General features: G+C 32.0%; 2 protein-coding genes and 2 pseudogenes across 9 annotated transcripts; 3 read left to right on the top strand and 1 right to left on the bottom strand.

Moving 5' to 3' along the window:
• Positions 1–6,710: 6,710 nt before the first annotated feature.
• LOC100819187 (pentatricopeptide repeat-containing protein At5g27110) lies at positions 6,711–27,227 on the bottom strand. 7 transcript variants are annotated; one of them, XM_014767888.3, is made up of 12 exons: positions 26,947–27,227; positions 26,636–26,680; positions 21,778–21,889; positions 19,578–19,647; positions 10,133–12,682; positions 9,903–10,034; positions 9,477–9,564; positions 9,220–9,328; positions 9,001–9,119; positions 8,622–8,750; positions 7,915–8,469; positions 6,711–7,817 (listed from the first exon to the last, which is right to left on the bottom strand). In XM_014767888.3, the coding sequence occupies exon 5, from the start codon at positions 12,659–12,661 to the stop codon at positions 10,544–10,546; it is 2,118 nt and encodes a 705-aa protein (XP_014623374.1). In that variant the 5' UTR covers positions 12,662–12,682; positions 19,578–19,647; positions 21,778–21,889; positions 26,636–26,680; positions 26,947–27,227; the 3' UTR covers positions 6,711–7,817; positions 7,915–8,469; positions 8,622–8,750; positions 9,001–9,119; positions 9,220–9,328; positions 9,477–9,564; positions 9,903–10,034; positions 10,133–10,543. The 7 variants fall into 7 exon arrangements, with proteins under 7 accessions (XP_014623374.1, XP_014623373.1, XP_014623375.1 ...); XM_014767887.3 differs by having other exon boundaries at positions 21,813–21,889; XM_014767889.3 differs by having other exon boundaries at positions 21,813–21,889; positions 26,654–26,680.
• LOC100818653 (hsp70-Hsp90 organizing protein 1-like) lies at positions 16,514–17,503 on the top strand (annotated as a pseudogene). Its single transcript, NR_164007.1, has 4 exons — positions 16,514–16,818; positions 16,918–16,971; positions 17,245–17,304; positions 17,396–17,503. The product of NR_164007.1 is annotated as a hsp70-Hsp90 organizing protein 1-like (transcript).
• Positions 21,897–26,427, top strand: LOC100817586 (filament-like plant protein 3; annotated as a pseudogene).
• Positions 27,228–30,679: 3,452 nt separating the features above from the next.
• Positions 30,680–34,921, top strand: LOC100817056 (protein LNK3). The gene is made up of 7 exons (XM_003545768.5): positions 30,680–30,947; positions 31,457–31,831; positions 32,251–32,336; positions 32,427–32,503; positions 33,043–33,159; positions 33,424–33,566; positions 34,013–34,921. The coding sequence occupies exons 1-7, from the start codon at positions 30,778–30,780 to the stop codon at positions 34,203–34,205; spliced, it is 1,161 nt and encodes a 386-aa protein (XP_003545816.2). The 5' UTR covers positions 30,680–30,777; the 3' UTR covers positions 34,206–34,921.
• Positions 34,922–67,058: the final 32,137 nt, after the last annotated feature.

Here is a 67,058-nt window from a genome sequence, read left to right as displayed (position 1 = left end):
AATTCATAAAAATATATTACGTTAAATATTTATAGTTATATTATAATTTTATTGTATATAATAAAGAAGGTAATTTGTTTCAAATTGCACGGGCTCAAATTAAGGATAAAGTGAAGGTAATTTAATTATTATACGCAAATAAGACAATTATGTGAAATTAATTAGTTTAGTCAAACAAACTTACATCCTAAGTAGTGATTTGAAATATAATTAATTAATTATCTATTAGAGGAACATAGACAATATGGAGAGTCACATCAATTGAAATATAATTAATTAATTAACGTAAATTTCAATATTGGGTTTCATAGTATTCGTTGACTTCTTTATTCATTATTCCATTTAATCTTTTTAATAATTTGGAAGAACCAAATAATTAATTAATTATCTATATAATTATTAAATCATTATAATTAATACATAATTTAATAGTTTATATTAAATATTTATAAAAAATTATTCTATTATTTAAATAAACATAATAGTTCCTAAATAACTTATTTTAATTTGTGAAAATCAATCAAAAATACATAAATAAATAAATCAAACAATTTTTGTTTATACTATTTATATATTTTTGTTTGATTTACATATAATTTTATTTCTTTAACTTTCTATTTTATTTTAGTTTTGTCATTTAAATTCTGATCAATTTTCTGAATTTATGTTTTTTTTAATTTTTTTTCTATTTCTTCTTGCATTTAATCGTTTTTCTTGTGTTTTAAGAGATTACTAGTAAGTTAGCCGTATGCAGCAAAATGACAAAAAAAATTACCCAATATCAAACATGTCAATTTTTTAGTTGGCTTAATTTTGTAAATTGTTCTTTTAGATATATACAAAGAATATATACATAGATAGATGTTAACTCGATCTGAGGGATCCCTAGGGTTAGCTAATAATATTCTATTGTTACTCTAGAAAAAGGGGTTAACGATCTGAAATATGGGTTCCTAAGGCTAACTCGACACCATCAATGTCCTAGGCTACTAGTAAAGTACATGAGGAAAAAGGAATTAATTACGAGGTGCAATTCACTTTAGGATTCATGGAAAATGGAGGATTAATTTCTCAAAAATCCATGTTGCGGTGCACATGACAACATTAATCTTTTAATTGATGGTGTGATACATGCAACAATTAGTTTTTAGAAAAAAATTGATTTTATCGTACATCAATTAACATCAATTTTTAGGAAAATTGATGTTGTCATTGTATCACAACATCAATTTTTCTAAAAATCGAGGTTGATTTATGTACCATAACATTAATTTTTTTTCTTCTAAAAATCAATGTTAGTTTAAGCATCACAACATCAATTTTTTTAAAAATTGATATTTTTTAATTTTTTAAATATTTAATATTATCCAAACCTATAGATTAAAAAATAGACCAATTTAGGCCTTTTTTCAATACAAATTTTTATATTAATATTAAATAGTTACTATCAATTAAAATAAATAGTTAAAGGAAACAATAATATCAATAGATAAAATCAACTATAAGCTAAGATAATTTAGCATAACTTCACAATTATAAAATTATTAAACTGTTGGTGTTTCATTTTTAAGTTTGAGATAACATCTTGTCCAATGAATATGAATTGTCTTTATTTTTTTAGTTCCAATAAAATAGTGCATGATATAATAAAACATAATTTAATCAGTATAAATAATAACCACTATAACAAATTAAATTAGTTTTGAAGTAAACAATTATCATTTTCCAGTCATCCTTTTTGCTTATTACACTAAATTAAATAAGATATTAGAGTTTGGCAATGACCATTTCCTAATTATCCTTGAAACCTCCTAGAGTTTCTTAAGTTATTCGTTGATTAATGTGTTAGCTTATTGGAGTTTGATAATAATACTATACTACAGAGTTAACCTGAGTTGTACATGATGGAAGAAAATTTTACATTATTCTTCTATTTGTTCTTGAAGGTAAAATATGTTACTTCATGTTATTCGGACGTTAAAGATTGTTACTAGACGCCTATCTTGATTAGTAAATTAATTATGATTAGTATTAAACCTGTGGGGTCACACAAAATAATATTTCAATCTTTGTAAGAAAAAATGATTTATTTAATGATTGAATTAAAGAATTTAATTTAATCAAAATAAATATTTTAGTGAAATATTATTATATTCTTTGCTAGTACCAATAATATGATTAGTATATAAAAAAGAAGTATTATTTTATAAATGTGGAGGTTGTCCGATCCATAAAATAAAAATAATATTTTACTGTTGTATAATTTATCTCGACATTATCTTTATTTTATGTGAGACTTCAACATGACCCATTTTCCTGATGGCTACCCGTCATGTGAGACTTTCAACATAACTTACAAGGTAAAAACAATTTCTTCACTTATAAAGTTTATCTCAATACTATCTTTATTCGATGTGCGACTTCAACATATCCCATTTTTCTCACGAAAAATAGGACTTTCACGAAAAATAGAACTTTTAACATACTATACTTTTCTATCTAGGTGTGAGCACAAATTTTAAACACGGAGCTATCAAAAATATTATTTTAAAGGTAAACGTATGTTGTGGGAGTCTCATTTTAAATCAATTAAGTTCAAGAGTAATTCACTTCTTGGTGGAAAAATGTTGCATCACTTCACTACGTGTTAATTCAATCCTCTGGACATTAACATGCACGAAAAAATCTTTCCTTGCCCAAAAATTTTCGTTTTATTCCTTTTTCTCTGATTTAATTCTCAATAGTGGGAGAATGTTAAAATAGATGATTCACTGCCCTCAAACTTTTTTCTCTCACTTAACATATCCGAAAGGGCTAATTCTCAATAGTGCAAGACATAAACGAAAGTTATTATTCTTTCTCTCATTTAATTATAATCCTAAACGGGATCAAATATATGTTACAATTAATTAAAAATCAGGGTATCAAATCAAGAATTTAAAAAATTAAAAAGACTAAAATTAAAATGTAGTCTAATTAAAATTAATAGAATTAGGATTGCCAATACATTAGATCTTAAGCATTTCTTATCATTTTGAACTCAGGTACAGGTGAATGTTTAACAACTTACGGAAAATATTTTTTCGATCGGTTAAAAATAATTTTTTTAGATTGATTGTACTACTATTTTATATCCGGATGATATAGAAAGTCATAATTTTTTTAATCCGACAAAAATCAATCTAAAAAATTAACTTTTATAATCAATTTTTTTAGTTACTGAATCAATCTAAAAATAAATTTTTGGATCCTTTATTGGTACGGTTGATCTAAAAAGTTAATTTATTAGGTCAGTTATAAACATGTCTAAAATGTTTTTTTTTATATGCAATACAATTTAATTTTTTCAATATACAATGTGGTGTACATTGTTCAAGAAATTTTTAGATTGGTTATAAATATAACCGATCTAATTTTTTTGGTAATACACAACATGCCTTAAATTATTTAAAAGGATAGTTTAAATTTTAATTAAAGAGAAAATAAATCATTTGGAACGTATATTAGTTAAAATTATCTTTGATGAAACCACAATGACTATATTGATCACTTAAAATTAATAATAACAACTATTTTCTTAATAACCACTCACTGGTGTTGAATAATAAAAAATAGAATAAATTATTGATCCCCTAAGATTTAGACTTATTACACCTGGTAATCCTCCATTTTTAAATATTACTTTTAGCCCCTCTCTAAACAGCCTCTTAACAAATTATTGAACTGGAGACGGATAAATCAAATTCCATAAGTGGAGAAGACAAGGGAATGTAAATTACTCAACTTATTAAAGCTACTGAGGCATATAGTCGCTCCTCGCAACTTAAATCATGCAGGGCTAAACTAAACAAGGCCAAAACACAAAGGAAGAAAATAAATCATAACGTACATACCAAAAACTAATTATGGTATTAAATGTATGTTTTCATTTCATATATGTTTTGACTATATAAGTTGGCCCAATTCACTATATTTTGCCAAATCGGGAAATTCACAAGAATTATAAAACCATTATATATATATATATATCAAAAATTGACAATCTCAACAAATTAATAAGAAATGAGGGACCAGGAAAAAGAAAGAGAATCTTTTGAAGGAACACATGCTAGCTACTTTGAAACTCAGTATATCTAGGGTTTACACTGTGAATTTATTTATGCTTTCTCTTCAACAATAACCATCCGCTAGTACGCGTAACCAAATACATAAACCAATTATTTTTTTTGGTTTAGGCTAGGAGGGGCATTAATTAATTTTGCCTCATACACATAAGAATATAGAAAAGGAAAGCTTAATCCCGCAAGCATCGGGAAGGCTTTCAAGTTTGGTTTGTTGAAAGTTCAAAACTGGTCCAGCAACCATGAGACAATCACAAAGATCTCTTATACCTTGACCGGTGGAGTCGAACATGGCTTTGTCAAACGCAGAAGTTGCTGATTTACAACAATCAGAAGTTGGTTTGGGTAGGATATTCCCCAAATAAGACCCACAAAAGGTGAGTAATGCTTCATCTCCATTGCAAGTTGGAGGGATTTGAGAGGCACTCAATGTTGTTGCTGCCAAACCATACGCCATCACAAACATGACAAGTGTCTAAACTTTCTTCTCTCCCATGTTATGATCTTCAATATGTATGCAACTTTATTTTTAATATTATGAAGTTTAATTTGATGAAGCATTCATACCGTAACATTACTTATATATAGGCTTAGTATTAAGTTTTTGGGTAATTCAGAATCTTTTTTTTTGGACAAAATCTAAATCTCTTCCTCCATTAAAGTTAATTTAAACTTTTTAGAGAATGTAATAAGTGTTAAAGTTAAATTCTCTTTCTTTATATAATACTTTTTCCTTTCAATTATAATTATCGTCTTAAATTATTTTACATAAATCAAGAAAAATTAATAAATAAATAAAAGAAAATAATAATTTTATAAAATTAACCATATAATTATTAATTCATTTTATTATTTGTAGCCTATATTATTAATATTTCAAAAAATATAAATAAAAAATAATTAATGTTATATTTAAAAGTTAAAATAATAATTATTTTGGAATAATTGTTTTCTTATACAAGGATTATTAATAGATACTATGAATACTAAAAGTTTAGTTCAAGTTTTTTGGAGAAAATAATAAATAAAAAAATGAAATTCTCTTATAGTATGATTTTTATAAGAAAATAATATTTTCTTCATCCCATAATATTAATAGTTGTGTAAGAATTAACAAGTCATTGGTTAGAGGGGTACTGAATTCAATCTTTTTAAATAAGATCTCATATTTAAATTTTATGGATGAAAATAATTGAGTAGGATGATATTCCAATGAAAATTAATCTTTGATGAAGTCACTGGATATTTATACTAATAATATAGTATCCAAAAAAAAATTGTGAAAAGAAAAAATAAATCTCAAAATAATTATCATTTTAATTTTTTAAATGAAACATTAGTTACATTTTTATACTTATAATTAGTGTATAAAAAATCTAAAAAAGAAATTAAATAATGATGATAAGATTAATTTTATAAAAATATTTTTTAAAATTTATTTATTATTTTTTTGTTCGTGTAAAATAAATTAAAATAATAATTATAATAGGATGGAGGAAGAAAATATCAAGATCAAATTATGTATCATTAAGCTTTCCTTCGTCACATTTATGGATCAATTTTATGAGGAAAGTCACGATATAGATTTGTAATTACAAGTTTTTTCTTCTTATGTACTAAAACTCATATTACAATTGGACTATTGGAGGATGTCTTCGTGGGTGGTTAAGTTTTTTTATCAATCAATATTAATTTTATAAAAAATGAAGGCACAAATGATACCGGAAAACATACAGAGAGATACAGTAGTGGTGCCGGCAAACAATATTACTGATGAGAGATTAGAATCTGCAATCCCTCTCTTCTTCTCTCTTTCTCCTTTTAATTCTTAAATTCCATTTTATAACTTCTTATTTACATAATCACTAGGCAAATTACTTAATGCCCCTTATTCCCTTGTTGCAAGTGTCGCTTTCCATGTAACAAACGGGTGCTTGGTGGTAAATTTTCGGGGAGATTCGTGGCTATTCCAGCTAACCCCAACACATTATGTTGGAAAGTGAAATTTAAATGCAATTATTTTAAAAATTATAATATTTTAAAAAATATTATGAACATATTTATTACAAAAATTAATAAAAAATGTTAATGAAAAATTATTTGCTTACAAATAAATTTAATTGATCCAAAAGTAAAATATAAAAGTTTTTCATTACAATACAGAGTTAGTGAAAAAATTATTATAACTATTGGCTACTTTATAATTAATATTTTCATGTTATTAAAAAAATAATTACAAATAGTGAAAAATATTTCCATGTTATTTTAACTTATCTATCTTCTTTACCAACTTCAATAAAGATTACAACAGTCACTTCAAAAATAGCTACTACCTTAAAAACTCACCCAAACCACAAATACACAACAGTCACTTCACACAACAACATGAACACTACTACTGCCCAACACCCTTTAGTCTAAATAGAACAGGATCTGGGGCTATCTGTGGAATGAATAAGAGGAAGAAGGGAGGGGTGGGAAATTGTTCTTTAAGCAAAACCCAGAAATAAAAATGAAGAATTTGAGAGCCAGGTGTTTAATCTTAAGAAGTAACTTGCAAAGAAAAACAGACAAGTAGTTACAGAGAGCTTTGCTTACAATTCACTTTCCACCACCATCTACCTCGATTTTAACATTTACACATAGAAAAAAGATCACTAGTAAAAGATAGAAAATATGGGAAACAGAAAAAGAAAAAAGTACTATTTTTTAAAGCATATCCTATGGCTATCTATTATGCTATTCCTTTACACACACAACTCAAGAGTCTGAGGGTTAGGCACCTACCATGACTCCCCAATTTCACTACACGACAAGGGTCTATCGTCTATGTCTATCTACTGTGTCAATGCAATTCAATTCAATTCAAGTGCTGAATCCAAAGAGTGAAGAAGACAGGAATTAACAGAATGAAAGAAAAGATATATATATATATATATATATATATATATATATATATAGAGAGAGAGAGAGAGAGAGAGAGAGAGAGAGAGGAATGTCAGAGAAAGTTTAGGGATATCAAGGTAGATATTATTCAATGAGTTAGTTGTTTGTGATGTGGGAAGAGAAAGAGATATTGGAAAAAAGTAACAGAGAAGTTGAAGAGGGGTCATGTTGTGACAGACAGAAAAACAGGATAAGAGCGTTTCTGTGAAGTGTGAACGGGGTCTCAAAAGGTCCACTGCTAGTGCTATAGTTTTATTTAAACTTAAAAAACACTACAGCCGTTAAAAATTGTAATTCTTTTTCCTTTGCTTTTGTCTTGTTCTTCGTGTTATTATTTCTGCTCACTTTTGTTGCTGCGCTGCTTGATCCTGCCTCTGTCCTTTATTGCAATGCAAATTGCGGGTAGTACTTTGCTTGTAGCTACCGTGCCCAGTACAAAATCCTTCAGGAATCAGGAGTCTTATCTGTATGCATTGTTGGGGTTGAGCAAGCTTTGAATAGTTTAGTTACTTGGATTTTCGATGGCCTCAGGTTCAGATGCCTTAACTTCAGAAGGATTGATCTGGTGTGCATCTTGATTTATAAGCTGTGTTTGGAATTCTTTTGGATTTGTAGCATTTATAGTAGTCAGTGTGTTAGCACAATCTGAGGTCTGTGGTATGCCAGAAAGCCATGACGGGACAGAATGCAAGCTAAGGCATCCACAGCAGACAGTAGAATATGAGGAAGAACATCGGTTGAATGTGTCACCTGAAAACAAACAAATATATCAAGCAGATTGAAAGAAAAGGAATAACATGGTTACAAGATCTAATCTGAAAGTAAAAACAAAGAAATATTGGCATACTTTTCTATAAAATTGCTGCTGATATGATAATCGCTCTCTCAAGTAGTTCATCTCAGAAGCATCAAGTGCTGTTGACTCAAAATAAAGCCACTGATCTATATGATTACTCTAACTACATTATCAGAAGACATAGTCTTGTGTCCCTCTGTACAATCCTTTGCTAGAGCAACAGCGATCTCTTTGGAAAGCAAGAATAATGGAAGTAGTCCAACAACAGTACAGTTCCTTATCCACATGCTGCAGTCGTTGATAGTAATCTCATTCTCATCATATACAACTAAAGAGCAATCAAAAGTTTTCTGTGGTGACAACTTCGAATTTACAGAATGACTATTCAAGCAAGCCTTTTGTTTTGTTCTGTTGGTAGGGTCACTATATGCTCCAATCATCTCTCCCCAAAGTACTTCATCACCAGATAGATAACGCATTAATAAACCTCCTAACACCTGATTTGACTCTTTAGAAAATGTGAAACAAGGAAGATTCTCCAACTTGGTAGTGGTGTGAATTTTCTTTTCAATTTTGTGAACAGATACTTTCTGTTTAATACCACTCCTACACAAAAAAAAGGTTCATTATCAAGAAAACAATATGTAAAACTCAATAAAAACACATTAGTAAAACTGTAAATTAATTCTTACACAATGAAAAGGAAAATTGCATATGCAATTTTATATTAGCTAATATACTTGGCAGTTAGAAATTACCCCGAATTTTCGATTCTAAACCCCATTTTCTGGGATAATTGATGCACTGCAACACATTCTTCAGTTAGCTTCAAAATTGTACACCGCAAACAAAATTAATATTCTGTGAATGTGTATAGCAAATACAATCTGCATATGCCAAACAAACTGATATCAGCTATATAATCATCCTTTGAAGATTTCCAATGTCTATTAGCCCTTATGAAATATTCAAATTTAACAAAAAGCCAAAATGTATGCCCAATTCACCAGGACGGTTCAGGAAAAGACCAACAAATCATACTATTTTTTAAAAAAGAAAATGTAGCCCATATCACATTTCCATGTGAAACAGATAAACAACATAAAATACTCCATGGGTATTCTTAGTCAGTGAAACCTTCATCCTTTGATGCTAAAAAAATTTCTTATGTCTGGGAAATCTCTATCCTTGTTGATTCATCAACAATGGGTTTTGATGCTGGGGATGCTCCATCTCCTTTTTATTCTGCATTTTCACTGGCATGCCAACACAAATAAAATGAAGTGAACATAGTGTGAAACAGGTCTATACAAGAATACTCAAAGACCTTAAGCCAAAACAGAAATCTCCCAATACCTGATTTGACTCTTCAGGAAATGTGACATGAGGAAGACTACCCAACATCCTAGTGGTGTCAACCTCCTTTTTGGTTTTGTGAACAAATGATTTCTTTCTAATCCCACGCCTATACAAAATGCAGGTTCAGAACAAGAAAACATTATGTACAACAGAAAGAAAACAAATACAATAGCAACAGTTCCCATCCAGGCATGGGACTATAATTCTTACAGATTTAAAATGGAAATTTAATGTGTGCTGCAGTTAGAACTCACCCGGAAAATGTACAACTAAGCCCCATTTTTTGGGATAACTTCTCCACTAGAGCACGATCTCTAGTAGACAATTCATCAAAATTGTACACTGCAGTAAAAATTCAGATCATGAATGGACACATTTACAAGCCACAAATTTATATAAGCACCAAATCATCCATCAAAGATTTTCAGTGTAGATTAGCTTTCACAGACTAGCCAAAAGAATTCAAAATTTCTCAACTAGCCAAAATGGTTACATAACCAATTCATACAAAATGCCAAATTAACGGGAAATATTAACAAAAGGACCAACGACCAATGAACCAGAAAAACTGTTTTTCTTCGAAAAAACAAAAGAGGCCCACATCATATAGCTGCATAAAATAAACAATACCCCCAATAATTGTAAACAAACAAATCATGGGCAATGTAAATGAGTCAAACCTTCATCTTCTGATGCTAAATTTTTTTTCAATATCCGGGAAATTTGAACCCTTTTGGGTTCATTAACAATGAAATTCTGATGTTGAGGTGGCTCTGGCTCTTCTTTCTTTGAGATTGCTTCGGCACATCAACCTAAATCAAAGCAGAGGGGAAGTATAGTCTCTCACACAATGAATCAAGTACAAGAGAGAATAATAAAACTGGAAGCCAAAAGAGCTGTGTCCCAATACCTGATCTGATGCTGCAGAACATGAGACAAGAGGAAGATTCTCTATCAAGGTAGTGTTGTCAACCTTGAGATTATATTAGTTTTCAAATTTGCAAAGGAGGATAAGCTTGTGAGCTGGACATGGTGAGGATCCGAAGACTAAGATCCTTGGTGTGAGTAACTGGTCTTTATTTATTTATTTTTTACTAAAATCCAAAACGGACCAAAAAATAGAACATATCAACACAAAAAGAACTCTGACTTTCCTTTGCTTGATTGCACACTTCATCTAGGATTACTAACTCAATGGACCTACCATGTATAATACATGGAAGAAAATGTACACTATTCATTCAAGTTTGTTCACACTGTACAGTCACAAAGACAGAGAGATATGAAAGGCATTTCATATCATCCTTTGCAAATTTGAAAACTAATATAATCTCAATGTTTCAACATCAAGATGATATGTAAATGATTTAGACTCATCTTCCATGTGATCAGAGAGATATGAAAGGCATTTAAAAACAAGTTCTAGATGCAAGTGTGAATTGTCTTCTACAAAGAACGGGAGGATCTTCTGATTAATCTCAATCCAACTACACCCTGGATTCTTCTTTAATCCAAGCTCTTTCATCTTTGATCTCACCACACGTACTTCATCCCACTTATGTGCAGAAGCATACATATTTGACAAGAGAATATAGGTTGATGAATCATCAGGATCCTTATCAATAAGCGTTCTTGCAATTTCAGCTCCCAAATCAATATTTCTGTGCAGACGACATGCAGAAAATAATGTGCTTAACAACTCAACATCATCCCTGATTTCAGGGTTTTGTTGCAGAATCTCATATGCTTCATGCAATCTTCCAGCACGTCCAAGAAGATCAATCAAGCATGAATAATGTTCAACTCTAGGTATAATGCCATAAACATTGATCATTTGATTGAAGTAATAGCATCCTTCGTCAACCAACCCAGCATGGCCACAAGCAGATAGTATAGCAAGAAAAGCAACCCTATCAGGTTTCACGTTGGACTGCAGCATTTCAGCAAAAAGCTCCAAAGCTCCATAGGCATGACCATGAGACCCATAAGCAGTAATCATGGAAGTCCAGGACACCAGATCCCTTTTGGGCAAACATTTAAAAACACTGAATGCTTCATCTACAGCACCACACTTTGCATACATATCAAGTAGAGCTCCCATAACCACTTCATTGTTGTCCAATTTTTTCTCAATAATCAGATTGTGAATCTCTTTACCTTTTTCTAGTGCTGCTAGTTGAGAACAAGCTGTCAAAACACTGGTAAAAGTAATAGCATCAGATTCAACATACGATTTTCTCATTTCACTAAAGAGGCCAAGGGCTTCAAAAAGTTTCCCTTCAGCCACATATCCAGAAATCATAACATTCCAAGAAACTACCTTGGACTTTGGTATTAATTTAAAGATCTTTTCGGCTAACTCTACCTTTCCACATTTAAAGTATAGATCCATGAGTGAACTATTAACGAAAACATCAGGCTGTATTCTGTTTCGTATTGTATATCCATGCACAAACTTCCCCTCTAGTAGTCGGGCTGATCGTGAACAAACCATTATTAAACTACTTAAGGTAGTCAATGTTGGCTTGACTCCTTCATTGTACATCCTCTTAAAAAGTTGAATGCATGATATGATGTCACCTTTCAAACCATATCCACTAATCATGGAATTCCAAGCAACAACAGTCTTTTTAGGCATCTGCTCAAAAATCTCTATGGCCATTTCTAGATGACCACATTTTCCATACATGTCAACAAGAGCAGAGCTAATGAAACTGTCCAGCAGAAAACCACTATTGATCAATTCCTCATGGATTTCCATTCCCCTGTTCAAATCCAAAAGTCTAGCACAAGATGAAATAGCAGTTGTGATTGTAACCGAATTAGGCTCAAATCCAAATCTTCTCATTAGGCCAAAATATTCTAGGGCATCTTTGAAGTTTCCACTTTGATAATAACAAGAAATCACTGTATTCCAGCATGCCACATCCTTCTCAGGCATTTCATTGAACAGCCATATGGCTTTCTCAAATGCATTGCATTTTCCATACATACCGACAAGAGAGCTTCCAACAACAATGTCCATCATTAAACCAGTTTTTATCAAACATGTATGAATCATTTTTCCCAAAACATATCTATGCAGCCCCCCACAAGCCTTAAAAACACTAGGGTAAGTATAACTATCAGGTTTTAGGTAAGGGTAGTGTAACAACTTCTCAAAAAGCTCTAGGGCTTCCACATACATGTAATTCTTAGTGTAACCTGCCATCAAGCCATTCCACAAGGATATCTCACATGGGTTTTCCATGTTATCAAAAACACACTTTGCATGATCATACAAATGGCAAGAAAGATACTGGTTAATCAAGGTCTTGCACAAGAAAATATCATTTTGCAAGCCCAAAGTTACAACTTTCTGATGAATGAGCTTGCCTTGCTTCAGTGACTTGGAATTCATACAAGCTCTCAAAAGGGGTAGTAGTTTTCTAGTGTCCATTCAGCAATGACCAGAGAGACACTACACAGAAACCATAATCATCAATCTAAATTCTAAAGCATGGGAATAAAACAAATAACAAACAAAAACACAAATACAATCACTCAAATTGCTAACTTCCTAAAATCAGTGGAAAATCCAACGACCTTAAATTAATAGGAACTACAAACACCCTAATGCCCACCCCATCTAAGATAACCATCATACTTATAAAATTTCCCACAGTTAAATGACAGCATATTCAGTAAACAAAGATCATGAGCATATCAGAGTTCTTGCAAAAGTAAAAGAAGATGACATAAAAGTATTCGGTAAAATAAAAAGTGTAAACATAAATGACATGCATAAGTTTCCCTCTAGTATCAATACTCCATCTCATTGAGGACATCCCTATTGGCAAAGGAGAAGAAGCAACTAAGGTAGTAATTCTTTAATTAGAATGATAAGCCAACCCATAATTAGAACTTCTCTATCACTATTATCAGCATAAGTAGAGACCAGAAAGAGCATCAACTAACCAAACTTGACTACATTTTTATTCAACTAAAGAATAAACCATATTCTGACTCAAGTTCAAAATGTGAACTTTGATTATAGATTGTAAATGCCGCATCAATATGATTCTAAAATTGCCACCATAAATTTCGGTGGTATTAGCTGCTGAATATGAGAGAGAGAATGCTCACCTGAGAGAGAGATTTGCAGAAAACTGAACAATCAAAAAGTATCTGAGTTTTGTTTTAAGAAATTGTGTTTGACACGAGACTTTGTAAGGTTGTAGTGCTCCCGTGTTCTGGTTTTTCGGTTGAAAGGTTTGTAGTGTGCACTGTGTACTGTGTAGAGCGACGGTGAGAGAGAAGGGGACATTGTGTAAAGGACAAAGGGAGAAACAAGTTGAAAAAGAAAATGAAAAAAAAAATGGAGAAATAGTCAAATTGGTTCCCAACGTCCCTATTGGTGAGAAATTAATTCTAAGATAAAAATAAATAAATTTAATTTACGTGAAAAATATAATATTTAAAAAATTTATTTGATCATAAATTATATTTTTTAAAATTAATTTAAAATTAAATTATAAAATTTAAGAATCAATATATAACATTTTACATATTTATAAATTAAATTTGATGATAAAATATATTTTAAAAATTAATTTAATATTAAATTATAAAATTCAGGAATCTATCATTAATTTCAACACTAATTTGTACTGCTTCTTGCAAAAATCATGGAATAAATTTAATTTTTTATTGGACAAATTTATATACGCGTCACAATTTAATGGATGAATTTAGCTATTTAGTGAAGAAAAAAAAAAGAAAGAAAATACAGAAATCGTAACCATTAATTAAAACTAAATGAAACATCAACGGTTGGAATTGAGTTTCTCACGGTGAACTGTATTTTTCTTTCCCACGGTTGAAAACAAAAACCCTACTCTGTTGTCGTGTCTTCTTCGTTTGGATTAAGGTTGTTGGTAATGCTATGGCGAACACCGATGAACCCAATCTCATAAACTTCTCCTCCGTTGGTGAACCCTCGAAGGTTCTCATGGACAAGTATTTGAAGATAGTCAAAGAATTTGTGGACTCCAACGATCAAGGTTTTCACTGTCTTCTTTTCTTTTCATTTCTACTTTACTCCCTCACTCACTTACTTGACTTCAAATTATGTTATGCGCCCCATTCGATTTTAATAATTTTTTCATAACAAAATGTTAGTATTTTGCTTACTCAATTTTGTTTGTGCACGCACATACGTATATATTGCTTTATCATTACATTTTTTTAACCACTGTAATTAGGAACTTTGGCTCCATGAGACCCCAGGTATGCCACAAGCTCCGGTCTTTTGGGCCGACTACAAGACTAATGGAGTAATGGGTTTAGTCACGCTTAAAAGTTAAAACTTCTCACTCCTCACCAAAGAAGAGTGTATTCTGGGGATTGAAACCAGTTGTCAAACTTCTGCATATACTCTGCTTATTAATGTTTTGTAGAATATGAAATCAAGCAATCCAAATGTTGCATTGGAAGATTTTATAAAGTAGGATAACATATCAATGGCTATCCAAATAATGTGAAATTTTATATACAGATTAGAAAGATAATATCATGATTCAACGGTTGGATTGATTAATTCTGTCTTCTACATAAAGTTATTAAGCAGTGTAACGGCTAAAGATGCCTGATGTCAATATATATATATATATATATATATATATATATATATATATATATATATATATATATATATATATATATATATATGTCATTTTCTCAAGTTTAATTTAGGAGGAATAACTTGTCAATCCTTGGAACATGCACACCCTTAGGTGTCTAAATTGTGTGTTTGATTTGGATTGGGTATGAATTTTGACTAGTTGGTATTGTTAATTTTCAAATTCTGTTGGCTTGTTCACAAGGAATTATGGACACTGAAAAGCATAGAATAATGTTATATACATATATTACTTTGTGTTGCTTTGCGCTTTGTATATTATTATTATTATTATTATCCATCCATTCATGATCTGGATTTTCTTTTTACGATTTTGAAACTAGATTGTCTCATGAATAATGTCCATTAACGAATAACTTTTGTGAAAAAAGTGGTTTAATATATACTCTTTCTTGGTGAGTGCTAAGTTGAGCACATATAGAAATCCTTTCTATATCTCTAAGAATTATATTATTGTGTCTGGAATGGAATTGTTGCTAAAGCAATGCCTTTTATTTGGTCTCACATTTTGTTTTCTTGATATTGAACCTACATTTTTTGTAGGGTTGGGATTAAACGGAGAGTATCTATTGACAAAACCAAAAAGGAGGTTGACAACACTACCTTGATAGAGAATCTTCCTCTTGTCTCATGTTCTGCAGCATCAGATCAGGTATTGGGACACAGCTCTTTTGGCTTCCAGTCTTTTATTATTCTCTCTTGTACTTGATTCATTGTGTGAGAGACTATACTTCCCCTCTGCTTTGATTTAGGTTGATGTGCCGAAGCAATCTCAAAAGAAAGAAGAGCCGGAGCCACCTCAACATCAGAATTTCATTGTTAATGAACCCAAAAGGGTTCAAATTTCCCGGATTGTTTTGGACTGTTTTAATCTCTACGCTGGTAACGGGTATGTTTGGATTGGAGAATTGATTAGGTGGTGAACTAAGGGAAGGATTATTGGATTAATATATGTAGGTTAGACTTTAGTCTATGTATCTATCTCTTTGCACGTGCCATGATTACTTTGCTGCTGTATTATCGTTGAAGCTTATTTGTTGGATAAGGAATTTGATCAAGTCTGGTCGTGGCATGACTGTGCATTTAAACAAGGTTTTATTTCATTTTCTATGTATTTTGGTGTATTACATGAGGAATTGTATAAAAAAAAACCCTAGGGAAATGTGTTTGAATTTTATTTTCAAAAAGTGTTTTTCGTTTTCAACATGCAAGCAACTAAACATGGTTGTTCGGACAGTTGGTGGAGGGTGGTGAGAGGCATGAAGTAGAGTGTGGGGTAGAAGGAGAGGCTGAACAAATGAAAAAAGAAGATAAGAAAGCTTCCCTCAGCCGGTTATGTTTTTTGCTTTTTAAAACACTTGTTGTGGAAACAATTTTCAAAAAGGAAATAAGGATGAAAATTTGATATCTGAGTAGCAAGTTGTGTGGAATTGTTTTAGAAAACAGTTTAAAGCAGAAAAGTGACAGATGAATCAAACAGGCCCTTAGTGAATCATTCTTCTTTTTTTGGGTGGGGGAGGAGGAGGGTGTCATGCATTTTGCTTTCATGTTCAATCTTTTGTTTTTTGTTAATATTTCATGCACAATCTGATTGATGAGGTTTTTCTTGTTATTTTGTACCAGTTTGACGACTGCATAAAGGATTGTGAAAGGGCTGTTGAAAGGGGAAAAATACTAAGATCGGATTACAAGATGATAGCAAGAGCTTTGACAAGGAAAGGGACTGCATTGGCCAAAATGGCTAAATGCATTACCCAAATTTTAACCTGCCATTGAGAATTTCCAAAAAGCACTTACAGAGAACCGCAACACAGACACCTTGAAGAAACTGAACGAAGCTGAAAAGGCTAAGAAAGAACTAGAGCAACAACAAGCATTATACAAAAGCTATAAAAAGGAACCCAAAAGATGCTAAGGTAATAATACCCATTGAATAGCAGTGATAATCCTTGTGTTCAATAGTTAATGCAAATCCTGATCATGAAAGAATATGACAAAGCTTTGGAAACATACAGGGAGGGTTTGAAACATGATCCTAACAATGAGGACTTGCTTGATGGCATAAGAAGGTATGGTATCGTGCTACATTCCTGCTATTTTTGGGAGTTAATATTGCCACTTTCCATATGCACCATGACAATGCAAGTGCGTAATCACCATAGTATCATACATTTAAGATGTTTAGAACAAATTAATAAGGCTATCCATGGAGATTTTACACCTGAGGAGTTAAAGGAGAGACAGGTGTGACTTGTGTTCTGATAACCTAATGAACTCTATTGACTAAATCACCTGAAATGGGCAATTCATATGTGCAAATATTTAATTTTATGTTTTTGCAGGCCAAGGCAATGCAAGACCCAGAGATACAAAGCATTCTGCAAGACCCTGTTATGAGACAAGTATGCTCCCTTGTTGATTGAAAGTTACTATGTGTTGTGTCAATGTAATAGAGGAACTGGCTGTGCTAACGAGAGTTGGGCATGTATGCAGGTATTGATTGATTTCCAGGAAAATCCCAGAGCTGCAGAGGAACATGCGAAGAATCCAATGGTGATGAACAAGATTCAAAAGCTTATCAGTGCCGAGATTGTGCAGATGAGATGAATTTTATGGAAGGTGGCAATCAAGCAGAGAAACAATTGACAATTGTATTTTTCAGTGTGACTATATAATTTAAATAATTAAGATAACAAATGAAGACTATAATATATAGAAATATCGAATAGTATATACAAATTCATTTAAAGAATTTAATATTACACACACTCACATTGTTGTTTACTAACCTGATACTATTAAGTTGCACGAAAACCTCTTGTCAAACTTCAATCGTATATTTTAGTTCTGAATATTCAGAAAACTTTCTTAGCAGATATTTGGAATGGCTGAAAAGGAGATGGAATATAGGGTCGAATTATTCAACAAGTAGGTTTCCCTGCTGTTGTAAGCAAGTACAATGTAGAATCTGACTGTATTTGTTTTATGAGAATTTTTGTTTGCATAATAATTCATTTGGCTAACCTTTTGTTGTTTTTACCATTCAGGATGACCCAGACCTGTTTCAATAAGTGTGTTGACAATAGGTAGGGAAACTCTTCTGATTGCATAATCTGCTTGAGAAAGTGTCATGTTTGATGCCCTTCAAATGTCATCCAGTCCAGTCAATTTGACAATTTGGAGATTAGTTTCTTAATTCTCAAGAGTTATCAGCTGTTGCATTATTTTGAGGATGGCTCAATGTGAATGTTATGATAATATCTGTTTACCACTTTTTCATCTCAGGTATAAGGAGTCTGAGCTAAATATGGGTGAAAATAGTTGCATTGACCACTGTGCTTCAAAATATTGGCATGTAAGATGTTACTTAAGTTTACTTTTGGATCTATCACTGGCACTGTTTTGAGTTGTATATTAGGTATCCTTTTTTTCTCATCAAACTCTATTATGCTTTAAGATAGTTTCTCAGACAGAAGTTTTAGGATGAAATCTTACTGGGGTTTTAGTACTTGTGGATTACAATGTTTTGACTTCAATATGGTTTTTGCTTTTGAAATAATGGGAAACTGCAAATAGTGATTGTCTTATTGTCTAAGGAGATTTTTTTTTTTGGCTAGGTGACTAATCTAATTGGTCTGCTGCTCGGTTCTGGGAGGCCTCCAATGTAATCCAAGTGTTTTGTATTTTCTTTTGCGGTTAGCAACCAGTGAGCTATGCCACTTTTCTGTTGACTTAAATCGTGGAGAGTGATTATGGATTACTTATTGTCTAGGGTTGTACAATTTTGTTTTTCTTTGAGAATGACTACAATTTTGGTTTCAAGTGTACATTTTACTTAGAATAAAGTATGTTTGGAGTAATGGTGATTGTTTATTTGGCTTCTGAATCTAGTAAGTTTTGGGAAAATTCTCTTAGAACAGAGTCAAATCAAGGGAAAGAACAGGCTCAAAAGCAGTTCCTTACATTAGGAAAACAGCCTAAATCTAGACCTTTTGCTACTGTAAAGGGATTAAGAGCCAACACTACTGTTGTTCCTCATCAATCTGTGAATCCAAGATTGGAAAAGATATTAGAGAAAGTTCTAGTTAAACAAGAGGTTTTAGTGTGTCATGCAAACACCAATGTGAAGGAGATGCTGGAGGTCTGGTTCACCAATATCAACAGAGTTGGCATAACCAATTATCTAGTTGCTGCTTTAGACGATGAGACTGCATAGTTTTGTGAATGAAATCAAGTCCCAGTGTATAAAACAGATTTAGATGACGGAGTTGATACCCGAATAATTTGTTTGAAAGCTTGTATGTTGGAGGTTTGGATAAGGCAATGCACTTGATGCAAGAGAATTTAGTACAACTAGGGTTGAAGAGAGAAGATTGTGCTGATATGACATGGATGACATTAGCATTTGTTAGATATACAAAACCAAGTATGTGAATGCACCTAACAACTAAAATCTGTAGCCAAGTTGGTGCTTGGCATGGTATCATAGCTTCTATGATCAAGTGGCTAACATTGCAATTAAAAGTCATACTATTTCTTGATATTAAACATCTAATCAGTTCCAAAATTTATCATCCATATAATAATTTAGCAGAAGTATCTACAAATCTTGCAAAGTAATTTAATTAATTACATGTTTCAAAGAAAATATAGATGAACAGGAGCTTATGCTTACCAATGACCTGGAGCAGTCTCTGTGTTGGTGTGTTGTCTACATACCCAGTATTTTAATGAACCTTCACAACCTACATTTAAAAGACAGCAATATATTAGGTTCGAAATAATCGTGTCAAAACTACAAACCAGATCAGGACATGGCAAATAGATTTATATATAGATATATTTATTATAAAAATTAAAAATTAAAAATTAAAAATATTTATTATTAAAATTAGAAGAGAAAATAAAAAAATCATTAATAATATAATTTTATATTTCAATAAAAAGATTTCTTTTTTTAATTTCTTAATTAATGACCTAAGAGTATTGGTTATCATTTGTCTTAATATTAAATTTAAAAACTAAAGTAAGATTTATCAGGGATATCGGTGAAAAAGAACCATTACGTTAAAACGTGAAATGATATTTTGGTACAATTTTTTCGTAAATCTAATACTTTATTTGGGACCGTGTGAGTATTTTTTTAATATATTTTTATATATCATATTTTGAAAGTCGTATCACTACAAGTGCAAGCTAAAAAGAATTCCTTCTTTAATAACTTCTTACAGTAGTTAAATCGATTACAAATGTTAATATTACTTTTAACTGATATTTATTTTCTCTAAAATTTAAAATTACAAATCTAATTTATCTGTTCACACAAATAGGATATTGTTCTCTTAGCTTTTGCGGATGATGTTATTCTTTTTGCGAAGGCTACTCTTGACCAGGTCTATTTGGTTAAGAATATTTTAGATTTGTTTTGCAGGAGTTCGGGGCAGACAATAAATCTCCAATTATGTTGGAAGACACTTGAGCAACAAGTTAGTGATGAGAAGGAGATACCATGGACTGAGGACTAGGATAAGTATATTGGAGTCCCAATCTTTCATAAGAGACCCTCCCGAAATACTTTTCAATTTATAATTGATAAAGTAAATCAGTGCTTGGAAAGCTAAATCTCTATTTTTGCAGGAAGAGTGACTCCGAGATGATGTTGCCAAGGTATGTCATGCAAACTACACTCCTACCCAAATCCACTCGTGATGATGTTGATAAAGTCTACAGGAATTTCATTTGGGGTCATAGCTCAATGGACAAAAGATGCATCTAGTGTCATGAGACAAGATCAGCACTCACAAGGAGCAGGGAGGGCTAGGCTTGAGGAAAATGAGATATGATGAGAGCCAATTGGAGATTCTCCTGTTTGGGCTCCTTTTATCAGGAGCAAGTATCGTTGTGGCTCTAGTATTCTGCCAATGCTCAATAAGCAAACACAAATAAAAAACTTTTGGCGGGGTATTTGTTCTATTTGGGACACATTCTGTCAGAATATCATTCGAAGTTACCATCACCTTGATAAAATTTTGGAACGATGCTTGGATTCCAAGCTGTGGCAGATTGGTGGATGTAGCTGCTAGTAACACTCCCCATTATGAGCTTCAAAAATCTGTGGCTGAGTATATTGATGTGAATGGTTGTTGGCAAATTCATACAATTAAGGATTATCTTTCCCCTAATGTTGTGAAGATGGTAACAGATATGGAAGTTAGTTACAATACTGACCGAGCAGATAGTATAGCATGGAGAGGAAGTCTAGTGATGGAGTGTGCTTTATGAAATATGTGTATGAGGTGAATGGTGTAGCAACTCACAAGAATCATGCTCTCTTCATGGAGATGAGGAAGTGGAAGGATCCTGAATATGCAAAGGGCTTTCTTTGAAAGATCAGCCAAGAATGCATTCTCACTAATTTTAGGACAATGCTTTTTGGTTTAAGCCCTTCAAATTTATGTCCTATTTGTGATGATTATGAGGAACCATTCACACAAAAATATATCAAAAGACAAAAAAATTATTTTATTATGAATTTAACTTACCATAAAACAAAAATGTATTAGGAAATAAAAGAAAAATTAAATATTTATTAAAAATAAGATTAAATTATCCATTTAATCCTTATAGTTTCATGATTCATATTTTTTTAGTTCCTATAGTTTTAAAGTGATATTTTTAGTATCTATAGTTTATATTTTAATTTTCTTTTAGTCCTTATAGTTTGAAAGTGATTTTTTAGTCTCTATTATTTATATTTTAAAACGATACGAACAGTGAAACTATAAGAAGTAAATTAGTGATTAAACTTAAAAATAAAAATATATTAAAGTCTTTAAATTTGAAATATTATTCCCATTATTCTGGAGCAACATAACTTCATCCAAGTTTTTTTCCATTGAATTAGTTGTACCCATGGTACTGCGTGCGAATGGGAGCCGATACAACAGGAAGCAAGACAGGGCACAGTAGCTACAAGCAAAGTACTACCTGCAATTTGCATTGCAATAAAGGACAGAGGCAGGATCAAGCAGCGCAGCAACAAAAGTGAGCAGAAATAATAACACGAAGAACAAGACAAAAACAAAGGAAAAAGAATAAAAAAATTTAACGGCTGTAGTGAATCACAGGAGCAATAAGCGGGAAACAAGGCAGTGTTTGTTTGATTAGAACCCCGACAAAGTTACCTTACCTTAACTTCACATATGATCTAGAGATTAGGTGGAGATATTTTAAAGCGATTATATACTTTTTTAAGTTTAAATAAAACTATAGCACTAGCAGTGGACCTTTTCAGACCCCGTTCACACTTCACAGAAACGCTCTTATCCTGTTTTTCTGTCTGTCACAACATGACCCATCTTCAACTTCTCTGTCACTTTTTTCCAATATCTCTTTCTCTTCCCACATCACAAAAAACTAACTCATTGAATAATATCTACCTTGATATCCCTAAACTTTCTCTGACATTCCCCTCTCTCTCTCTCTCTCTATATATATATATATATTCTGTTAATTCCTGTCTTCTTCAGTCTTTAGATTCAGCACTTGAATTGAATTGAATTGCATTGACACAGTAGATAGACATAGACGATAGACCCTTGCCGTGGCGAGAAATTGGGGAGTCATGGTAGGTGCCTAACCCTCAGACTCTTGAGTTGTGTGTGTAAAGGAATAGCATAATAGATAGCCATAGGATATGCTTTTAAAAATAGTACTTTTTTCTTTTTCTGTTTCCCATATTTTCTATCTTTTACCGGTGATCCTTTTTCTATGTGTAAATGTTAAAATCAAGGTAGATGGTGGTGGAAAGTGAATTGTAAGCAAAGCTCTCTGTAACTACTCATCTGTTTTTCTTTGCAAGTTACTTCTTAAGATTAAACACCTGGCTCTCAAATTCTTCATTTTTATTTCTGGGTTTTGCTTAAAGAACAATTTGCCACCCCTCCCTTCTTCCTCTTATTCATTCCACAGTTAGCCCCAGATCCAGTTCTATTTAGACTAAGGGGTGTTGGGCAGTAGTAGTGCTCATGCTGTTGTGTGAAGAAGTAAGGAGGTGTTGCTTTGCCTAAATTGTGGATGGACATGGACAGGAGGAGTTGGCTATGGCGCAGGATGTCGTCTAAGAAAAATCTGGGTGAAATTGAGAGTTCTGGCTCAATGTCGTCTCATTCTGAAAGATTTTCCGATGATCAGGTGCCGTCTTTTTAGTTGCATACATTGTTAACTTCAGTTTTGCATCCTATCATGGTTTAATTATATTTGTTTCCATCATTTTGCATTACTGAACAAGGGGGAGTGGGGGAGAGAATACCCTAGAACTTAGATAGCTCTGTGTATTTGTGGTTTGGGTGAGTTTTTAAGGTAGTAGCTATTTTTGAAGTGACTATTGTAATCTTTATTGAAGTTGGTAAAGAAGATAGATAAGTTAAAATGACATGGCTTTAACACTACAAAATTGAGAAATTCTGAACCAAGAATGCGGCCTTATCCATTCCAAGCTATAACTATAAGTGATAGGGAGGGAAAATAAGAAGAGAAAACCTGTTGAGTCAAGAATACAATAGACTAGAATGCTGCTTGCTTCCTAGTGGGAGAGGACTGTTGTTGTTTTACTAGTCTATTGCTTGAGATGATTTGAAGTTTCTAGGAAGGTTGAAGACATTGTTTATTATTTGGTCTGCTATTTTACTTGAATATAAGTTCCTAAAGCTTGCAGACCATTGATTCGGTCCTCCTTTTAGTTTGAGATCTCTGATTGTTCAAATTAATGTAAATTGGGGGGAATTTGATGAATGATGTTTTTTTACCATGATTTAAAGGTATATCCCACCCAAACTACTCCGTCTCCAGAAGGCACGTGTGAGGCTGCACCAAATGATGAAGTTAATGATGTGAAGACTCTGACAGAAAGATTACTGCTGCTCTTTTAAACTCTAGTGCCAAAGAAGATTTGGCAAAGCAGCATGCTAAAGTTGCGGAAGAAGCTGTCTCGGGTATCTGTTGTTTGGCCATCTTGCATCTCAATAACTTCACCTTGATTTGACAAACAAGTTTATCTAAATGAGAAATCTGTTGAGGCATTGAGCAATTGCAATTGAGTGTTTTTTTGGTCTGATAGTTGTGTTTGTTCAAGTGTTGATCTTGCTATGGTTTATGAAAAACGAATATCTAAAATTATCCAAACATGCTCTAGGGGTTATACTAAAATGTGCTTCATCTGCTTGTCCATGATTCATTTCTCCTGCCTAGGGTAGCCATGACTATATCATAAACTTTTGCTCTAGGCGGATTTTTAGGAAGTTTAATCCAAATTCTTTAAAAGGCATTTGTATTGTTTTGTTTTCTTTTTTCGGGTTAAAAGACTTACATTAACTAATGAACTGAAGATCTTTAATTATGTGGCTTTGATTAGGCTGGGAGAAGGCTGAAAATGAATTATTGATTCTTAAACAACAACTCGACAATGCAAAACAGGAAAACTCAGTTCTTGAAGACCAATTTAGTCATCTTAATGATGCACTCAAGGAGTGTATGAGGGATCTTCAACAAGCTAAAGAAGAACAAGAGTAAAAGATTCATGAGGCTCTAACAAATAACTCTTATGGCTTGGAATCCAAAAGACCCGATCATGAGTGGAAAGTTGTTGATGCTGCTTCATCAGTTCATTTGGATCTTCAGCAGAGGCTTGGGGATAAGGAGAAAGACAATTCAAGTCTTAAAATAAAGCTACAGTCTCAACTCGAGGAATTAAAGTTCAGGACCATAGAAGGGATTTGAGTACTCAGGCTGCTGAAGCAGCAAGCAGGCAACATTTGGAGAGTATAAAGAAGGTGGCTAAGCTAAAAGCTGAGTGCCGTAGACTGAAAGCTATGGCTCGCAAAACATTATCTGCTAATGATCACAGGTCTGTAGCTGCCTCTTCAGTTTATGTAGAGTCTTTTACTGACAGCATGTCAGATATTGGAGAGAGGCAATTGGTAGTTGAAAGTGATATGCAAAAATTAGGAGGTTGGGATGTGAGTGAAGGTGAGCCAAACCACCATGATTCATGGCCATCGGCTTTAATCAAGAAACTTGATCAATTTAACAATGAAAACACCGCTGGAAAAAATAGTATGGTCTTTTCAACCGAGATGAATCTGATGGATGATTTCCTTGAGATGGAAAGGCTTGTTGCACTGCCAGATACTGAAAGTGTAAGCGTTTTCCTGTGGAACGTACTGCACCTGACCAACTCAATGGTGGCTGTGGAACAAAGAATGCTGAAGTGGAAGCTATTGCTCAAAAGAATGCTGCACTGGAGAAGAAACTAGAGAAAATGGAGGCAGAGAAACTTGAGCTAGAGATGGATCTAACCGAGTGCGAAAAGCAGCTTCAAGCATCACTGAGTAGGATAAAGGAAGTGGAGTTGGAGGTAGTAGAGCTCCAAACTAAGTTGGCTCTTGCAAACAAATCAAACGAAGAACCATACGAGAAACTAAAAGCAACTCATGAAAAGAAAGAGATAGATGAGTCAAAACTCAGAGTTGCTCACACTGAAGCAGAAGAATTGGTTTTGAAAATTTGTTCATTAGAGGAAGAGATTGAGAAAGAACGAGCTTTGTCCGCTGAGAATTTGGCCAAGTGTGGAAAGTTGGAGGATGAGCTCTTGAGAATAAAGAATGAAGCTCAACTCCAAAAAGACACTGAGATTTTTCATGGAGAAGGTGTTAATAGTGAGTTAAAGCAGGTCAGTTTGGTAACACACAATGGGAACTCCACAATTTAAGCCTTCTTTAATGTATATTATATATTTGTTTAAACAGACTGGCACCATCAACTCTATCGTTTTCAATGTGAATATTGTCAAGTGCATGATGCTTAAAGGCTTAAAGCTAAGTTTTAGTTCAAATACTAACTCGTGATGCTAGTCTCAAATTACAAAAGATTTGTTGGAATTGCATTTGATTACTAAGTAGGTAAATACAAGTGATGGGTGTTGTCCAACTCTAAATATTTTGCATTAACAATATTACACATAAGTATTTTCATATAAAGAGCTTAGCATCTTTCAATGCAGGAGAAGGAACTAGCATTGGCTACAATTGTAAATTTGCTGAATGCCAAAAAACCATCGAATCTCTTGGACTGCAGTTAAAGTCCCTTGCAACATTGGAAGACTTTCTACTTGATTCAGAGAGCCCTATGGAGTTAGCTTGTGAAGTTACACCAGGTCAGTTAGCCCTATGGAGCCCTATGTAATTATTACATGGTGTACCCACTACCCAAACCCATTACCCTCAACCATGTCAGTACTACTTAACCAACCCTGAATTCAACCAACCCATGAAAAGCAATTCTGATTTCCTCAAAGTTTCCCTTCAGCAAGCCGTACATAGAGCACAAAGGAGTGAAACACACCCATGCCCTTGTCCCTAGTCCCACAGTGTTCATGAGAACTATATCCATGTTCAGCAATTTGCCAAAGGGGTTGTAGTCAACAAAATTATTTCTTTTCTACTACAAAGTTGTGGAATTCCCACTTATCCAAAAGCTTATCCAATGAATGAATGGCCTTTCGTGGTTGTGCCCGCATATATAGTAATATATTAATATTCTTCATCAGATAACTCATAACGAAACAGTATTACATTTTATTTTGAACACTATAATAAGCTAACTATAACTATATTTTAGTATAAAAAAACATAGGAACACGCATGAACCATAGAAAATGAAGAAATCGGCACTGACCCGTTTGCAACCCAGTACCTGTTGTTCAGAAAAGGAAGAAATTCCCTGCAACCAACATTACGAAACATCAGCCGTAAAAGAAGTTCCCTCACACTTGGTTATTTTCAACGCCATTCTTAAAGTTTTACCATTTATTTATAATTTTGACGGCAATTGTTCGAAAGTGTGAACTACGCAATTGTTAAAAGTGTGAACTTCATATTAATGTCAAATGAGCGTATACAATAAGCACGAACGTGACTGGGGTTGTTCGAAGCTCCTAATAAAAGCTTAAAAGAAGGTTAACCTAACTAAGTACAACCCTCACTAACCTGATTTCGGCAAAAGTGATCGAACAATATCCTTCTTCACGACCTCGTCGCGTTCGAGTCGCGAAGTTGGAGCCGTCAAAGAAGCTGAAAACAAGCTGGCCGGGAACTTCGAGCCGTTAAAACAAGCTTAAAAGAACAACGTGAAGAGGCTAGGGATCGAGTTGCGTTGGTCAAGGTGCAGAGGAAGAACAATACCATTTATTTATAATAATTTAATATTTTGGTGGGATTCATTTCCATTTTAATGACTCTTTCTTTTGGTTGAGACTTGAGAAATAAGAACAATCAACATATATATATTTCACAATTTTTAGCCGATAATAATAAAGGTGCTGATTGTACATTCTTCAAATAACTTATATCTTTAAATACATAAATCACTATTTTTTTTTTATAGGGGTGGGAATAAGTCAAGTCGGACTACATGACCTAGATGAAGTTAGGTTCAGACTCTTTTAAAAGTCTATTAAATTAAATAGAATAGAACATGTTTAAGCTGATTAAAAAACCTTATAAATATGATAGGCCGTTATCTATATATATATATATATATATATATATATATATATATATATATATATATATATATTATTTTTTGGGTATCAATATATAATATTATTTTTTGAATACAATTAATTTTTTTTTTGTTAAAGCTATGACTTTTATATTCCTTTTTCTTTAATTACGATTTAGGTGTGAGTCATGTGTCCTTTTATATTTTTTTTTATTTAATTACGATTTAGGTGTGAGTCATGTGTCCTTTTATATTCTTTTTTCTTTAACTTTCCTATTACGCCATAAGATATGAAATATTTATATTGAAGAAGGTTTTAAAAAACCTATCAGGCCGGCTTTTAAGAAGGTTAACCAAAATAAAAAGTTTTTGATAGACTATAAATCAGACTCAAGTCTCAAAGATTCATCATAAACTAAGCTCAGGCCTTCACACGTTGAGTACATAAATTATTTTGTCAATTTTTGTATTTATATCTTATCTCTATGTACTCTTTTTCCTGATCATCTTACTAATTATATCTATTATTCTATTTTGTGTTTCTCGTTTTTTATAACTCGTCTTATATTAATGTATGGAAGAAAAGAGGAGAAACTTTTATAGAAATTATAAGTAGAAAAAGAGTATTTCAAAATTCCATTTAGTTCAAAGCCACATGCACTCAATCCATACATGACATCAGCTTATCGAGATTTGTGACATCATCTTCTTGCAATACCTAGTTACCTACAGATTCTTTAGGCACGTGTCGTGTTAAGGAATCATCTTATTCATTTTCACGTATATATACTATATACTCACATAAAGGCATTACTCAAAGTTATAAGTTGTTGGATTTCATGCAAAAACAATTTCAGTGTGACTTCACATTCTATACATGCATCTTTTATACTTTTTTTCCCATTTTTTCTTTTATTTTCAAAACCATAAAAAATAAGGTTAAATGACCTATTTCATGTTAATATTTTTTTATCATCATTTATCTTTTAAAAAATTTAATTTGATTCTTTATTTTATTTTATTATTTAGTTTAATTTTTTTATTTTTTAAACAAATTATTTATCCTTTATCTTATTCTTTGATTCAATTATTCTTTTATCTTTTAATGTATTTAAATTTAAAAATAAAAACATGTTCAGTTTTTTTCCTTCTCCGTCACTTCATTTTAACAAAAAAAAAATGTTCATTATTAAACAATTAACAATGTTAATCTTAAATGAATAGAAGAATTACACTGTACAACAAAAGAAAATAAATGATAAAATTGAAATTTTTCAAAAGATAAATGACGTGGACTGACATGAACCAAAAAAATAATTAGATATACCATTTGACAAAAAAATAATTATTTACTCAACTTCTCATCTCTTTAAATTATCTGTCCAAATATTAATCTTTTTAGGAGAAATTCTTATGTGGACTCAAATCAAACATCTCATCCTTATACACAACCATTAAAAGTTTATAACTAAAAAATAAAATAAAAAATAAATCCAACCTGTAAAATAAAAAACAAATAATCAATTCTCACGATTTTATCTCTAATATTTTCATTAACCTAGTTTCTTTCCTTTTATTTCTCTATATATCAAGACCTCTGTCATGTGTTTCTCTAATTTTAATGATCAGCACAGTAATAATTTGCGTTCAAAGGAGACTATTTTTTTTTGTCTTTTACTTAAATTTTTGGTACAATACACGCATATAAACTAAATAAAAAATCACATGAATAGTATAATAAAAATAAAATCAACAGAGACGATTATTTAATTCTCAAATCACAATAAAGACTATAAAAAATAAAATGTTTTGTAAAAACACACACTTAAATGCCATTATTTATTTACATAGTCAAATCCCTTATATAAAATAATTACTCTAATATATATATATATATATATATATATATATATATATATATATATATATATATATATATTATAATTTATACATATACATATAAATGAAAATTAAACAAAAATCAAGAGAGACGATTACCATCTATAAATATGTACAAATTCTTCTATTTTGTACGTATCGATTACTTTTGAAAAAAAAAAAAAGCTAATTCATAATTTCAAAGATTAAATAATTATTTATCGTATTAAAGTAACATATCATTTAAAATGACTTTGTAATTAACGTATAGAATAAAATAACTTATAATATATGCATTTCATTTCTCATCATAACCCATAAATTGATTTTAAAAAAAATTGTTAACAAGGAGAGACGGTTACACAAATGGTGGAGAGACAAAATCGTGAATTTTATTTAGTTGTTTTAAATGTTAGTTTCTGTATTTTATAGGTTGGATTCATTTGTTTTTTTATTTATTAATTGTAATTTTTTTATTGGTTGTTGCGTTTATCCAATTGAAAGAATACTGATCGATTAAAAAATAATTATTTAAATTAATTAAAAATTTCATTTATTAAAAATTAAGATTTTAATTTTAGTCATTAATTTTTTTTATTATAATTTAAAATTAATTTTTCTCATCTCTTATTTTAAATTTCTTTTCATTCGAAACATTTCATACACACACATATATAAAAGATTGAAACACAGATTTATTTTCCTGCAGTATTTTAATTTTTTAATTTCTTTTATTCTTAATTTAAATAAATAATTTAAATGATTATCTTAAATAATTACATTTTATATTAATTTTTTAAATAATTATTTCAATATTAAATAATTATTTAAATTGGGTACATATTTTAAAAGGATGAGTATTTGGATAAATATTTTTTTTATGATTATTAAAATAAAAAGTCCACTTTCCTCTCTTTAAATAAGTTATTACCTCAGAGTATCAGTTAGCGATCAACTAATGATCGTGGATATTCAAATAATAAAATGAAAAAGTTGTGAAATTTCAAAAGTAGGGAGTAAAATGAACGGAAAAAAATGTGGTGATATTTGTAAAATCATTAAACTATAAGAATTATAAAATAAGTAATTAAGTCTATTTTTAATATACGAACTATTTATTTGTAAGTGGTCAAATAGATTGGTACGAGGGCATGTTGAGAATGTAATCTTTAAAGCATTCTCAGCCACAAAACTCAAATGCTGAAATCTCAAATGCTGAAATGGCCAATAAGATTTCAGTTTTAGATGGAGAGCTTTAGGCCACAAATCTCGGCACCAAAGTATTCTCAGCCACAAAACTCACAACAAGTCTCTTTCGTGTGCCTTTTTGTTTTTTAACAACTGTCTGTTAGCAGATTAACACATTATTATGTGACCTGCATCTTCCTATATAGTATCATCTCTATCTTATAACTACTAGTCCAATAAAATATAAATATATGCACTTGACCACACAACAACATACAATCGCCTCAGGTTTTCAGCTAACCTCTTATCAAGTTTTGTTCATTACTGACTACTGTGTTCTCCAATTGGGTCTGTTTTGTTTTCATCAATCAAAATTCAGAAGCTCGGTTCTCTCACTTTTCTGTACAAAAGCCATAGAAAGGTATGTTCCCTTCAACTCCCCCTCCCCCTTCTCTTTCTATTCTTTTGTAAGGAATGGTTTCAAGGAAAATCAGCAGTTTTGAAGATTTTTTATTTTGTTTTGTTCGAGGGTCTCAAAGATACATGGTGTTCAGCACTAGTTTCATCAAGTTTCTCACTTTCTTTTAGTTTTGTATTTTTTTTTCTTTTCCCTTTATAGGTTTAGGTTCCTTTTTTGTTTTTTTGAAGATTCTAAGGCTTAAATGAAGGGGGGTTTCATTCTTTGATAAGGGTAGGAAAGGGGAAGGACTGAAGTGTAAAGTTTTAATTTATATTTGAAGGAAACTCCGAAAATCAGATAGAAACTATTGACCTGCATACCTTTCTTGTGTTTGGTTGGATGAAGTTCTCCTTTTGTGTTAATCAAATAGCATGTTTGTCTTGGTCAGTAAATTCTGCATATTTCTATTTATAAAGGATATTTACTACATGCTAAATTGCTAATCTGCTCATATTTTGAACACTCTACAGACTATTTGGGATGGACTGGTACTATGGATGTGAAAGTAGTGATCTTCTTGTATCAAAAGATCAAGAAAATTTGTTGGAAAGGCATCCTTCACCAGAAAATTGGTCAGAATGGGGAATAAATGCACCTGAAGGCTTTAATTCACCCCAGGAGTATTTGATCATGGACACAGACGAAACAGAAGTAGAATTCAATTTCATTGATGAAAGTTTCAATAATGAAATTGAGTTTGACCCTTGTCAGTATGATAAAGATCAGTCTAGCAGTTCAAGTGCATGTGGAGGATTTGCTGAGCAATCGTTTCAACAAATGGCACTTACGTGTGATCACCAGCTTCAAGACCGATCAACTTTCAAACACACGGATGACATTTTCTTGTACAAGCGTAACTTCTGGGACTAAGATACTTGGTTTTATGCCTGTATGATAATGAAATCATGTAGCATCTGAAATGCTTTAACCTTGTAGCAAGTCCAGTACAAATTGAATGGCTCTGTGGTGTTTTTGCATACCAAAATTCACCATATTTATCATAATGATTGGAGCCAATAGAGACTAACACAATCCTACTTATTTGTTATCGGAACTCTATAAGCGTGAACCTGCTATTGCATGGTAAGGGCTCCTATTTTTTTTTAATAATTATAGTATGAAAATTAATTTTTCTAATCTTTCTTTACATTTAACCCAATAGAGACATTCAATATTCACTGGCTTACCATAGGCATGAAGTTAATCTAATTCATTTGACTATATTTTGTCTTACGGTCTTCTTCGCATGTTTCAATGAATGTAGGGATTCTGTACTTGAAGATTTTCCATGTGTTGAAAACCTACACAAATCATTCTCTTACCTTGAAAACCAATGCAGCAACACAACTGGTGAGAACTAAATTTTAATTTCTGAACAAGTAATTTCTAAAAGATCTGTAGTATGGATGTACAAAATTACAAATATGTTCTTTCCATCAGGTGGGGTTCAGAAAGATATTGCAGCTTCAGGGTTTGTTCCATGCAACTCGGACTCCAAGGATTGCCTGGATATAGAGGTAATAATTACATTTTTTCTAGTAGTTGACTAGTGTTTCAAAATCATAATTTGAAGTCAACTAGTCACCATATAGTCAGCAAAGCACTTGTAATCAGATAAAAATTATCGGGTATGCCCTGCAAGTCATTTGTTCAACAGTAACAGAGATTGAATGCCACTTACTAGAATGCATATGGACAAAACTTAGATTCAGTTTTTCATGTGTTGTTGGTTTTGTTTTCCTATTAGAATTGGAATTTCACCTTGGTAATTTGCATAATCCTTTAATGTGTACTTTTATTAAGCTAATTACCAAGGTTAAACTCCATTTCTGATTGGTGAATAGTATCAACAATACCTAAGAAACTGTATCTAAGTTTTGTCCAATGTTTATTCGTGTATTTTGTGGAGAAATAAAGTAACTCGTGACTGGATATAAATATTTAAACTAACAGAACTAATTTCCTATTTTCCATACAAATTCTAATTGCAAAGTATGTTTTAGGTTGTGCTTTGATGGCTTCTAGTGTAATCTAATCGATTTAATTTCTCTTTAAGGATCATGCAGTCAAAGTCTTGGACACTTTTGAGCAGTCCAATGGAGATGACACCATGCTTGAGCAGTTATCTCTTGAGGAATATACACTGCAGGCTTTTGAGATGTTAATTGCACAGGTATGTGACTGAGAACTGAAATTATTGGCATGTGATTAAGTGCAATAATAAGAATTGCTAGTGAAACACTTTTTGACACTATTTTTTTAACATACTATATTATTGCTTGAAATCTGTGTCCCACTAAATAATGCAATCCCACTCCCTACCTAGTGAGATGCACATGGATTTCACTCAATAATAAAAATGAAAAGAGTGTATTAGCACTTCTCACACAATAATACCTGTTGCTAATTGATTTTTTTCCTTGTCTCACATGATTAGTTCACTGAGAAGACTCGTATTTCTTTCCGAGATGCCCTGTACCGCCTTGCTAGAAATACAAAACAACATGTAATAGAGGACCTTGATGGAGGTCTTAACATGCACCAGGAAATGCCAGACTCAGTTTACCATGAAACCATGAGGTACATGATTTAGATATGCTGCATGTCTGTTGTGTTCTTTTGGCCTTTAGTTGCTACATGTAACAGTGAAGCAGTAATTCTCTCTGTTGATTTGGATGAGAGCATAACTTCTGTTTGGTTTAGCCTAAAACTACTTAACACAATTGCAATCTAACTCCTTCAGTACTTATTTTTTGGGCATGAAATATGCTTTTCCTATCAGTTTAACAATCACTGTATTTTCTTTCATAACATATTCTACTTTTTGAAATATTATGAATCAAAGATAATTCTGTTCTCTCTAGTTTAGTTTTTCCATATTAATTAGCACTTTTTTGTAACTTATTGTAAAACACTGAGCATTGGTAGTGCTAGACACAAGTCCAGATAATAGTATACAGTTTTGTCTTTCCCCAAAATACTTAAATGATGAAAACCCTTGTTTGAAATATGAACTTGATGTATAGGTCTGAGGACAATAAACCAATGGAATCAGAGAGCAACAGTGTTGACAGAGCAGTTGCAAATCTCATGTTCAACAAGATGGAAATTAACATACTAGATCTTCCCCTTACAACACTAGTAAACTTGAAGCAAGAAGTAATTGGAAGTAAATGTCTACTAGGAAAAAGCTCAAAATCCTTGGATGTGACCCAATAATCTCACTCTCCACACCCGGAAAAGTTACCCACCGATGCTGAGGTTCCAAGGTTTGAACCAGAGGACCAACAAGAAGCCACGGAATCATATATTGCCTATGGTTGAGTTTGGTTAAGTAATGTTATTGTGAGCTCCTTCCTGGTAGCTATACCAAAAATAAGAAAAAATCAATTTCCTGTAATTGTGCAACCCTTTAAGATAAAAGAGGTAAGGATATCTGACAATTTTGGCTCCTGTGATCTTACGTATATATATGCTTTTGTACTTGAATTATTTGTTCTGTAGCTTCTATCCAAGGTCTAGCTGTATCCATCCAGCTACATCTTGATTTTGATTGGAATGTAAATGATTGAATTGATCAGCTAGAAGTTAGCAAAGATAGGGTCAGTTCAGGATTCTTAGGTTTTGTACACTTTGATATTTTTCTTGGAGTGCAAATGATGGAATTGATCAACTGTAGCAAGTAGCAAAACTGGGGTCACTTCAGGATTCTTGTGTGTTGTACTTGTACCCTTGATATGTTCCTTGAAGTGCAAATGATTGAATTGATCAACCAGCAATTTGCAGAGGTAGGGTCACTTCAGCATTCTTAGGTGTTGTACCCCTTGATATTTTGCTTGGAATTTAAGTGTGAATTTATCAACTAGCTACTAGAAAAACTGGGTTCAGGATTCTTTTTGATATTTTGTTTGAGTGTATAAAAGTGAATTTATCAACTGAATGTTACCATTACTTTTTCAGCTTAGGAGTATAAAAACAAAAATAAGGGATGCCTTTTGATAAACTAAAATAAAAATTTGATATAGTTATTTTTTAAGAAATTGTTTTTTAACATTATAATTTTATAACTTTCAAGTGTGGTTCTGTTATTTGAGTTAAAAAGTAAGGATGCCTTTTGGAACCTCGTCTAGCTTAGCAATCAAGTGAAGAGTAACTTTCAGGGTAGTCTTTGTGAGAAGCCCAAAAGCAGCAAGAAATCTGAAGGGGGGATCTTCTTATCTTGGGATAAGCAGCAGTACATCTAAGGACAATAGGAGACTGATGAGTGTGAAATCTACACACAGGCATCAAGGAAAGCAAATCTACATAATGAAATGTGTTGAAAGTTCAATTTAGATAAATTTCTTAAAAAATAGAAGAAAATAAGAAGATTATATAAATTTTCTCCCGTAAGTTATGCATAAACTTATAAATTAATTTGTGTAAACTCTCTAATTTAACTTTTTTTTAAGTTGATTTAACTTATGCATAAGTTAATTTTAAGTTTATGGAATAAGCATAATTCATCTTAACTCCTTAGTTTCTTTTGGTACAAGTACTTATAAAGTTGATCTAACCTGGAGTAGTATGGATTCAAGAGTGTATCAAAGGGGGCTGGATTTTTTTGTATACACAATTATTTAAAAATATATCTTCTAATATATAATTATTTAATTATTAATTTTATGTGTAAAACTAGAAATATGATCCACTACTAAAAAAATAAATAAATATTAACTCAAAAATTTATTTTTCTTGTATATTTTTTTATTAATATTTTTATTTTTTCTTTTGTTTTTTCCTCATACATATATAAAGGATCCTAAAGAAAGGGGATCAAGGTTCTTACTTGTCTCCCCTTGTATCCGTCCCTCAGGAATAGTAATGAAGTGTCTCACTCAATTAAGTTCTATAAAAAGCTGATTTTAATTAACTTATACAACAATTAATTTTAACTTAACTGTGTTAAATATTTTAAAGAAAAATTTTATGGTCCTTACATACTCAAGCAAGATTGCCCCTGGAGGATGACAAGTTGGTCTGAACAAAAAAATGATCGAAACTAATCCCATTTTTCTTTTTTATAATTATTTAAAGAAAAACTTATTCAGACCTAAATGATGCCAAGGGTGCTTGAAAAACGAAACACAGAATTCGACAAGTCAATTATTACAGCTTTCGAAACATGAGGCTTAGCATTCGCATTCAGAGGCTCATTCCCACATTTTTGGATCATATGCGATGCGCCTTTCATGCCGTTCTAAATCATCCTAAGAAAGATTCCCAGACGACGAAACCACCAGTTTATTCCGTGAAGGAGTACACCAATGTCACTTTCACATTACTCACTCAAACTAAAAACATTCAAAAAATATCACTATTTTTTTAAGAAAACAAAATATTACTATTACTTACTTTATTTTAGTTCCTAAAAATATTATCACTTAACTCGCATTTTATTAAATTTTGGACTTATGTATCCATTCCTTTTACACTGCATAAAATTAAAATAAAAAATTCATTTAAAATTATCAATTGATGAGTATAAATCGATAAATAATAAGTAAGATCTAAACAAAATTGAATAAATAATATATTTACAATGTAATTTTTTTTCTTTGATTATTTAATTATGAATTGTCATATATAGTAAATTTAATGATTTTTATAATATAATAATTACATTTTGTCAAAAAATAATAATAATTACATTAAAAATTATACAAACGGTGGTTTTTAATTGGTTAAAGCTGGAAAAATTTAAACCGAAAAATTGAGTTAATGAAAAAAAAATATTAAAATATTTTTAAAAAGGTGAATTTATGCCCAGCTGGCAGCCGATATTGAAGTTTTAATTCATCACATGATCACGTGCGATGAGGAGTGATACACTGATACCCTTTCTCATTACCTAGCTTTTGATCACGTGAATCTGAGTCATACTGACTTGGACCCGCAGAGGATAACTCATGTGAATAGTCTAGTACTATTTTTGTATTTTCCACGTTGAATAGGCCTGATAAATAATGGTTCACACCAAAATAGAAGATAAGTAGTATGGTACCGTGCATACTTACGGGTGACATTAATGCTTGTGCACAGTTTAAAGGCATACAAGCAATATCTTATATATTGATGTTAAGTTAAAACATTTACAATAATTAGAATCAACAATTGCAGAAATCCTTATGAGACCACTACAATGAGTAGCATGATATTTCTTAATTAAAAGTAGAGTGAATAGACAATTTAGTTCCTGAGATTGTACCCATTTTGCATATTAGTCCCTAACTTAATATTAAATTCAAAATAGTCCCTATCTTTGCCAAAATGTTGCAAAATAGTCCTTCCGTTAAATTTTAAAGTAACGCCGTTAATGAGGTCAATTTTAGTGTCACGTGAACTATCCAACGTGGCACTAAAGGATGTCGTGGCATGACACATGGACGTGTCTCTTAAAAGATGCCACGTCATTTGATGATAACAAAACGAGTAAATAGGCAATTTAGTCCCTGACTTTGTACCCCTATTACATGTTAGTCCCTAACTTAATAAAAATTTAAAATAGTCCCTATCTTTTGTATAAGTATTGAAAAATAGTCTTTTCGTTAAATTTTAAAGTAATGTTGTTAGTGAGGTCAATTTTAGTGTCACATCATTTAATGATGATAGAATGAGTGACTTCTTCAAATTTGATGGTTCTGAATCAATTGAGGCATATATACGAAAAAGAACCCACACACACTTGCACAAATAAAAAGAACCAAAAATCCACAGCAACAACCTTATCTTTGTAGCCGTCAACACCAATGGGCGAGGTCTGCATAACCATTCTCTTTTCCTTTTTTTTTTATTCAATTACCATCAATATATCATTCTAGGTTTTGATTTTTTTTTTTTTGTGTGTGTGTTTTGAATAGGAAGAGAAAAAACCAGAGGAAAACAAAGTGGAGGAGAAAAAAGAAAATGAAGAAGAAAAGAAAGAAGAAGAGAAAAAACCAGAGGAATCAAAAGATGACAAGGAATCCAAGGAGGAATCTGCGCTGCCAGAAATCGTGCTAGGCACAACCTTTGCAATGCATGGACACTTTAAGCACGATTTCCGGCATCTTTTAAGTTAGGTACTATTTTGCAACACTTATGCAAAAGATAGGGACTATTTTGAATTTTTCATTAAGTTAGGGACTAATATGTAATAGGGGTACAAAGTCAGGGACTAAATTGCCTATTTACTCGTTTTGTTATCATCAAATGACGTGACATCTTTTAAGAGACACATCCATGTGTCATGCCACGTCATCCTTTAGTGCCACGTTGGATAGTCCACGTGGCACTAAAATTGACCTCACTAACGGTGTTACTTTAAAATTTAACGGAAGGACTATTTTACAACACTTTTGCAAAGATAGGGACTATTTTGAATTTAATATTAAGTTAGGGACTAATATGCAAAATGGGTACAATCTCAGGGACCAAATTGTCTATTCACTCTTAAAAGTAAGAACCAATTTATCAAAGTAGGCCCAGAAGAGTTGAATAGATTCCATCTCACTGCAGAATAAAAACAAAAAAAAAACAAAATGATTTTTCCATGATTGCTTGCTTCTATTTATAGTAAACAAGAAAATGATTTAAATGTTATGTCTACCTAAATGATATGCTAGGTAGTATAAGAACAGGTGATGTAAGACTTGGATCTGCTACCTGTTTCAATAGATCCAACAAATACATTCCAGCATTGGCATGAAATTGTCCTACACCATGATTAAATCATTTGCTTTTTCAACCTTCTCTTCTCTTTGAGCCTCTCTCTTTTTCTCTTTCCTTTGAGTTGTCATTATTTTCTCCCTCTACAATACAACAACAACCACAATAACCAATATGATAAACTGCTATGGAGAAAATGATATGAACTTTTATTGTAGACAACAACCTAAAATATAGAAAGCTAAGAAATTGTCATATACAAAGTTACAACATATATCAAACATATTAACACTGATAATAATGCTGAAAAATTAGTGTTCTGGGGACGTGAAAAATTAGTTAATCTTATAGGTTTAAAGAGAAGGCTAAAAAATCAGATTTTGGTGCATACTCTGAATGGTTTAATACAAAAACAGATCCTATTATTTCTATTTATATCAATTTAATGACTGCATACATATGCTTTTGGTGCATAACAATAGTTTTTTTTTTCTTAAATACACTCTCTCTCTTCTATTTTTTTCCAATGTACACCACTTTATAATTTAATTCCAAATCTACACTACTTTGGACTTTGTGTTTTGATTCACACCACTTTACAAATCAACGTGGCCAAAGAGATTTGACAGCTCAAACTCAAATAACGTGAATACACTCTTTCTTCTTTTTGTTTTTTTTTTTAATTTAAAATATTATAAAATATAAATATTATATTATATAATTTTTTTTAATTGGTTTTAAAATTACTTGATCTCATGAACTATATGCCGATGTTATTCACTTTACAACATATTTTGCATGTATACGAGAACTCTTTTGGTTTACAGCCACACGAATCAATGTGGCAAAAATATGAACAAGATCAGTGGAGTTGATCCAAGGAGAAAGAGGACTGCAAATGATCATCCAGTTTCAACTCACTTTCCTACTTAGATGGACGAACGAAGAAGAAAATGAAAGGGAAAGTAGAAAAAAATGTGGAATTTGCCGGCAACATGGTCATAACAGAAACAATTATACTAACATATCTTCATCTTAAGTTTTTTCTTAGCCAAGTCTAATTGTTTTAGTATTTTATTGATAATGCAATATAATATTCTTCTAGTTAAACAAAAAGTCTTATCATTTTTAATTAAATCTAATGACATAAATAAACTAATTATATTTAGTAATATAATTTTATTAAAAATAATTATATTAGAAAATTCAGATTTTAAATAAAAATATTCACCTAAAAAATATGTTAAGTAAATTAAATAATAAAACAAAAATAATTATATTTAATAATATCATTTTCTTTTAAAAAATAAAATAAAAATTATAAAATTTAATTTAACAAATAAGTAATTTTAAAACCAATTAAAAAATTATATAATATAATATATATATTTTATAATATTTTAAATTTTAAAAAAAGGAGAGAGAAAAATGTATTCACGTTCATTTGAGTTTGCAGCTGTCTGATCTCTTTGCCCACATTCATTTGCAAAGTGGTGTGAATCAAAACACAAAGTCTAAAATAGTGTAGATTGAAAATTAAATTGCAAAGTAGTGTATATTGAAAAAAATAGGAGAGAGAGAGCGTATTCACGAAAAAAAACCCATAACAATATATAAGTAATTGATTTGTAGTAAGTGTTTTCTAATTATTAAAGAAATAAGCAGACAAAAAGAATTGAATTTAAACTTGGTCAATAGATGAGAAAACTTGTACAACATTTTCTTTATTGTAAATTACTGCCAGAATCTACATTTTTATAATCAATCAGTGTTACATTTTAAAAATGAAGAGTTATGGCATGATGAGTGGAATAAATTAATCAGACAAATTGGGAACCCAACATTTTTAGTAAAATATAAATAGATGATGACACAAAAGTAGGAAGGGGGAGGATATGTACAGTTTTGGCAATTGCATTCAATCTATGTTGCACATTGTATACTCTCTGAAGAATTATTCAACCAAAATCCATATATAGTGAGATGAATATAAGCTGATGCTACTACCAGTGTTATAAAGTGTAGATGTAGCTGAAGACTTGGTAAAATGGTGATAAATCTGAAAGGTAAATTGTACAATATGAAATAGACCAAAAACAATTGATTGATTTTAGAAAGATTAATTCTTTCCAAGAAGTATGCATCATAAAAACCAAGTTATTACAAATTTAATGAGAAATTAGTTGTTATAAATGAAGTCTAGTGTTAACACACTACAAATTTTGGAAAACTTCCTTAAACACAACATTGGTGGTTGTGTTTAAGGGTTTTCCTTCCTTGTCATGTATTAAGATCTTCAATCCTTATTTACTTTGGACTCTAGAAAATGCTACATACAATTGCCCATGACTAAAGACAGGTCTAGGCAAATATAAGTCAACTGTCTAAAGGGATTGACCTTGAGATTTGTTAATGGTCATATCATATGGATCAAAGGAAATTGTCGTCTCACAAGCGTGAAAGACCACAATGATTTTAGGAAGGAGATAAAGACATTCGAGAATGTAAACTAAGTTTCCAATGTTCTTCTCGTAGATGATTTTTGCTTCAATCACATGATTTTCCTGTCATGTGACAATTAATCTAGTGCCATTACACAAACCTTCAAACTAGTCAAGATTTCTCAATAACATTATTGAACTGTCACTCTTTAATTTGATTCTATGATTGGGTAGTCCCGATGTCTTCAATGTGTTAAGAAATTCAGGTGTAATTGCATCTAGGCGAGCACTCTCAACTATATATGGCATGTCAATTGAATCTAAGCTAAGATGCTCTCTTTCATCACCAGGAGTCATAGATAGGATATAATAATTGATTTGTTCAACGATGTCAATATTTGATGTCAAGATAGTTCTAGACTTCAAGAACTCATCATTGTTGTATTGCTCCACAAAATTTGGATATGTTGTTTGAACTATGCCATGAATGGGATCACTAAAATTAGTGACTAGAAATTCATCAGGAATTTCTATATGTGCATACCCATCATTTGGTTCAGCCAGTTTTCCATCACCCACACATAATAGCCACTCAAAAAACTGTCTAAGCTCTTCCACATTTGTATTGTTTTCATTACTTTGCAAGCACATGTTTTTGGTGAGTTTTAGAACTTGAAAAAATTCCTACAAGTAAGAAGAGTTAATTGTGGCATTAATAATGTCAAATCGACTTTCTCTTGGAATAATTTGTAGAATTTGTTTGAAGTCATCACCAAAAACAACAACTTTCCCTCAAAATGGAGAATCCGCATTAGAAGAGAAATTCATGATGTCTCTAAGACTCCTGTCGAGTGCCTCAATGCAAAACTTGTGTGTCATTGGATCTTCATCCCAAATTATGAGCTTTTCACCTTTAATAGCTCAACAAGTTCACTACCTTGATGAATATTACATGTTGAGTTTTGCAATGTAGGTATTGGGATTGCAAATTTGAGTGTGCAGTTCTTCCACCAGGCAATAATAGAGACGTTATTCCACAAGATGCAATAATCAATACAATATGGCCTTTAGAACGCCATGCAAAGGCTAATGTTTTTCACATAAAAGTTTTTTTCCAGTGCCTCCATAATCATATAGGTAAAAGATGTCACCATGTTGAGCATTAACAACTTCCATTATTGTGTAAAAAAATTATATTGTTCATCTACATTAATGCACAATTGAATAAAATATAAAATTAGTTCTAAGAAATAAAAAAATGAACAATACAAATTTGGAATAAAAATTAATTGAGTGCATCATGTGTAAGAGAAGTAAAACAAGTTTGGAAGTTAATGTTCAATTGGTTTATATCATAATCATGCTCAACATAGATTAATTTATTTCCTATTTGACATGTTACTACCCCTGTTGGAAATGGCATTAATGGGTAAACTTTTATGATTAGATTGCAACAATTCCACTATTTGTAATAGTGCCAAGTTTTGCAACTCAAGATCATCTAGGTGCAAGTTTGAGAAGTGAGATTTAAATTATACGATGGTTAATATATTTAAGAAAAAGAATGCATGTTTATATAACCAAATTTTATATTTGGAATGATATGAAAAAATTACATGCCATGAATGTTTGATAACATTCTTTGCTTGTGTAAAATCCCATCTATTGAACATTGCCATGTTCACTCCCACATATGTTTGAGTCTATTATTGCTATTAGAGATAAGCACCGTGATAAATAACTTCCTTAAATAATGACTTGATCCTCATTTGTTGGCTTCTTTGATAGCTTCAATGTATTCTCTATCATCATAAAGAAAGACCATTGTAAAAATGCCTCTAGGAAAATAGGTTGTTATAATTTATTCATAGCTATATAGTCCTTTAACCACAGACAACATCATCTTTTAAGTAATACAATTCACCAACAATTGGAGGAACCCAATTGAGTATGCCAACAGTGTAACTTTGCTTTCTTGGTTGCAAAGCTCTTTTTCTAAGTACATAGACAAACTATCATACAAATTGGAGATAGGTAAGATTTTTACCTTCGATGTATGGTTTTTTTGCTAGTAACCATGTTGTAAACATTGATTCTTTGACAAGTGGCTTAGATAGCAAGTCATCCATGTCCTCATAATCATTAAAAAAATACAAAATATTCATTGGGGAGATGGAAGTATAATCTCTCAAACTATAAGTGTCCTCCCATGAATTGGAAAAGAAAAGATTCTCCAACATGCTTCAGATGGTGAAATGTATCTACAATCAAGATATTATTTAACTTCATCAACACACTGAGTTTGAGATCAATATTCACTTTGTGTAGGAATAATGATAGTTGTTATACAATCATACCCATCATTGATGTACTTAAATAAGTACTTGATTGAAGTACATTGATTGTACCATTCAACATTGAGATAAGCTTGGTACTTCAACAAAAGATATTGATTATAGGGGACAACATGGAGATTGTCAAGAAAAAAAATCATTTTTCTATTTCACATTACCATTTGTTATGGCTGCATTCAAGTCTCATTGGATTGTACCAAACAATTAAATCCCTAAAATTTTGATGTTAACAAAGTATAAGTTTTATATACTAACCTTTCATGCTTAAGCTACAAGTTCATTTATCTTTATGAGATACAACCAGAAAAGCATGAACATAAAGGCTATGGATGATATGAAAAGTATCATTCATTATACGATACTGCTTCTGCGTCCAGTGCAAAAAAGACAAATGTTTAAGCACTTGGCTCGCAATACAAAATCAATGGAACAATTACTCGATCCTCAAGAACTAAAATTAATCACGAGAAAGTAATGTCCATAGGCTTAGCAAGAAACTTGTGCCATAGTGCACAAAAGAAAAGATTCAAATTGTCTTGTCTTGATATTCTTAATTCTTTTTGTCTTATGTTGTTAACGTTTCTTTCGATTTGTAAGTTGAAAGTCAACTCTGAGCACTAGGCGACACTGGCAAACTATACTTCTCTAAAGATATGTTGTAGAAAGTGTTTGTGCTCCCCTCTCTCTCTACACAGTAACGACCTCGTGTCAAGCACCAAAACTATTAGAGAACGACTAGCTAGGATCTCTCAATAGGTCGAAGCTCTAAATTCTACATAAAACTTGAAGATATTTATGTTAAGGTTGTCAAATCACAAGAGAATATTCTAAGACAAAACAAACAAGTTATGTAACATTGTTAGTCCACTAGACGAAGGAAACTTAAACAAATTGAGTGAATCTTAGCTCTGCTAAGTTAGCAAGTTTCATTGTATTCAAGCCTACTGTCTAAACAGTCTTTGAGTAATTAAAATATATTTTCTATCAAACATATTGTTTTTGAAAGACAGTAGTGGCTTAGTGACATACTTGGGTATTAATCTCAATGGGAGATTCAGTGTAGTGTCAAGAGTGGCCTAGAGAGTACTTGTTGTAGCCATAAGTGATATAGAGAATACTTGATTGTAATCAAATATTTGATTAGTGGAACCCTTCAAGGTTTGAAGGAGAAGTAGACATAGCCCAACAGTTGGGATGAACTAGTATAAAACCTTTGTGTTTTTTTTACTGCTTCCATATAACTAGTTATTTTCTACAAGTTACTTCTACACTATCATATTCAAGTTTTCTGAACTGGTTTTCTAAGCACAACATAATTTCAAACCCCTTGAATGAAATCATTTATCCATTGATATCTATTTGAGAAAAGATATTAATAGTTTTTTTTGAAAGACTAAGTTTTTATCCTTCACATTATTTAACCCCCTTTCTAGTGTGTTTCAGGTACTTCAGTTGGTATCAGAGCTTGACCTCTAGGTTGAGTTTTTAACAGAGTAGAGGAAAGAGGAAAGAAAACACCTGAAATGATGGAAGAAGGATATGCTTGGAACATGCCCCCCATGTTCAAGGGAGCCAACTACAAGTATTGGAAAGAAAATTCAAATTGTCTTGTCTTGACATTCTTAATTCCTTTTGTCGTCTGTTGTTAATGTTTCTTTTGATTTGTGTGTTGAAAGTCAACTCTTAGCACTAGACTGCATTAGCAAATTATACTTCTATGAAGATATTTTGCAAAAAGTGTTTATGGTCCCTACTCTCTCTCTCTCTCTCTCTGCATAATAGCGACCTCGTATCAAGCACTAAAACTACTGGACAATGGCTAGTTGTGATCTCTCAATGGATCAAAGCTCTAAAGTCTATATGCAACTTGAAGATGTTCATGTTAAGGTTGTCAAATCATAAGAGAATATTTTGAGACAAAACAAAAAAGTGATGTAATGTTTTCAATCCACTGGACGAAGGAAACTTGAGCAAATTTAGTGAATCTTAGCTTTGCTAAGTACGAAGGAAACTTGAGCGAATTTAGTGAATCTTAGCTTTTCTAAGTAAGCAAGTTTCATTGTATTCAAGCCTACTATGTAAACACTTTTTGAGTGATTAGAATACATTTTCTATCAAACATTTATTGCTTGTGAAAGTTAGGAGTGGCTTCGTGACAAAATATTTTGGTATTAATCCCAGGGGAAGACTAAGTGTTGTGTCAGGAGGAGTAGCGTAGAGAGTACTTGCTGTAGCTAGAAGTGTCATAGAGAATACTTGGTTGTAATCAAAGATTTGATTAGTGAGACCTTTGTGTTTTCTTTATTGCTTCTATATAACTAGTTCTTTTCTATAAGTTACCTCTTGACTATCATATCCAAGTTTTGTGAACTGGTTTTCTAAGAACAACATAATTTTGAACCCTTTGGATGTTGAAAGACTAAGTTTTTATCCTTCACACTATGCAAGCCCCCTTCTAGCGTGTTTCAAGTACTTTACCATTGTGTGTTCTCCTTTATAGAGGAAAACCATCTTGGTCCATAATTGTTGATGTCTGGAATTTTTTGGGAGAAAACCTAGAACATTTACCATTTTTCATGCATGGTGGCATCCTGATAGCTAAACCACATGGGTTGTGGAGCATGTGATTCTTGACACATTCATATAAATTTTCATCATGCCCTAATCTGGAATTTCTGCTGAAATAATTTTATCAATATCTTCAGGAGTTAGATACTTGCTTGAAGGATGTAAGAATAACAAAATGTGAGCATGAGCCAAACCTCTTTTCTGGAACTCAAATGTGTATATATTTGTAGACACAAAGTGAAAGTTAATAATATATATCAAGTAATAAAGAATAGAGACAATCATAGTTTGTCTAACATAATAAACTTAACTCACTTGCAAGAACTTTTCCAAATATTGGGTTTTTGGCCAAAGAATAGAGACAATCATAGTTGGTCAAACTTAATTTTAAATATTCTTGACACTATATCTGACTGATCTTGGGCATGTAAATTCTTTGGCCTTAACAACCTTTGAATCTTTGGCCAGTGTAGATTACACATAAATGTTAATAACAAATCTGGAAATCCAACATGGTTGCAAATTGTCATTCCATCAAAGTATAATTGATCCATGTATCGTTGTCCTCCGACAAAACTAGAAGGCAAGATTATTTGTTTTATGAAAAATTTGATGGTTCAAAGAGGTTTGGATAATGAGAATTACAAAAGTTGCTATATTTATGCACTGTTAACTGCTTTTGATGAGTTTTAATGTAAAAAAAATATTTCAGATTCCATCATGTTGTAAGCATCAACCACAAACTGCTCAAAAAGTATTCTTTAACTTAATATTGTTTTTGGTTCATCCTTTCTTGTCTATAATCTAAAGCAAAAGAACTCCTTGATGGTAAGCTAACATTCTCTTTCTTTGTTGAGACTCAAGTATATCTTTGTGTTGCACATCACGTTTGTATCCATCTTGACCATAGGGAAATAAAAGGAGATATTGCAAACCCAAATAGCTAACATGCAACTCTTTAATTCTTTTTAATTTACAACTTTGTGTCTCAAGAATGATATCTCTATTCAAGGAAATTTCTTCATCACCAACAATAAGAGCAACAAATTTAGAAACAGTTGGTAAATTATAAAATCTCCCATCAGTGGTCCTATCATAAATTAATTTTAATCTTATATCTTGTGCAATTGTGGTATTAAACCTCTTTTTTCATTTCGAATGATGTAGCCAATACATTGAACTCATCAAGCATGGCCTTCAATTTATTGACAATTTGTGGATCAAGATAGCTTTCAGATCTGGATACAAAGAATTAAATTTGTAATAACTTGGAATATGATATTAGTAATGTTAAAATGTAGAAAATAATTACATTAAGTGTTTGAGTCTATTATGAATCTCATTTTTTGTATCATAAATGTAAAGCTGAGCAAATTTTGGAACATTGCCAGGCATTGGCAACAAACTACCAATAAGGTGACATGATTGGCCTTGTATTCTAAAAGATGGTGGTCCTTTGCCATTGTTAAATGATCTACCTAGCTTAGCTCTGTTAGACTATTGAAAAGTGTACCATTGTCGTCGCAAGTTACAGATTTTATAAAAGAGATAATCTCCACAAGGACTTGAGTTACTCAATGCCTCTGGATAAAAGTAAATAGTTCAATAGATATGTTCAAATTCAATCGAAATATCATGGGTTTAATGGACATAACGAAAGTAACGAAATAGCGGAAACAATGGAATTAGTGCATTGGAAATACATAAAATTACTGAAACAATGGAATTAGTGCATTGGAAATACGTAAAATTACTGAAACAATTAAAATAAATTCAATTAATCAAAGAAAGATGTAGGATTGGATTTCATCATTCATACCCTTAATATCCTAATAAGATTAACATATATGAATCATTTTCTAACATATTGATGCACACATTAAATTACCCCTAATCAATCCCTAGCATTCGAGAATCCTAAGAATATTTATCGAATATCGATCCCTCACATATGAAGTAAATATTCTAGCATTATAATCATAACCTTGTGCTATTTGCAATCAAAACATTATGCTTTATTCCTAGAAACATAACGTAAAAAGTAAATTCATTTAGTTCAAATTCTAAGAGTACTTTCTAGTCAAACTTAAAATCTAAATTCATAAAACTAGTGATCAAATAGAATCAACTATTACAAACAAAATGAAATCACCAGAAATGAGTAGAGAAGATCCACACACACACACACATATAAAATGTCAAAAGAGATACATAAGGATACAAAGATTACATCCAATCCTATGGAGAAACTAGTCGACCATTACGTAGAGCACAACATCAACAGAAGAAATGATGAAGAAAGTGATCCATGGTCATGAATCAGCAACTCAATGCCACTTCCTTTCTCCTTTCTCTTTACTGCGAGCTTTTTCCCCTGGTTTCTTCCATTGCTTTCTTTCCTCTGATTTGCATGGCTATTTATAGAAAATGAGCCAAGAGGTGCAAGACCAACTCGCCCAGGTGAGTTGGTTGCTTACAGCTAAAGGCATTCACTCGTCCAAATGAATTGTACTCACCCAAGCCAGTTGTTTGATTAGGTCTGAAGAAACTTCACTAGCCCAGGTGAGTTGGTTGCTACTCTGGGCGAATGGTACTCTAAAATATTGAAAAATGACCCGTTTACCCTTCATATTTGGCTTGGTTTCTGGATCTAACAAACAATCATCAAAACATAAGGAATGCATGAATGGATCTTCCATATTTAAACAAAAACATTAATAAATGTACAGTACAATATATAAAACAACTAGATTTAAGGGAAGTTTATAAGAAAACTATTACAATCAAAAGATAAGTGCTAACATTTTAATCCCAAAAATAACTAAAATATGACACTTATCAAACTCCAAGTGATGTAAAGGCAAACATATTGTAAGAACGGATATGCTTTTGAAAATTCTTGTTATCTATTGAATCTTGATCAAACAAGAGATGATTTATAATATTAGGGGGTTTCTTCAAATGTGGAAGTTGAATCTTTCGCACCACAACAAAGAAAGAATTTAGGGTGTGAAGTCTTTATATTTTTTCCAATTCTTTCTTCATGCCACATATAAGTCCCACAATATTCACAAAGATAGCTTGGATCTCCAATATCAACATAACTTATAAGATTCAAACTTTAAATAAGCATGCATGATGAGCCTAATATTTATATCAATAATAATTTGATATTAAATACCTATATTAGTAGGCCCCATAAATTCTGAATCTTTATGTTCATATATATCCTCTTAATTTGAACTTGAGAGATTTGTTGTTAATCAAAATAGTTGGCATAATTAATTCATGATATTATAAAATAACTTGAACTTTATCTACTTCTAGCGTGTTAAGATTGAATCTAGAATAATGTTTAAGTGGTTACCTTCAATCTCATAAGCATTACTATTGCAATGATTTTGTGGGACCTCTGTTGATACAAATTGACTATTTCTATAACTTATGTACCTGGCTTGAAAGGTTGTTTCATTCCTGAAGTGGAGTTGTTTTCATTAGTTGATGAACTTCTTTGGTTATGCATATTTGTTTTAGAATCTCCAATAATGACAATAGACATGGAACTTGTGTGCCCAAATTTACTCATGAAACTAACACACGTGTGGCTCTATCATTAATGACTCTTCTTCTATGAGTAGCTAACTGACTGTTACTTGACTGGGTATTCACAATTGAAGTGGAACTCTTCATGTAGGCAAATTGAACATTATTATTAACAATGATAGATGATATATCAACCAAGGGTCTGGTATTGATAGGTTATGTTTTTTATTTTGTACCAAAACTAATTGATGTGGATGGTGTTCCAAAGTAGTCAACTATTAAATAACTACGATAACTTTCAACATTAAATGAAATAATTTGAACAAAAAATTTAGTAAGAATAAATAAATACTTAGCTTAGTTGAATAATACATTGTTGTTCTGATTTGTGTCTTGATCATTTTCATATGATCTCATGCTTTTGTTAACACGTTTATCTCTTAAGATTAATTTTCGTTTTCAGCATGCATCCCCTGCATTCTTTACACGATCCTATTGTCTGTCCATTAGGCTGTACTATGTAACAAATTTGTACACCTAAACCATTAGTATAAATAGGTAAGAAATGTACACAGATATTGTAAAGTTATGTTACATAAAACATCAATGCAAAAGAGATGTTAATCATTAGAGCACCTTGTAGAGGGTGTCAAAGAAGGAGATAGCAATTCAAAGTGGTTGGTAAAATCGAATTTCACAAGGAGCATATGTTTCTCTTTAAGCTACTGTTAAATCTGACAAAGGTGGCAAAAAAAAAAACAATTATTACTGCATTGATTAACATAGATGGTACACTTCTTATAAGTTTGATTAATAACATATAAAGAATAACGATTATGTTCAATGTATTTCTCTTAGACATGCTAAGGATATCACTTCAAATTGAATGGCAAACACAAATGTCACTGTTTAAGCTTGTTAGGAACTCTCACATCGCATGCTTGAGTCCTTGGGGTGCAACTTATATCTCTGTTGGACAACTTCACTTAGTACCAATTGATTTTAAGACGAAATTTAACAAAGCTTCTCTTAAATTTGTTAGAGTGGTGACAAAATTATTTATTAGTAAATGGACACAAATTTGCAACCTTGTGTTCAAGCTGTAAAACCATTCAATACTTAATCAATTCTACATAACATTAATAATTTTTAATTTAAATAGAAAATTTATTTCTACATATTTTTGAAGTTCTCAGTCCCTACAATATTTTCATAATGAAAAGTTTGAGCCATACATTGAGTTTTGTATAGAGATTGGAAAAGTCTCAATTCATAAATAAAAGTATACAACTTTTAGTAAAGAATAATGGTTGTAAACATAAAACAAAGAAACAAAGTTCTTCCATTAATTAATATCCTTATATTTTGACCTCTAGGCTCTTTTATCTTAGCCAAATGCAGCAATAGAATCATGGGTAAACCATTATGGTTGTTCAAAAAAGCTTTCAGCTGGTTCACAAAGACATCCCACAAAGTACTTTGTAGTGCAGTTCCCCTAGCATAGCCAAACATAATCACAATAAGTTTAATCTATTTTAGAGTATGCACTACAATCATTACAAGAGTTGTAATTTTTAGTGACTAAAAAATTGTGACGAAAATTCAAGTTATCACTAATAATATATCATTTGTAATTAAATTTTATTTTGCCGCTAATATTATTTATAATAGTGACAACAAAGGAATTTGTCACTGTAATTTTATTATTAGTGACAAAAAAAATTGTCACAAAAGATTTGTAAGCAAAGCAAACCACTAACCCACCTTTATTTCTTGTAAATTAAGTGACAATTAATTTATTTATATTATATTTATGATATAAATTTACATATTGCATTATTAATATTGCATTATTAATATTATATTATTTATATTTTTTAATTATATAATCTTATTTATTTTTAATTTATATTTTATTATTTATAAATAATAAAAAATAAATAAGATCATATAAATAATAAAATTTAATCAATGAAATATTAGTTATCTTGTAAATGTAAAATTTAAAATTAATTATTAGTCATGAAACAAATATCTATCAACATAGTACAATGTTAGGTGTGTTAAGATTTTAGGTAAGTAATTAAAAATATTTATAATATGTAAAAAAAAACTTATGATATTAAAATATTTTAATTATATATTGGTTATCACATAATTTATTCAAATTTCACAAGTTTCCTTATATTAATTAATTATTACTGACCTTTAAATTTTTTATGTAAAATAATTATTTATATCTTTCAAATTATTTATTGAAGTTTTAAGGCACATATATTAAGTTTTTTAGTGACCTTAAAATATTATTAGATCAAAATATTATACTTTGAACCACCTTCTAGTGATGGATTTGAGGGTAATTAAAATACTACCTACCTTTCAATGTTAGCCTATTAAATTAAATTTTTCATCTATTATTTCTATCAAACTAAAAATATAAATTTTAAATTCAATTGTATTTGTAAAATTTGTTATTTAAAATAAATGTCAAGAAACAAAAGTATAACCTTCACAATAGCAATTATTATAGCAAGCAACAAACATAATATATAATTAAAAAATACTAAAAGTAACTAATAATAAAGTTTGGTGTACAAAAAATAATATATACAATACTAATAATCATCATCACTATTATTAGCTTCACTTATATAATCAATTTCTTCTTCTTTAGATCAATAATTTTGTTATCACTTTCTTCTTCTTCTTTATGTTCAACAACTTAAGGTACCACCTGTTTTCTATCAAGTATGGGTCAGGATAAATCATTTTCTTTACAATACTTTCACATACACATCATACAAGTCTCAAGGCTTTGTTTTGACAACAACTAACCAATTAGAATCTTTGGTATATTTAACAAATGAAAAGTTAAAATTTTGGTTAGAGTTATCTTTTCTATATAATTAATTATAATGCTAACTATTATAATTTTTTTAAAAAGTTAACATGAAACCGTGGGTAAAAATTCACCAAAGAAATTAGAATTGTTTTTCTTATCTTAGTTAGTTTTTATCTTTCCTAATTTTCTCAATATCTTTTTATCTTTATCTATTTTTCTTTATTAATAACTATTATTTTCTATTTTTATATATTTGTTGTCATTTTATATTAACTATTATTACTCTTTGATTGATTAAAAATAAATATGTATTTTAAAAAAATATTTTTGAAAAAATTACATTATAAAAAAAAAGTTAATCCAAAAATAAAAAAAAATTAAGTAAATAATTTGATTTTTTTGTACTTTTTTTTAAAAATTTTAATACATAATATTTATTTAATATAATTACATTATAATATTTTAACATTAACTATAAATTTTATACATTAAATTAGACTCATGTAATGCACGCAATAAAATAAAAATCAGAAAATATATATTTAATAAATTAATTATGATGATTTAACCTTCATCCTTCAAATTAAATTGCACTTTCCTTGGCTTACTCTCAAGGTTACATTGGACTGAACCATCAAACTCACCAGTCACATATGTTAATAAAAAAAAAAAAAATTTACACTAGTCAAGATAAAAATGCGACTGGGTTCATTGAATGCATGATAGAAAACAAATTCATTAGCTACTGCGATCCCAAAGTAAAAATGAAAAGGGAAGAAAATATTGTCATTTTTGCTACTTTCTAAGCTAGAATAAAATAGGGAAGTACAAGCATACAACAAAAGAGTGAGAGAAAGAGAAGCAAAACCAAATACTACATGCACCTATTCGAAATTGCAATTTATGAACCAAAAAGAGACTTCGTTAGAAAATAATAAGGATAGGAAAAGAATATTTAAAAAGGGAAAATGTAATTTTTGCTGAAGTCTTCCAAAAATAATCACATTGGCTATATATATATATACACACAAATTCAGTGTACTAAAAAAATAGCATTCATCTAATCCATTATTAAAATAATGTAAGTCAGAAACAACTTGTTTAACATCATATGCAAGAAAAGAAAAAAAAAATCTATATGGGGATCCATTAAAGTTGTTAATCACACTAAAAGTACAAACCCAAATTAAAAAGTTCCAACTTGTTTCACTTTTCTTTAAATTTTCTATAAAAAAAAAAGACTTAAAAAACGTCATAACTAATTCATAGTGCACCCGTACCCTGGACCAACAGGAGTTAAAAGATATATCTCCTTGCTCTTTACGTATCAATAAAACATAATGTTCAAAAACCCAAACTACTTGTTATTAACAACTTCAGCAATATCTATACATGATGTAATCTTTACCTATTAATACATCAGGATCAACACTTCAATTAGCTTGAAACTTTGTAAGACGATATCTATTTTGAGGTATCTCAGGTACAGATTGTTCCTTGACCATTGTTCCTTTGAGAAAAGTCAACTTGTACCTATGATTGGATGCCTTTTATTTGCCATTGTTAGCCTCCACCTCAAAATTCTAAACAATGTACGACCAACCCTGTATGAGTATCCCTTTCCACTTTTCTGTGTCCGAGTTATTATTCACTTGAGCTATTACCTTGTCTCGCTACTTAAGTAACAGAGTAAACAGAATAAGTTCATCATAGAATCAATATGCAGAATTTGAAAGCAATCTTTGATTAAGTCATTACATTTTTATCCATAAGAATCATTTCAAGTGTTTTCCTAGGAGGTCTCTGAACAGTCCAAATGTTGAGGATCTTCATAGCTAATTTCCATGTTTATTTAGAGTCATTAATCTCATTAATTGAGTTCAGCTTATGCAGCATCCTTAATTGTTATAGCAAAAACCATAAAACATAAAACAAACCAAGTGAGAAAAGTTTGAAACCTCAACATAGCTACCTAGCAAGCATTCATAACAATGACATATCAATGTAAAAATTCAACATATCCATGTAATAACTTCCCCCATACCATTTCCAAAGTGCCATTCACCGAACCCAATACAACATTACAACAACGATATCAACAGTACACGTTTATTTAAGTATCGCAAATTGGAATATTAATAAAAATGTAGTTCAGATTGCAGCAAGTTTGTATATTGTATATGCATGATTATTATTCAATAAGTTATGATATAGAAAGTACACCAATTCCATAAATGATCAAAGTTTCCCACTTAAACAAAAATTGCATAAAACTGTTCAGTTGGTAGAAACCAAAGTCAGAACAAAACTAAGGACTGCATCAAACAACATCAACGCCATCACGAAAATATAACCATTTTTCTGTGCAAGAAGTAACACGAGTAAAGGATATACTTACCTACACATGAGGTTCTGAGTTCAGACAATGAACATGAATCTAAGCAAATGGAGTACATGAGATGGAAAAGGAGAATCACGACAGTTATAAACAAATAAATCCAAAAGATTGTGAAAACCACAAAAAAGAAATTGAGAATCTGAGTTTGTAAAAATTATCCACAGCAATTGATCTCTCCTTGTTGGGGAAATTCGAGGGGAGTAAACTCTGGATAGATTTACACCGATGTAACACGAGCTACCATATAAGAAAATTTGACATCACACTTTAACCCAAAACCTTAAGGCTTAGGTTTATGGGTCTTCTCCTCACTTATATGATGCTCAACTTTTCCACTTCTATCCGATGTAGGACTTCACCTCACACTTGTACTCCAACAATCTCCCCCTCAAGTGTGAGTCTCTTCCACATGCTCCCCCTCCACGAGTATAGCCATTAGAGCCCACATGCTCTAGGTACGGTACTTGCACCGCCGCGGGACACACTGCCTGGACCCTAAGGCCAAGATCCATTGTCGTCATCTTACTCGTTTGAGTCGGTCACCAAGCGAACCATCGGCTCTGATACCAGTTGTTGGGTAAATTCGAGGGGATTAAACTCTGGATAGATTTACACCGGTGTAGCACGAGCCACTACATAAGGAAACTTGACACCACACTTTAACCCAAAACCTTGAGGCTCAGGTTTATGGGTCTTCTCCTCACTTATATGGTGCTCAACTTTTTTACTTCTACCCGATGTGGGACTTCACCTCACACTTGTACTCCAACAATTGATGTTAGTATAAAGCAATAAGAAGAAGAGACAGGAATAAGGAGAAGAGAGAGAAGACATAAAATTTTAACGTGGTTCGACACACAATGTATGTACCTACGTCTACAGCTATACTGAGAAAACTTTCTTGTTACTTGCACATTTTAAAGCTTACAAGGTGTCTCTATATATAGCACTAATGAGATACAAGTTTTTATAAACCAAGCGATGTGGGTCAAAGGAACTAAGACCACAAAACTCTAACAATTCTCCCACTTGGGGTCTAAGTTCCAAACTCTAGCAGCTCCTTGTAAGCAATGAGTTTATCGACTCTTTACCTAGTGTAGTGCCTTCATCTTTAATTATCCTCGAAGGCTAACTGAGGAAATGCAAAGTCTCAGCTTGTCAGTTGTAACAACTTTAGTCAACATATTTTTTGTATTCTTCGATACTAAGATCTTCAGCAAAGATAAGTCTCCATCATATATTAACTCCCAGATAAAATGGTATCTTAATTGAATATGCTTGCATCTAGAATGGAAGACTGGATTCTTAGCAAGACTTACACTACTACAAAATGTAGATTTAACATCACCATATTTACATCAGTTTTTGACAAAACTGATGTTAAAAAAAAATGCGGTGGCATAATGGTAAATAATTAGAGTTTCTTAACATCGGTTTTTAAAATAACCGATGTTAATGTCATATGTTAACATCGATTTTAAAAAAACCATTGTTAACATTGTAGGTTAACATCGGTTATTTATAAACCGATGTTAACATAACTACATTAACATCGCTTTTTCAAAAAATTGATGTTGGTAAATTAGAAGTTAACATCGGTTTTTTTTTTAAAAAACCGATGTTAACATATATTAACATCGGTTTTTTTCCAAAAAAACCGATGTTAACAACTCGATTTTTAAAAATATTATTGGCTCCATGCCCTAATTCACTGACGTCTTTGCCACAATTTCACGTTAATACCAATCTTCATCGCAACTCCGCACCAATCTTGTTGTTCATCGTCTTCATCGCAACTTCCTTTCATGACTGCTAGTCTCGCTGTTCTCACTGCCTGTCTCATTGCCATTGTCGCTGTTGGGTTGGAGGTAAGCTTCATGTCTTCATGGTTCCTCTTTGTGCTCACTTCTCTCTGAAGCATGTTTCTAATCCCATTGTGATTTCTTCTTATGAAAACTAGTTTCTATAGTGTATTTTTCACGAATTTGATGTTTTTTAGTTAAGAGACAAACAAAAATAAACATATGGCTTGATTCATCAATCTATAAATGAGTAATGTTCTTTACTCAAATACATGTATTACAGAGCATTTTCACAAAAATTAAAATGCCAACTAGAGTAATTCAATACATGTATTTTTTGGTTGTTAAAGTGTTTTTGTCCTACACCCCTGTGGCTATCCTTGCCTCTATCATCCTATCTGGTCTTCCAGGATTAATTGAGCTAAGTGAGGCTCACTATATATGGAAGGTTGACAAATTGGGCTTTGTTTCTTGTATTGGTGGTTTTCTTGGGTTATTGTTTGCAACAGTACGTAGAGATTGGCCTTCTTGTTCGAGTAAGTCATTGACCACTTAATTTTTTTTGTCTATTGCACCAATTGAAAAATAACATATTTTACCTCTTGATAGTTAGTTTTTATTTTCTTTTTTGTTGTGATGTAATTTTTTAATTAGGACAAAACTAGATGAAAATGGGGCAAATGGTTTGTGTGGTAGTTGCACACTAACTAGTATCTTGTCAGCTACAAGCAACAAAAAATTGATTAAGAACTTACACTTGAGATATTACTTTTAAATAAATTTTAGGTGAAATACTTAAGTTGCTTTTTAGTATTGTTCAATGTTCAAAATTTGAGGTTTTTCTATCTTCATAACCACAATGCCTAACTCTATTGCTCTTTAATATATAGGTTGGTTTTGCATTGCTGGTCAAACTTGTGCAGAACTGCATTCACAATGATCTATTGTAGATATTGGGGGGAATTAAAGCCTGGTATTTTAGGTGATATAAGTTGGTATATAATAGTAATATTGCTATATAGTTTAAACTACAATATTGGGGGATATACAGTGCTATGCTCTTAAAATATAGTATTTGGGGGGTATACACAAGTATCTTTCTATTTCCTTAAAATAGTAACAAATATTGTGAACAACAACAACAACAACAATGCTTGTTTTGGAGGTCCACGACCAATATTTGTTGTCAATATCAACACTAAAGACTGAAGTCCAAAGTGAGTAAGGAAATGGTGTAAGCTCCATTGGAGCTTGTAGGCCTAGGATCTTCTTCATCAACAGATTCCTTTGCTTCTTGGAAGATGAATGGCAGTGGAATGGAGAAGGAAGAGAGAGAGGAGATGCCTCTTCAAGGAGAAGATGAGTCTAGAAGAAGCTCACCACCATAGGAGGCCATGGATAAGAGCTTGGAGGAAGAAGGAGATGAATGAAGGGAGAGGGAGACAATAGCACGGAATTTTGTGCTCTAAGAGAGCTCTGAAATCTGAAGTTTAATTTTCAAATGATCAAAGTTCAAAAAAATGCACACACATGACCTTTATTTATAGCCTAAGTGTCACACAAAATTGGAGGGAAATTTGAATTTCTATTCAAATTTCACTTGAATTTGAAATTGAATTTGTAGAGCCAAATTTTGGAGCCAAAATTTCACTAATTATGATTAGTGAATTTTAGCTATGGTTCAGCCCACTAATGCAAGATGAAGTCCAAGATTCTCGACTAAGTGTGCTTAGGTGTCATGAGGCATGTAAAACATGAAGGACATACACAAAGTGTGACTATATGATGTGGCAATGGGGTGTAGCAAGCAAATGCCCACCTCCCCCTCTAAAATTTAATTGGATTGAGCTTCTACCAATTCAATTAAATTTATTTCTCAACACACACATCAAATATTCACTTAATGCATGTGAAATTACAAAACTACCCCTAATACAAAAACTAGTCTAGGTGCCCTAAAATACAAGGGCGGAAAAATCCTACATTTCTAGGGTACCCTACCTATATTATGGAGCCCTAAATACAAGGCCCAAAAATAATGAAATCCTAATCTAATATGTACAAAGATAAGTGGGCTCATACTTAGCCCATGGGTCCAAAATCTATCCTAAGGCTCATGAAAACTTTAGGGCCTTCTCTTGCATCTCTGGCCCAATCTTTTTGGAGTCTTCTATCCAATGCCCTTGGGAGGTAGGATTGCATCATTCCCTCCCCTTTGAAAAGGATTTGACCTCAAATCCATAGGTTCTTGAAACTCAGGGATTCTTTCCTCAACACCTGTAAAAAGAATAAAAACATATGTATTAGTGATGTTGGGTATGTTAGAGTAGGGTAAGGACTGAAAACCCCTTTCCTGACCATCTTCCCATGAGAGAACATAGTTCCTCACCAACTCAATGAGTGGCGCTACAAGTATAGAAAAATATGAGACAAACCTTTTGTAAAAGTTTGTTAAGTCATTAAAGCCCCAAATTTCCCTTATACATAGTGGAGTAGGCCACTCAGGAATGACCTTTATTCTTTTAGGGTCCATGGGAAGCCCTTGACCACTATTTAAAAAGTTAAGGAATGTAATAGAATAAAACATACGTTTTTCTTTATTTTCATGTTGATTATTCCTACAAAAAATTATGACAAACCTAAGGTGTCCCATATGAGCACCTAAGTTTCTATTGAAACAAAAAATAAGAACAAACCTACCTAATGAGTCCCTATGTACACAAGTAATGAAGATGTTGGGTGCATGAGTGATTTTACAAAAGAGGGTTGCACCACTCAACACATTCATCATACCACCTATCATAGGGATTTGGTGCCTCATAATACTTATTTTGGGCACCAACAAAGCACAAGGATTTAAGCTCTTACGAACCAAACCCTCATCCAACAACTCCTTTACTTGAGGAATAACCTCAAGATCAAGAGGTATGGCGGTGCTAAGGGATGTTTCCCTTGATAGGAGAAGGTAGAAAGATTGTTTAAGAAGGAGTGCTCTTTTGATATCACATTTTGTTGCAAAATGATTTTCCTTCTTAACAATCTTCTAAGAGGAATCCTTTTCCTCTTTTTCCTTCCCCTTGGCCTTTGAAGACAAGGCCTTACTATCCTTCTTTTTCTTTTGGTTTTCTAGTTTTTCTTCCTCATCCCTCTTATCTTTCATAGTTAGTAGATCCTTGGCCACCTGTGAAGGTGTTTGAGGATGCAACAAAAATTTAGTGCCAAGATGGGTGAGGGTAATCTCATTAGTTAGGCCATTGTAAATGATCTTCCTATCAAATTGCCATGGCCTTCCTAAAAGAATATGCCCTGCCTCCATGGGAACTATATCACAATTAACTTCATCCTTATATGTCCCAATGGAGAAAGGTACCTTCACTTGTTGGTTAACTATCATTTCCCCTTGTTCATTGAGCCATTGAAGTTTATAAGGTTTTGGGTAAGGAATGATAGTGAGGTTCAACTTGGAAACGAATCTTGTGCTACAAAAATTACAACAAGATCCACCATCCACAATGAGAGAACAAGTTTTATCTAAAATTTTGCATCTTGTATGAAAGATGTTCTCTCTTTGAGATTGAGATAGATCACAAGATTGACCTCCAAGGAGCCTTCTAACCATTAAGAGGTCACCTTTTTCAAGGGGGTAGACTTCCTCACTAGACTTTTCACCCCTTACATCATCTTCACTTCCACTAGAGGAAGGGGAAGAAGTACTCTCCTCTTGACTACTATAAATGTCTTGATCCCTCATAATCATGGTTTTCTTTGTGGGGCATTGAGAGGCAATGTGACCTCTCCCAAGACATTTGAAGCATTTAATGTTGCTAGTCCTTTCTTAGGAACTAGTCTTAGGGGTGGATTTCTCTATGGTCTTACCCTTATCTTCCTTGGGTTTTGAAGGAACAGCCCCCAAAATTCCTTGGGCTTGGTCCTTCCTTGGATAAAAGTGAAAGCCATAAGATTTTGAAGAAGGTTTTCTTTTAAGTTGTTGCTCCACTTTTATAAAAAGTTGGACTAGCTCATCTAGGTCCCTATATGGAAGGAGTTCAACCTTATCCCTCACTTCCATATTAAGCCCACTAAGGAACCTAGCTATGCTTGTTCTTTCCTCCTCCCTAAGTCCAGCTCTTAAAAGGAGTAGTTCTATTTGTTGTCTATATTCTTCAACACTCATACTCCCTTGTCTAAGCCTTTGGAGCTTGTCTATAAGCTCCCTTTCATAGTAGGAGGGAATGTGCCTCTTCCTAAGGGCATTCTTAAGATCATTCCAATACTCTACTGGAGGATCCCCATGAATCCTTCGTTCCCTAACAAGGGAAGTCCACCAATAGAGGGCATACCCTTGAAAGCTAAGGGTAGCCAATGGAACTTTTCTCTCTTTGCTAATATGATGGCAAGCAAAGAGTTGTTCAACCTCATTTCCCAATCTAAGTAGGCCTCAACATTATCTTTTCCATGGAAATATGGGAGGCTAATGTTAACCTCTTGAGGTCTTCTATCCTTTTTCTCTTCTTTGGGAATGATGTTTAGTATGTGAACTATGGCGCCCTCTATAATAGTCGCTAAGTTCTTCACTTAAACTCTTGCAAGAGTCATGACTACTATAGGAGACATGCTTTTCTCTTTTCATTTCTTTTATTATTTTTCTTCTTTCTTCCTCTCTTTTATCTTGACTTATTTCTTCCACTCTTTTTTTTTTCCTTTTTCTTTTCTCTCTTGTTTTTCTTTCCACAACTTAAGGGATCTCAACTAATCTAATATCTTATACAAGGGGCCCTTAGGAGTAGAACCCTCACCATTAACACTAGATAAATAATGAAGATTCATGTTGGTTCCTAAGTTATGGTTCTTTCTTGTTGGGGGTTTGAAAACAAAAGGTAAAAGAAACTATGGTTGAAACTAGCCAAAATAAACACTAAAAGAGGTGTGAAAGATAAGGTAAAAACTAATTGGTAAAAGGTAAGCTATCTAGGCGGTTTGACAACGGAAGTTAAAGGAAATAAGCTGTGAAAGTAAGCAAGAAATGTAAACTAGGCGAATCCTAAGAGTGTTTGGATGACCACATTTAAGGTTCCCAACAAAACATTCACAATCATAACGGAAAATTGCCTAAAATTATTACACACAAATAGAAGTAGGGTGACCTATTGGAGGCTCCCAACTTACTTCCAATGAAAGGCCTTTTTGTTACAAAATTTGAAAGCAATGAAAGTAAGTAAATTGTCAATTACAAAATTACAAAAAGGTCCTAAATTTTGGTGGTTGTTCTCTCTTTGGTGATTCAATCAATTTGGAGTGCTTCTTAGTCCAATAGCTCTTAAGGTGGTTTTCCCCTTGCTTCTTGACTCAAATTTTTCAAGGGATGGCACCAATCCTCCTTTCCAATTCCCTATATGGCAACTCACAAACAAGGAAACAAAGAGACAAACAATAGCCAAAGAGCAAAAAAATGAAATGAAAGCTAAACCAATAGAGTTTAACAATACAAATTTTCAAGGATTATTCAACAATTAAAGCAATGAAAAGCACATAAAAGCAAGCTAGGACTCAAAGAAAAATTTAGAATGGCTCTAGAGTAGAGTAAAAAAAACTATAAAAAAAAGACTCAAGAAACCTCTAGTTTTGGAACTTGTATTCACAGTAATTTTCAATTGAAATTTCAGAACTAGGATTGGTATAAAATGGGCACCAATTATAGAACAAATTTTGAGTCAAAATAACAAGCACACTTCCCTTTCACTTTTTTTTTCCTAGACACTGATTTTTCTGCCAAATTGTGTGATTTTTCTTATTTTTTTTCCTTTAATCCAAATCGCTTGGTTCTTTTTTCATAATTTTGTTCCAGATGTCTAGAAAATGCTGTAAAAATTTCAGCTCAAAACACGTAGTGACCAATTCCCAATAATTTATACAAGTTCGTATGTTCAAGCTGCCAGCACCAGCAATTTCAACCTAGAAATCAAGAGTAGTGTTTATGTTGCTTAAGGCTTGGATAGTTACAATTTGTGTTTGCTTATGCTCAATTATCTTGAATAACACAATTCAAGAGAGCCTACGACTTATTTTGATTCACAAATCCAGCCACAACTCAGCACCACAACTCAACTTCATCATAGGCATCATGTAGGAAACTTAGAAAACAAAAAAAAAAGTTCAACGGGATTACTTCTAGGCATTGATTTAGAACATGTTATGAACTAAATAACATGCACGAATTAGACTCAAAATTCAAAAGATAGGCTAAGAATGACAAGAATACATGAACAAATGTATCTAGAATTCAATCAACAAAAATAAAAATTCAACATAAACTTAGAACATGGATTAAGTGATTTACACTTAGATTTTTGTGTTTTTTTTCTAATCAATATTTTGGAATAAAATTTAGATCTAAGGTTCAGCATAAGAATATTATGAATGAAAAAAGATAGAACCTAAAATCAACACAAAAACATGATTCAAGAGTAGATCTACAAAATTTGAACCATAAAAATGCAAGAACAAGTGTAGATCTAAGATTTAATCGGTTTATTTTTTGAATATAGTCTAAACAGCACCAAACCACAAGACAATGGAGGATATACATGGAGAATAAGATGAAGAACAAGGAATTAAAGAGAATTCACCAAACAAAAAGATAGAGGAAGCAAAAGAACATCACCTAGATGAACATGCGCTTGATACCACATGATGTAAGCTCCATTGGAGCTTGTAGGCCTAGGATCTTCTTCATCAATGGATTCCTTTGCTTCTTGGAAGATGAATGGCAGTGGAATGGAGAAGGAAGAGAGAGAGGAGATACCTCTTCAAGGAGAAGATGAGTCTAGAAGAAGCTTACCACCATAGGAGGCCATGGATAAGAGCTTGGAGGAAGAAGGAGATGAATAAAGGGAGAGGGAGAGAAGAGCATGAAATTTTGTGCTCTAAGAGAGCTATGAAATCTGAAGTTTAATTTTCAAATGATCAAAGTTGAAAAAATTGCACACACATGACCTCTATTTATAGCCTAAGTGTCACACAAAATTGGAGGGAAATTTGAATTTCTATTCAAATTTCACTTGAATTTGTGGAGCCAAATTTTGGAGCCAAAATTTCACTAATTATGATTAGTGAATTTTAGCTATGGTTCATCCCACTAATCCAAGATGAAGTCCAAGATTCTCGACTAAGTGTGCTTAGGTGTCATGAGGCATGTAAAGCATGAAGGACATGCACAAAGTGTGACTATATGATGTGGCAATGGGGTGTAGCAAGCAAATGCTCACCTCCCCCTCTAAAATTTAATTGGATTGGGCTTCTACCAATTCAATTAAATTTTTTTTCTCAACACACACATCAAATATTCACTTAATGCATGTGAAATTACAAAACTACCCCTAATACAAAAACTAGTCTAGGTGCCTTAAAATACAAGGGAGTAAAAATCCTACATTTCTAGGGTACCCTACCTACATTATGGAGCCCTAAATACAAGGCCCAAAAATAATGAAATCCTAATCTAATATGTACAAAGATAAGTGAGCTCATACTTAGCCCATGAGCCCAAAATCTACCCTAAGGCTCATGAGAACCTTAGGGCCTTCTCTTGCATCTCTGACCCAATCTTTTTGGAGTCTTCTATCCAATGCCCTTGGGGGGTAGGATTGCATTAGGAAAGGAATTGCCAAGTTATATCATTGGGAAGACTGTTAATCCTATAAACTCGTTTTAGCTTATATTTATTGAAGCCAACTTCCGGCCCTTGCATCTACATCCTTAGGCTATTTGAGATCTAGGGAGAATTAAGAGAAGGAACATGGAGTAGAACTTTTATTTGGCGGCGATAATATTCACTAGTATTGGTGAAGATATTTAGTGCCACTTTGGTGGTGTGCATGATAGGATAAAATAGGATATAATAGCAAGATAAAGGCAAGATTGGAGAAAAAGTATTGAATAAAATGAAACAAGGAAAAAGTAGTTTTCCAATATTGGGAAATAAATCTCATCACAAAATTTGGAAAATAGAAACAAAATCCTAAAAGTTGAATCGACATGAGAGCTTCCTGTCATAGAGATCATAGATCTAGTGTTTCTATGGGTTGTTGTTGTTCTACAAAGTTGATATGGCTAAAAATAAAACACCAATGGTTCAAAACTTCAGTTTGAATGGAAGGATGGTGGATGCCTCATTTTAAATCACTAATTAGATCATTACAGGTAACTTTATATACTTATATTGTGTGCTAGAGCCTATAGATCAAAAAGTTCACTAATCTCATTTTTTATAGTGTGAAAAGCATGTATAACATCTCCAAATTAAAACTCAAAGCTAAAGCACTTTCAGATTCTACAACTTAGACACTAACTTTAAGATGTATTCAATCTAAAATGTGAAATCATCATAAGGATTTTATGAGTCTAAATAACAAACATCTATAACTGTTCTTTTTCAAATTCAAATATATGTTGCTACATTTACTCAAATGAACAATACTTTTAACTTGAAATTTATAGACTAAAAGTTACCTTGAAATAAGGCATTGTCTTCTTTAAGAAATCCGGTGTTGGCTGGAAATCAGCATCAAATATTGCCACAAATGTGAATGTATGAATACATGAATTTTGACGATGCCAAAGAAGAATCAAACAAGGCCGCTTCAAAGGATAAGCATTTGCTTCAAGATTAATTCAAGATTGCTTCAACAAACAAAGTCTTGTTTCAAGATTTACCAAAGATCAGGCCTTGCCTCAAAACAAAGGGTTTCAAAGTCATGCAAGGCTCTGGTAATCGATTACCAGGAAGTGTAATCAATTACCAGAAGGGAAGAATGAAAAAGAGCTGTTGAAAAGGATTTTAAATTGGAATTTTGAACATGTAATCGATTACCATATGTCTGTAATCGATTACTAGCAACGAAACTCCTGAAATTCAAATTTAAAAGTCATAACCCTTCAAATTATAAATGTGTAATCAATTACACAAACATTGTAATCGATTACCAGTGGAGAGTTTTCAGAAAATCTGCCAACAATCACATCTTTTGATTGGATTTGTGAATGGCCATCAAAGGCCTATAAATAGGTGACTTGGGCACGAATTTTGTAGAGAGAGTTTTGCTGGTCCAAAATGTCTTATCCTCTCCAAAGAAAATGAGAGAGATCCCAAGAGAACTTCATTGTCAAATGCTCTTTCAAAAGAAACTCTTGGGCAAACACTTGCAAATCCATTAAGAGTTCATCCATGGACTTCAATTGTAATATTCTTCTCTTAAAGAGAGAAAATTCTTCTTTTTTCTTCTCATTCAATGAGATTGATTAAGGGATTGAGGGTCTCTTAAGTTGTAAGGAATTAAAACACAAGGGATGATTTGTCCCTGTGTGGTTCAGACTTTGTAAACGGATTTTTACAAAGGGAGTGAAAAATCTCAAGTGGGTTGCTTGAGTACTAGACGTAGGCACGGACTTTGTCGAACCAGTATAAAAAGTGTGTTTGCATTCTCTTTTCTCTTATCTTATTTATTTTGTTGCAATCAATTTTGTCTTTCATGTTTAAAGAACATTATTAAATTGATTGCTATTGCTTCTGCATTCTGAGCCTATCTTTTTTTGAAGGGGGTTAAAAGTTTGTTAGTGGGAAATTAATTCACCCCTTCTTAAAATTTCTGAGGCCGTTGGTCCAACAACAAACTCATAATCCTTAACATAATCACAATTCATTGCTGATTTAAGATTCCTTGCGTTGTAGGCTATACGTATAAGCCCATGTCTATATATTATCTGAACACCCGTTTGTTGCCATTTATGCACTTCTGCCTTGATGAGCTATTGGGTATCTACTTCAATGGATACAAACTATAAAAGCATTGTTTCCTTTGGCCAATCTAGGATACAAACTGCTCCAATGGATTGTTGGTAGACCTACAGGCCAACAAAATAAAAATCAAGCAATAATCACAAAAAAGGAGAGTACAATGATATAATATTAAGATATCAGATTCTTAGTAATTGATTAGCTCATTAAGAAAAATGTCTTTGCTGGTTTTATGTTATAGGGAGTAGGGAAGGGGCTGACTGGAAGACAGAGAAACTTATAGTGACATTGGTGATAAGAAGATGCACCTCCTATGTTAATATCTTATTATTATTTTGATATATAAGGTTTGCTCCACTTACACACTTATTTTATTCTATCTATTAATACAGTTTATATATTATGTATCTAAGCATAGATTGGGTATTATTATTAATTAAGCATATGAATGCTAAAAAATGTATTTCTTTTTCTTTCATGTTTTCTTGTTTTGGGCTACATAGCCAAATGCTAGTTGCTTCCCTTAGTGGAGGATTAGGAGAAGAATATTTCTTCCCCTAAAAACACCACATACACACAACAACCCTCTATTGTTCCTTCTTTAAAATGGAGCATCGAAACCCAACAGCTAATATGGTCTCAGTT

Source organism: Glycine max, chromosome 15 (assembly GCF_000004515.6).
Source record: "Glycine max cultivar Williams 82 chromosome 15, Glycine_max_v4.0, whole genome shotgun sequence".
NCBI lineage: Eukaryota > Viridiplantae > Streptophyta > Magnoliopsida > Fabales > Fabaceae > Glycine > Glycine max.
The sequence above is the reverse complement of the archived record's forward strand: the minus strand, read 5'-3'. Positions and strand labels throughout refer to the sequence as shown.

Excerpts from the sequence above, each read along its gene's own strand:
- LOC100819187 (XM_014767888.3), bottom strand. The coding sequence starts at position 12,661 with ATGGACACTAGAAAACTACTACCCCTTTTGAGAGCTTGTATGAATTCC.
- LOC100817056 (XM_003545768.5), top strand. The coding sequence starts at position 30,778 with ATGCACTTGACCACACAACAACATACAATCGCCTCAGGTTTTCAGCTA. Across the intron at positions 32,504-33,042 it reads AGGATTGCCTGGATATAGAG|GATCATGCAGTCAAAGTCTT; the intron begins GTAATAATTACA and ends TTTCTCTTTAAG. Across the intron at positions 33,160-33,423 it reads TTGAGATGTTAATTGCACAG|TTCACTGAGAAGACTCGTAT; the intron begins GTATGTGACTGA and ends TCACATGATTAG.